The sequence below is a fragment of the Aquarana catesbeiana genome, linkage group LG03 (genome assembly GCF_042186555.1).
Source record: "Aquarana catesbeiana isolate 2022-GZ linkage group LG03, ASM4218655v1, whole genome shotgun sequence".
In the NCBI taxonomy this organism is placed as follows: Eukaryota; Metazoa; Chordata; class Amphibia; order Anura; family Ranidae; genus Aquarana; species Aquarana catesbeiana.
In genome coordinates this window covers 681197466-681269554 of record NC_133326.1, presented here as the reverse complement: position 1 = coordinate 681269554, position 72089 = coordinate 681197466, and the positions used below count along the sequence as shown (strand labels likewise).

The 72089-nt window shown below is 43.3% G+C and overlaps 2 protein-coding genes and 1 non-coding gene across 3 annotated transcripts in view; 1 reads left to right on the top strand and 2 right to left on the bottom strand.

Annotated features, from left to right (window-relative positions):
* LOC141134110 (extracellular calcium-sensing receptor-like) overlaps positions 1 to 6969 on the bottom strand; it is a 14477-nt gene extending 7508 nt beyond the window's left edge. Inside the window, exons 1-3 of the mRNA XM_073623694.1 lie at positions 6743 to 6969; positions 3483 to 3774; positions 825 to 1655 (exon numbers count right to left, since the gene is read on the bottom strand). Coding sequence (XP_073479795.1) covers positions 825 to 1655; positions 3483 to 3774; positions 6743 to 6969 — 1350 coding nt within the window. The remainder of the gene's footprint in view (positions 1 to 824; positions 1656 to 3482; positions 3775 to 6742) is intronic.
* LOC141135736 (U6 spliceosomal RNA) lies at positions 4262 to 4366 on the top strand. Its single transcript, XR_012243595.1, has one exon. It is a non-coding gene; the product is annotated as a U6 spliceosomal RNA (small nuclear RNA).
* An 8400-nt stretch (positions 6970 to 15369) lies between the features above and the next one.
* LOC141134109 (extracellular calcium-sensing receptor-like) lies at positions 15370 to 59166 on the bottom strand. The gene is made up of 8 exons (XM_073623693.1): positions 59036 to 59166; positions 55432 to 55572; positions 49737 to 50028; positions 37714 to 38544; positions 37389 to 37442; positions 35102 to 35329; positions 22125 to 22248; positions 15370 to 16289 (listed from the first exon to the last, which is right to left on the bottom strand). Exons 1-8 carry the CDS (start codon positions 59164 to 59166, stop codon positions 15370 to 15372), a joined length of 2721 nt encoding a protein of 906 aa, XP_073479794.1.
* Positions 59167 to 72089: the final 12923 nt, after the last annotated feature.

The window sequence follows — 72089 nt, the reverse complement described above, 5'->3', positions numbered from 1 at the left end:
GTCCCAGTGTGAAAACCCGAGTGCTTTCACAATGGGGCACTGCGCTGGCAGGACGTTAAAAAAAGTCCTGCAAGCAGCATCTTTGCGGCGCTTTTGGAGCGGTGTATACACTGCTCCTAAAGCGCCCCTGCCCCTTGAAATCAAGGGGCAGTGCCGCAGCGCTTTGCAGGTGCTTTTAACCCTTTATACAGCCTCTAGCGGGGGTTAAAAGTGCCCCGCTAGCGGCTGAAAAGCGCCTCTAAAACATCAGTAAAACAGTGCTAAAACTAGTGGTGCTTTACCGCTAAAGCGGCCACTCTGTCAGTGTGAAAGGGCTCTTACTAAGGTGTATAGCTGACCATTTCACAGGGCTATCAAACATATAATAGCAGAGTCATCTCTATACTGGCATCTGCAAGACATCTTGACTCATCCTATGTGAATGGTTTTTAGACAGATTCTAGAGACAGAATTTTGCTTCCACATCCCTGATCTTGACCGATCCTATATTTCCATTCATCTGGTAATTGTCTCCACCTGTGGAGACCACCTTTTTTAGAACCACACAAAGTTGGCTCCACTCAGAAGGTCCCCTCACCCCAAGAGTAGTATATTTTCTTAAAGGAATATACAGAACATTTAAACATTTGCAGAGAACGCACAAGTACTCTCAGGGTTTATTGGGACTAATTGGAGAGTTCTCCCTCTGTAGTTATCTTTTTTCTCCACTTTTTTTTAATTTAGTAACACAAAATAAAATGAAGAGAAGGTCTCATAGAAGCATAATACCAATCTATAAGCTTTGATGGAAATAGACAACAAATAAAAAATAGATACAACAATACCTGCCAAGGTTTAAAATTCCACTTATCTGCACAGTTTGCATCAGCAAATGGGCCTTTGCCTTGGGGGCATTTTCGAAGATCTTCCAAAGCTTTGGCCACCACATGGACCGCAGTGTAGAAATTATAGGGGGACCTTAGTGTAGAGACGTCCGTAAAGCTGTTTTGTATCATGTCTAGTTTTTCAGACCCTGTGCACTCTCCTTCTGAGGTCTCCAAAGCTGATGTTAAGTTAAAGTTATGGGCAAATGTGCATTTAAATGTGTTCTCCCAAAATAACTTAATCCAGTCTCCACCGATAGACATAAAAGGATTGATTTTGTTGAGAAACTCTTTAAAGTTTGGCAGTGTCCCACTAGAAAAAGTTAGTCCAATGCTGCCAGTAAGAAGGTTTGAATATTTCTCAAGAGAAAATAGGTTTGCTGTTGACCATGCTTCACTGGCAATTAATATCTTCTTGGAGACATTTTGTCTTGACCATTCACCCAAGACAATGATCAGATCAGCTTCATTACAGAAGGCCACCACAACTTTGGCCGTAGACCGTTTAATTACATTTACTATATGTGGAGCATTACGATCTGGCTGGTTCATTAGAATGTTTTCACTGTATGCCACACAAGCCCCAGCCTTGACTATACCTTGTCTGATTAGCTGGATACCTTGTTGGCCATAGTCATCATTTGCAGCAATAAGTCCAACCCATGACCAACCAAAATGCAAGACCAGTTGTGCAAGTCCGTGAGATTGGAATGCATCACTTGGCACTGTTCTGAAAAAGGATGGGAATTTGTTCCGATCGCTCAGTAGAGGACTGGTTGACCACTGGCTTATCTGCAAGTATAAGTTTACGTTAACCTAATAGTTATAGCAAGAAAATAAATATTGTAACTTCTATTTCAGACTTCTTTTTAAAGCGTGGTGCTAGCTACCAATGGCACAAGATCCCACCCCCCTACCCCCTTTTTTTTTTTTGGTCACCAGAACAGGAAGATAGAAGAAATTTCCCATAGATGGCACATACATCAATTTAAAAAATATAGGATTTCTGACTGTAATTCTTGCTATTCACTTAAAAAAAAATAATAATAAAAATTAGAACTGCGTGGCTTTAAAAAAGATTGTAGCTTCATTACTTAGTAAACTCTTGAGATAGAACTAGACTGCAAGTTTGAAAAGTCTGGACCTCAATCTTTTGGACTTGTCACAAACCAGTGCTTTTCCATTCAGAGGTTATATATAGAATGGACTCTTGTAGTAAGTCTACATGGATACAACACAATCTTTCTTTTACTTATTGGCTGGATTTTTATTCCTATTGGGTGATTTCTCCCTTTTAATAAAATTGCACAATGAACTGTAAGTCAATAGAAAAAAATAAAATAAATAAATAATTCCAGCCCATCATAAAAGGAAGGGGATGATGTCTTTATATTTAGGTAAGTATGGTTTTACACAATTTTCACAGCTGCTGCCTAGGGATTGCTAGAGAACTGTGACAAGAAAGAGAGTGCAACATGCTCTATGTACATCCTCTATGTACATGCAATGTTGGATGGGGAAAAAATATATAGCAAGGGTTGCTTTAATATACTATATAAATAATATTATAATAAACAAAATCCTCTGAAAGTACTTGTTTGGCAGTAGTATTTACAAAAATGCTGTAAAATATAATACCAAAAAGCATTTGTGATTTGTTGAGCCAGTTAGTACCTTACACAGTATAAAATGTTTTAAAATGAATTGTTCAGTGAATTGATATAAGTGGCCCAAAGACCCCAAACAAGGAACATGAGCTATTTGCCCCCATCCCCTTTGTGACATTAATGTCCTAATAAGGAACTTAATTCTTAGTATAGCACTTATGAGACAAATTACCGTACAAAGGGTAGTTTTGACCCATAACCCCCTGCAAACTGATCTAGTTTGGATCAAGTAACCAGTTCATTAATACCCTGGGCTCTTCTTCATTGAAATAATAATCTGCGAACGGTCCATCAATTCAATTTTGCCATTATTGCATACCAACAACACCCATTTATGGAGTAAATAAAACATTTACAGGGCAGTAATGTAAGTGAATGAGAATGGGTCTTTGCATATGTAAGGCTCCCTGACCCACTGTAACTCAATTCACCAGCACACCCCTTCCTCCATTGCAGCTGGCAACAATACCTAGTGCTTCTAGGTATGGAAGAGTATGTAACCTCCTATATTACAAGTGCAGTGCTCACAAACCCAAAACTAAAGTTATAAAAAAATAAATAGCAATGAAAAATAATCCTAAGGATCACCAAAACCTTACCCCCACTGTCTCTCATCCAAGTACAAACCGAGGCCAACCCTGCTTAGCTTCCGATATCAGATGAGATCAAGCACATTCACTTCTTTGTATAGTGCTTGCATGTGATTACTAGGTCTGTGTAGTATTCCTTAATTTACTGAATAGAAAGATTTTGCTTCAGTCTCTTTTGCTACTGGATAGCTTTACTATCACTTCATCCCCAGGCAAAAAACAAGGGCAACCTTCAAAGTGGGGACATTGATATTAAACTCCTACAGTAGTTTACATCTCGCGCACTCTCCCCAAAATAAAAAATGTAAAAATAGTCTGGAGCTGGGCTTTGCAATGAAACATCTGATAAGTTAAACCATTACCTGTGGAAATCTGCCGAGCCCCAGAATATGAGCTATTGTCATTGACTGCGTTGAGACTGAGGGACCAAGAACAGCAGTGAGAGGAGAATTTGGAAGACATCGATAGTTGGGAACAGCAGTATCAAGTCCTGTTACTATTTGTAGCGTTGCCTTCACATTCTGCTGAAGAACATTACACGAATCATAAGCTTGGAGGCCGAGGCTTACATTCTGTAAGATGTTGGAATTATTGTTGATCTCCTCGATGGCGAACAGTGTAGCCTGGAGTGCCAGAAAGCTCTCAAAGAAGAACCTTTATGACAAAAAATGAAAACTGTTAAACTGGAACAATACATTAAACAACACATAAACAGAATTAAGATTAAAATAAATACATGGGCTAGGAAGAGACACGCAGCACACACTTGGCCCCAAGCAACACCCAGTCCAATGTTCAGACCTATAAATTGTGAAGGTTTTTAATTTTCCTTTTTGAGTTATTTTTTTCCTGTCTCCGAGATCCTATACCTTCCCCACCCAGTTAGGACTGGAAACTGCCGCTCCCCCCACCCATCCTGTGCAAAATGTGTTTTTTTTTAATGCAGTGCTGGTTAACAAAGGCCTCCACCTCTCCTTCAGCAAGATAAGATCCATTGAGATGTTCTTGCTGGGAGTTTGCTGAGCTGCTAGAAAGCTTTGATGGTATTTGCCCAGGAGGGTCTAAACCTGTAAAGGTGTTGCAACTGTCCACCTTGGAAGATAGCAAGCTTCTTTGACCTATCTAATATATAATAATTTAGGTCCTCGCTTGAACAGGACATATGCTAAAATTGGAACAATACAGAGAAGAATAGCATGGCGCTGCACAAGGACCCGTACACATTTGTGAAGCGTTCCATATTTTTGTCTTCCAGGATTCTTCCTCTTCTCTCCCTTCCCCCTTATACTCTTTCCCCTCTAGTTATACTTATTACTTTTCTTTTTCTTTATAGCATGGATCTACAGCACCTTGTAATATTTCTTTACCATGATTTTTCTGCCTTGGGCCCTTACACCCAATAGAGTTTATTTGCAATTACTGTTTGCGTTGCAGGACAATGGTATATGCATACCAAATCATTGTACTTTTGCCCTTGGGGACTCATTTATATATATATATTTTTGGCTACGTCGTCTTATGGACTTATACAGTATATCTGTTTTGTATTCCTTTCCTTTTAAAAATTCATTAAAATACATATTTATCTTTATTATATACTAGTTTAGGTCCTGTGAAATGTGATGCCACAAGGTTGTGTCCCAGTTTGAAGGAGTTTGTGCATGGGCACCAATGATTGGGAAGATTTAGTGCACTAAAAATTGGGTGGACACTTAGAAACATATATATATTTTCCCTGAGACATATTCGTTTGTGCTTTTTTTAGGAATTCTGTGGATCTTATTTAGTCATGTATTTGTGCAGTTTAGGACACAATTGTTAAATGTGCTTTATTTTTTGTCACTTTACCCTGTATGATATTAGGTTAGCTGTACTAGTATTTAGTGCTGCACTGTTAAAGAATTATTTGTCTTATTTGTTTCAATTAATATGTTTTGAGTGTTGGCAGCCTATAGGGTTTAGGTGTTGGGTAAAGCATGAAATGGTCACTGCATATTGTTTTTTCATCATTATGATTATTAATAGGTCAACAACTTGCTATAGAAACTATAGAAAGATTTTTGCTTAGATTTGCAATTCCTGTGGCTGAGAGAGAAAATACTCACCTCTGCTGTTGGCCATGACTCTGACTGCTGCACAGTTTTGGAGGACTCTTCTGCTGAAGTTTGTGCAGAAACTGACACTTCTTGGAGATTTCCCTTTCTCACCTGCTGCACTCAGTAGTTCTTCCTCCCAGCCCTCAAGTCACTACAGGGAACAGTAGTAATGTAGCGTTTGATGGAAAGGACCAATGAGAACAGCTGGGGAGCAGGAGATCTACAGATCAAGAAACGTTGGTTTCTGCTCAAACCTAAGGGTACAAGCTCTTCAATGGAATGGCGGTTGACCATGCAGGCAGCAGAAGAGCAGTGTATTTATTCATGAGCAGGACTGAACTGGCCATAGGGCACACCAGACATTTTCCCAGTGGGCCATGGCCACATGTCCTAACAAGAGTGGTCTGTTGATGACCAGGCCACACAGTGGGAGTTAATCGGCAACCGGGGTCCAGACAGGACTAACACAGATCATTGCCACTGCTCACCTCCTGCTATTTAGCGATGCCTGTGTCTCCTCTCCAATCTCCCCCGCCCTGCCAACAATGTCATCCTATCAGCAGAGCAGTGGGTGGGAGGAGCTGGAGATCTGCACAGAGAGTGGGAGTATATTCATATTAATAAGTGGGTAATCACCAGTTTGTTGATATGATCCAGATCTGCAGCTCCTCTCACCACCTGTTCTGCTGATAGGATGTCATTGTCGGTGGGGCGGGAGACCCTGGAGAGGACACACAGGCTGAATCCTGCCTCTGCCCTGCCAAAGGTATGACTGTGCAGGGGAGGCAGAGAGTAAAAGGGACACTGTGATTAGAGAGAAAAGAAAGGGGGGATGACTGCAAGGGGCACTATGATGAGTGGCTGTGATTGCTAGGGGCACTGCAATATAAAGATGCACTATGATATAAAGGTGACTGCACTGTAAAGGGGCACTGTAATCATTACAGTGCCCCTTTACAGGGGATTTCACATTGCCCCTTTACATTACAGTAAGGAGGACAGACTCCGTGAATATCCAATCAACAAATGCCCCTGAGAATGCCCGACCACTCCCCCCATCCCTGGAAAAATTGGCTGCTCAGTCTAAAATACCCAGGTTTATTTTTTGTCCCAGTCCGGGCCTGATCATAAGTAGACTGAGTTCTATGTAATCATCTGCATAACGAGCAGATAGAGCTCTATACAAGGTCAGTAGAAGAGCAATAAGAGTGTACTTTCTGAGGCCTTCTCTCTGCCTGCTTCCTCCTCCACCAATCACATTTAAATGTCTAAGGCATGCTTTAGATCTGATTGTTGACTATGAGAAAATTCTATTTGTGAAAGGTAACATGTGTGTTCCAGCATTTCCATCAAATGTGTTCCAGGATCACTAGATTACCCAAAATGGCAGTAGGGGGTGAAGGGGGGATGGGGGGGTGTGCAGTACAGTAATGTTTGCAAAGGCTAACGTTATGCTTCCTGTATATTATGCATCTGAAAGATAATGTTTTAAATTATATGAGCACTACAAAAATTATTGTACTCACGTTGTACAGGTGGTCTTTGGAGGCCGTTCTGTGAAAGAAACTTTGTAGTAAATTTTATCCAGATGTAAAGGGAATAGGAATCCTATTAGTACATCTCCTGGTAGGGTCATCCCCTTAAGGCTTGGCGTTTCCAGGTGGCACCTCAGGTCAGCTGGATCATTGGAGTGAGAAGCCAGAATCAAGTAAGGAAGGGCAAGGATCCAGATGGCTTTACGTAAACTCTCCATCTTGCTTTTATCAACTCAGCACTGAGACGTGAGCACACCAGAACCATATTCTTTTGGTATGTCTTCTTCAACAATTTTTCTCTGACAATTATCGGGAAACAGGAGAACATTTTTTTTTAAGATGTAACAAAAGGTTAGGCAATATAATGTGCAAAATGTTTTCTGCAATGACCCCTGGTAACCAGATTGAGATTGATTGTGATGACTTGCTGAACTTTGCAGAAAGCTCTTGCAAATCACACTGCCTTGTTAATTAACTATGGTCACATTATTATTTTACTTGTGTGTTCTCCAGAAATAAATCAGTCCAGCTAAAAATCTACCTGGAATCTACAATATAAGCTTGACAGAGATTTCCAAATATATCTTCATCGCTACTAAAGAGCTGGTATTTAAACTGTTAGGTTTTTATTTATTTATTTTTTTATTTATGTATTTTTTCAGTTTTGTATGTATGTGTTTATTTTGTTTTCCTGCTTATAATATGATGAAAAAAACTCATGCAGTCCATCTCTTTGTGGCACCACACTGAATATATTGGTTGGTATACTCGTAACTGCCATTTCAGACACCCCAATATATAATTCTAACATAATCAAATGGGTTCTTCCAGTTAGGTGGTAAGCTTAGAATAAAATCTTATTCAAAGTATTAGCAGAAGCATATGAGCACCAAGCTATTCAACACTAGAAGCACCCCAGGAGGTGTTAAGGGCTTGTCAGGGCTTTTGCTGCCCCTCCATAGTAAACTCGTAAAATACCCCATTGAACCTCTTAGATGTTAACCAGAATGCTGGAAAATAGACCAGATCCCACATTCCATTCTGCAGACCCATTATAGCTACTTTCTGTCCAAACAGCCTACTACACCGATGAAGTACGTATGGTCGGGTGCTCATGTTGACTCGTGTCCACAGCCATAACCACCTACAATGGGCATGTGAGCATCAGAACTGGACCACAGAGCAATGGAAGAAGGTGGCCTGGTCTGATAAATTAAAAAATGAGGAACACAACAATGAGTTTGAGGTGTTGACTTGGCCTCCAAATGTTCTAGATCTCAAACCAATTGAGCATCTGTGGGATGAGTTGGAAAAACAAATCTGATCCATGGAGGCCCCACCTCGCAACTTACAGGACTTAAAGTGTTGAACCTAAGTGAACCTAAGGGGTTTATCCTTTGCATTGTGTAAAAAGGCTGTTTGCTCCTGTCTTTTCTGATCCTCCCTTCTAACACAGTCCCCAATACATCTGCAGATAGAACAGAGGTTAGGGGACAAGCTGAACATGCTTGGTTTGGTGTGTATTGCTAGAGAATTTTTTTTTTTCTTGGGTGAGTGCATGTGATCAGCATAGGGCCAATCAGCACTGACCAGACAGAGGGTCAGGGGTCCTGCAGTCTCATAGGGCAGTCAGAGCAGTATGAAAACTCCTTCTACAAGCTTTAACCAGACACTGATACAAGTCACAAGACTGCTATATAATGCTGAAAAGAAAAGGTATTTAGCAGTTTATATTTAGTAAAACTATTGTATTTCCATGCTCTGTGTACTGTGGGAGACCAGCTATAGTGAATGTAAGGTCCTGGGTATAGTAACACATTAAGCAACACATACAAACCCTGTCCCTCCACCATATAATGCAGAATGTGGGACTTTGAAGGAACCAAGATATCATTAACAACTTGCATTATATAAAACTATAGACCTTTATTCCTGTTCACGTGGAATATTCATAAAATCACAAATTATGCCAATGTACACATTGTATATTTCATTTTTTTTTTGCATCTGCATATACAGTATCTCACAAAAGTGAGTACACCCCTCACAATTTTGTAAATATTTTATTATATCTTTTAATGTGACACCACTGAAAGAAATGACACTTTGCTACAGTATAAAGTAGTGAGTGTACAGCTTGTATAACAGTGTAAATTTGCTATCCTCTCAAAATAACTCAACACACAGCCATTAATGTCTAAACGGCTGGCAACAAAAGTGAGTACACCCCTGGAAAAGTGGAAATGTCCAAATTGGGCCCAAAGTGTCAATATTTTGTGTGACCACCATTATTTTCCAGCACGGCCTTAACCCTTTTGGGCATGGAGTTCACCAGAGCTTCACAGGTTGCCACTGGAGTCCTCTTCCACTCCTCCATGACGACGTCATGGAGCTGGTGGATGTTAGAGACCTTGCGCTCCTCCACCTTCCGTTTGAGGATGCCCCACAGATGCTCAATAGGGTTTAGGTCTGCAGACATGCTTGGCCTGTCCATCACCCTTACCCTCAGCTTCTTTAGCAAGGTAATGGTCATCTTGGAGGTGTGTTTGGGGTAGTTATGTTGGAATACTGCCCTGTGGCCCAGTCTTCGAAGAGAGGGGATCATGCTCTGCTTCAGTATGTCACAGTACATGTTGGAATTCATGGTTCCCTCAATGAACTGTAGCTTCCCAGTGCCGGCAGCACTCATGCAGCCCCAGACCATGACACTCCCACTACCATGTTTGACACACTTGTCTTTGTACTCCTCACCTGGTTGCCGCCACACACGCTTGACACCATCTGAATCAAATACGTTTATCTTGGTCTCATCAGACCACAGGACATGGTTCCGGTAATCCATGTCCTTAGACTACTTGTCTTCAGCAAACTGTTTGCGGGCTTTCCTGTGCATCATCTTTAGAGGAGGCTTCCTTCTGGGATGACAGCCACACAGACCAATTTGGTGCAGTGTGCGGCGTATGGTCTGAGTGGAACCTGTCCTGTTAAACCGCTGTGTGGTCTTGGCCACCGTGCTGCAGCTCAGTTTCAGGGTCTTGGCAATCTTCTTATAGCCTAGGCCATCTTCATGTAGAGCAACAATTCTTTTTTCAGATCCTCAGAGAGTTCTTTGTCATGAAGTGACATGTTGAACTTCCAGTGACCAGTATGAGAGAGTGAGAGCGATAACACTGAGTTTAACACACCTGCTCCCCATTCACACCTGAAACCTTGTAACACTAACGAGTGACATGACATCGGGTAAGGAAAATGGCTAATTGGGCCCAATTTGGACATTTTCACTTAGGGGTGTACTCACATTTGTTGCCAGCGGTTTAGACATTAATGGCTGTGTTGAGTTATTTTGAGGGGACAGCAAATTTACAGTGTTATACAAGCTGTACACTCACTACTTTACATTGTAGCAAAGTGTCATTGCTTCAGTGTTGTCACATGAAAAGATAGAATAAAATATTTACAAAAATCTGAGGGGTGTACTCACTTTTGTGAGATACTGTATACCAGAAACATAACCCCCAGATAGCTCATAACCTCCTATTTGGCTGATTCAGTTATATCTATTTCTCAATATTCCATATGTTCTTGTAGCTCTCCTAATGCAGTTTTTAATATCTGTGAAATGCATTGAGAGGTTGCCTCACCTCTCCGCAAGTATTGGCTTGAAAACTGATTGTACAATATTAACTAATAGATATAACTGAAAAAGCAAACTAAAGGGTTATTAGAGAGATGGGAGTTATATTCCTATATATATGCAGGTGTAAAAAAGACAAAATATGCAACAGCACTCATTGCCACAATTTATGATTCTATGAATATTCCATGTGAATAGAAATAGTGGTACCTATACTAGTAGTACCAAGTACTTAAAGTGATTGTAAACCCTCATTTTTTTTTATTTAAAATAACAAACATGTCATACTTACCTCCACTGTGCAGCTCGTTTTACACAGAGTGACTCCGATCATCTTGTTCTGGGGTCCCTCGGCGGCGCTGGTAGCTCATCCCCGCATCAGATAACACCCTAGAGAAGCGCTCTGCCGGGGGGGTTACCTTGCGGGCACGCTCCGGAGTCCAGCATTCGGTGTCCATAGACACGAATGCCGGACTCGGCCCCCCCCAAGCGTCATTGGATTTGATTGACAGCAGCAGGAGCCAATGGCTGAGCTGCTATCAATCTATCCAATCATGAGCTGGGACCCCGTACAGAGAGGAACAACGTGTCTCTGCTAAGGGAAATACGGGGCTCAGGTAAGTAAAACGGGGGGAGAGGGGGTGGTCACTGCTAACTGTTTTTTCACCTTAATGCAAAAGAAGCATTAAGGTGAAAAAACACGAGGATTTACAACCCCTTTAACTTCAGAACTAAAAAACCAACTATACATATATATACATTTGACAGTATATTTTAAACTGATCACATCTATATTTCTATTGATAAAAATAGTAAAATATATGTAAAGGAAACAAAATTTAGATATAGTGAGGAAAGGTTAATTCCTAGTTTTTATTAATCAAACTAAAATACGGAAAAGAGTGCCAGACCAAAATCTGCAAAAAGAGTCCTAGATAATTTGAATTGTTAAAAAAATCATATGAAAACAGCCAACGTGTTTCGGAGGCACACGACCTGTCCTCCAATGCTGCTCAGCAACTACTGACAGGTTGTTCCTCCATAATGGGAGTTCAGGTTCTACTATAGATCTATAAGGTCACTGGTTTCTTTGAGTCCATTCAAGTTTAATCTTGTATTGAACCCTAATGAAGGGGGAGTGGTGTTGCCCCCAAAACATGGATGTTTTTATATGTAATTTTTTATTAACAATTAAAATGATTTTGGTCTCTTTTATCCAGTTTTGATCTGGTGCTCCTTTCTATATTTCTGTGGTTTGAGCTACTGTTGGGTGCCCATCCAGGGAAGACTTGTTGTGTGGAAGCTGCCTTGCCAGAGCTCTTGAGCTTGTTAAAGTTTTCATTCATCTAACTACTCTTGCAAGTCTGAAAGTAGCCAGCGCCTCTTTAAGTATGTTGTTCTGAAGTTTTTATTGCTGTCTGTATCCCGTACTGGAGAGGTTCGCCCTCTCTATTTGTCCTGGAGATCATTGTCACCAAGACAGAAATTGAGGGGAAATTCAAGCTTCTAGAGTTGTCATAAGAGCACAAGATGTTGGGAAAACATGGACCTGCACTAGGCCTGCAGTAAAACACCCCTTGTGAATGAGCACTTACAAGTAAAAGGAAGTGCATTAAGTCAATATACCGTATCGGTGCATCAATAAATATATTTTAAAAATTAAATATATGAATGACAAAAATGCTGTGCAAATCAATAAAGGTGCAAAAATCAATCAATACAGCAATGTTGGATGGATTATTGATGTATTAATTTGTACAGCATTTTTAATTAATTAATTTAATGCCTTTCTATCTTTATTTATGCATTGATGTATTGCCTTTGTGCTTTCCCTTTAATTTGTGTAGATTAGTTGTTACAATATAAATGTAATAATAGTTTTTGTCTATTTTTTTGTTTTATACTAGTCCTCTGTTTGTCCTTTTGGGGCAAAGCTTCCAGTTCCTCTTCAATAATTTTAACACTTCTGAATTTGAAGATTCTATCTTGCCACCCGGAAGGTATTGAGTAAGGAAAGATCTTTATCTAAACATACTGACACTGAATAAAATATATAGGTACAGTAGACTCATCTTTAAGGGTTCTTTTTTCTGAGCTAATCAAAATAAATTCTTGTGAAGTAAAAAGCACAAATATATATAAATATATATATATATATCTATCTATATCTATCTATATATATATATCTATATAGATATATAGATATATATACACACACAATTAGTTTTATTATTTATAACACGTAAATATGGAAAACAAAGTTCAATTTTAAGAATATTTTGCTCCTTGTTTACCTTTCATCTGCTGTGTTATTATGTATATAATTGTTTGCTAATTTTAAAGATATCTGTAGAGTTTATTTTCTTGGTCCCTGGTGGATGATGGATAAATATTAACACCAAATGTGCTGTATATATCTATAGCCCTAAAGCAAAAATGAAAAAAATAAATAAATAAATATCCTTATCGGTCATTACAGCAGTCTGGATTTTAAGAAATATTCAGTTGAATTAATTGCTTAATAAATTATCATAATTAAATGCAGTTCAGTTGCAGTCTTTAGTGCCATCGACTAGTAAAAACAATTGAAAGATGCTCAAAAAAAATATTATATTATATTATTTTTTTATTGGTTTTAGATACATACCAGTTATCCTTTACTGGTAAACTGTGACAGAGAGATTAGTGGATAGCTATATGCTACAAAAATAAATAAATGAATGAACTTGTGAAGATGAAAACGTAGAAAAAAAAATAGACAGATCCACAGATATCAAGGATAGCATAAAATTCGCTATTTAAAAAAAAATTGCTTAGAAGTAGGCAGCAGAGTAGAACATAACAAGACTGAGCGATAATAAGTCTTGAATGTGTCTTGGTGTCTTATTTATAGTAAAGTCAGTGATTGTATCTCAATTGCCTTTAAACTAACTAACTGCTTTTTTTCCCTCTTGGAAATTAATTGGTGTCACCAGGATCAAAATTTCCCTAGTGAACAACTATAATATGTAAATGTGACACAAGGTTTCCAGGCTCTATACTCTCTATACTTACAGATAGATAGATAGAGAAACAATAAAAAATATACCAAGAACCTGTTAGTAACTGGGATGAGCAGTTTCCTATTGTCAGAAACCATGAATCAGACTGAGACAGAAGTACAGTTAAATCACACTTGTTTAATAATAATAAAAAGGTAAACAGAGTAAACCTAGTCAAAACTTAACCAGAGTTCAGGAACCGTAACGGATAGTCAGACAAGCCAAAACGTCAGGGAGCCAGAGAACATCGTAGTAGAACAGCAAGCAGGATCTGGAGCCAGAAGGAATGTCAGCCAAGCAAGTCTTTAACAGGAACACAGGAGAGCGTCTCTAGAGATGTGACCAAGGTGAAGGCAGAGATCATCTGGACTGGACGGCTTAAGTAGGCAGGACTGACGAGCAGGATATTATCAACAGGTGAGTCACTGTGGAGAGATAGGAGCTGGCAATTAGCCAACAGCTGAGCGGCCAGCTCAGAGAAGGAAGGGCTGAGCCCAGTCCTGATACCTATATCATTTGGTTTGTGCAAATTGGGCTTCAGAACTTCAAGTGCCCATTCAGAGACAATACTTTAATCTTGCATTGAGTGCAATGTGTTAACACAGTCCATTCCTTTTGTGCACCTTATTGCCCGAAATGTCTGTGAAAAAGGGCAGTGTGTTTTTTGTCTGTCATTATAAGACTTGCCTTGATCAGCAGAGATAGTGACCAGAAAATACAATTTTTTCTCTGGGGTATTGGTGAATAAAAATTGACCAGTGGCATCATCGTTTGACATCAGTACAATGCAGAGGCAAAGATTTCGGAGTTGTGTCTTTCTAAGTCAGAGCCTTTGCCACTTTTTAATGTTTTCTTTTGTTTTGCTGTTTTATTATTTTAGTTTTTTTTTAAGTTTACCAGTTTGAAGCAGTAAATAACAGAGGAGGAGGAAGAAAATACATCAAAAACACTGGCTGCATACTGGCTGCTCTGTGCCTGGGAGGAGAAACACCCTTCTTGAGACAGTCAATTACATCTTCGGCATGCTCTGTCTGAATTGGTTGGCCACTCTGGTGAAGAAATGTCAGATGTTTTTGGCTTCTACTGTGTGCACCTTTTCACTGTTTTGTCATATGGGATCTGCTTGAGCTGCTGATCGCCCCTTATTATCTCCATTCTTAGCACTACTGCCTCTGCCTTCAGGCCTGTCTGTCATTTTCGGTATATTTTCAATTACGTTCCTAAAAGTTTGTAAAGTGCTGTAGGAATATATAGTCAGAGCCCTAAGCTCAAAACAGGCTTGTTTGCTAACAGGGAATCCCAGCCCTAAAAATTTACTTTGGGGGATGGGTGAGAATGCAGAGTGATGGTGTTAATTGCACATCACATGAGTGTCTCTTAAAAACAAAAAACAAATGAGATTTAATATAATATATCATATAATTTATAATATATATAATATAATATATAATGGTATCAATGATCTCTGTAGCTGCAAGCACCATAGAACGACCCATCCACAAAGATCACAATAGAAAAGGTGAAGTTGTCCGAGTCTCTGCAGAACAGTTACGCTGTGTTCGCATTACAGATTTGAAGGCTGGAAGGCTCCAAAGCCTTCTGCTGGGGAAGGAAACAAGGGTTTAAGCTAAGCTTGCTTAAACAAATACCGGTAATTTTGTGATTCAGGTGTGACGTTTGAAGTTGAATTGCTCCACAATGACCCCTAAAGGGGTCAGTTAGGTCATGTTTAAAGCTCATTTACTGCTTGTTAAGAATATGTGAATATTTGAATGACCATAAGCCTAAATACATTTTACTTTAAAGCCCAACTAGTGGTTTTGCACTTTCTGTTCACCCCTTTTCTTGGCTGGGTGTACCAAAAAACTGTGTTATAGAATTAACATTTAACGCATTTAAAGTTAAGACAGTAAAAAATAGGCACTGACAAGGTTTGGCTTTTTCTATTTTTTATTAGTCAGTTTTTTGTCTCTACCCATGAGATGTTCTTTTGAGTTCATCTTCGGCCGGAACAATATGTTGAAACATTTGGGTAGAAAAATGCAGATTAACAGAGCCCAGCTTGATGATTGGATTGCAAAGATCTCCATGGCCACTGTGTACTTTCCTTTTGAACTAAGAGAGGCTGGGATGTAAGATATCCAGACACTTAAGAAGGCCAACATGCTGAAAGTGATGAACTTGGCCTCATTGAAGCTGTCAGGAAGTCTCCTGGCCAAGAAGGCAACAACAAAACTGATGGAGGCCAAGATGCCTAGAAAACCCAACATACTCCAGAAGGCCAAGACTGAGCCTTCATTGCACTCAACCATAATTATATCTGATTTGATTTCAGTTTTAAACTGTGGAAAGGGAGGAGCTATAACTAGCCATGCAATGCAAAGAAAGGCTTGAATAATAACGCATGAAAAGACTATTAAATAAGATACTATTGGACTTGTCCATTTTCTGAGGGGGCTGCCTGGTCTTGTAGCCTTGAAAGCTATGACAACCATTATCGTTTTGGCCAGAATTCCCGAGACACAAAGGGCAAACACAATGCCAAAGGTAACCTGTCGCAAAAGACATTTTTCAGGATGGGGGAAACCAATAAAAACCAAAGAACAAAGGAAACAAAGACACAATGATACCAGAAGAAGACAGCTTAAAAAATAATTATTGGCACGAACAATAGGTGTGGATTTATAATAAATAAATAGTCCAAAGATGGCCACTGGAATCAATGACGAAGAAATACTTGTAGAGGTTAAAGTTTGACCCAGTGGATCATCATAGGCTAAGAATTCTCTGGTCTTTGGAACGCAGTGATCATGTGCTGAATTTGGCCACATATCCCATTGACATTTGTTGCAATCAACTGAATCTGAAATATTAAAAACAGAAGAGCAAGCTTTTGCTGTGTCACTTTATACAGAACAAAATACAGTAATAATATCTTTTCATTAGACACTCTTCAAAGAGCAAATGTAGAAAAGAAAATGTTCTCTGTCATATGATTCCAGTTAGGAGCTACCCTTTTAGGAGCTACTGGTGAGGAACTACACTCAAAAGCTGGAATTGCAGGGATACATTTTTGATGATACACTGTGTGCACATAGCACAGATAATCCTACATATGGAAGGAGAATTGAGAATGAAGACAAGGATCAGGGCAACAAAGGGAAATCATAAAAGATTATATTCAGAGCTGGATTAGGACCAAGATGGGCCCTAGCTATATAACAAATCTGAGTACGCTGCAGCCATCCTCAGTCACACAAGTGTAAGTTAAAATTACATGTAAACTCAATCACTAAATTCTGATCTAAGCTTTTACATCATTTACAAATAATTTCAAAAGTAATGTTCAACATTCTGAAATCTGCAGCTTTCATTAAAATAATACTTGGTGATCCTTCTGCTGTGAATTTTATTGTTTTACTTTAAGTGGGGTTGCCACTTAAAGTGAAACAATAAAAATAAAAATTCCTTTCAGTTTAGTGCCTGAGGGGGTCCCCTTATGCCCCGTACACACGGTCGGATTTTCCGATGGAAAATGTCCGATCGGAGCGTGTTGTCGGAAATTCCGACCGTGTGTGGGCTCCATCGGACATTTTCCATCGGATTTTCCGACACACAAAGTTGGAGAGCAGGAGATAAAATTTTCCGACAACAAAATCCGTTGTCGGAAATTCCGATCGTGTGTACACAAATCCGACGGACAAAGTGCCACGCATGCTCAGAATAAATAAAGAGATGAAAGCTATTGGCCACTGCCCCGTTTATAGTCCCGACGTACGTGTTTTACGTCACTGCGTTCAGAATGATCGGATTTTCCGACAACTTTGTGTGACCGTGTGTATGCAAGACAAGTTTCTAGGATTTTGTTGTCGGAATGTCTGAACAAAGTCCGACCGTGTGTACGCCCTATTAGTCTGCCTGAAAAGGCACCTTAGCTATTTAAGAAATGTCAGGCGGAAGAGCAGGCAGTCTGCGTGGAGCGTACGAAGAAGCCGGAGGTTTTTTCTTTTCTTTTTTCAGGTTTGGCGGTGCTGGCGGCGTGAGATGGATCTACATTGGGGGACATTCACATGGGGGGGACAGGATCTGGGGGCCCACTTATTAAAGGGGGCCTCCAGATTCCGATAAGCCTCCCGCCCACAGACCCCCACAACCACAGCCCATGGTTGTGGGCAAGAAACCCTTGTCCCCATCAACATGGGGACAAGGTGCTTTGCGGGGGGGGGGGGCAGAGCCAAAGCACCTCCCCATGTTGGGGGCATGTGACCTGGTATGGCTCAGGAAGGAGGGGGTGCTCGCTTGTCCCCCCCTTTGCTTGCCTGCCAGGCTGCATGCTCGGATAAGGGTCTGGTATGGATTTTTTATTTTTTTATTTTGGCGCTGTTATTTTCTGTTTCCAGCATTGTTTTGTTTACATTTCAGCTGTCAGTGGGGAAGTCATCAATCATTGGTTGTCATTGGTTGTTAACCACTTAGGAACCGAGCCTCTTTCTGAGATTTGGTGTTTACAAGATAAAAACTTTTTTGTTGCTAGAAAATTACTTAGAACCCCCATATATATATACTTTCTGTCACACAGCGGTCTTACAAGCGCACTTTTTTTGGAAAAAATACACTTTTTTGAATAAAAAAATAAGACAACAGAAAAGTCAGCCCAATTTTTTTATATTGTGAAAGATAATTTTACGCCGAGTAAATTGATACCCAACATGTCACGCTTCAAAATTGCTCCCGCTCCTGGAATGGCGACAAACTTTTACCCTTAAAAATCTCCATGGGCGACGTTTAAAAAATTCTACAGGTTGGATGTTTTGAGTTACAGAGGAGGTCTAGGGCTAGAATTATTACACTCGCTCTACCAATTGTGGCGATACCTCACATGTGTGGTTTAAACACAGTTTTCATATGCGGGCGCTACTCACATATGCGTTCACTTCTGCACGCGAGTTCGGCGGAACAGGGTGAGTTTAAAAAAAAGTTTTTTCTTATTTATTTTACCTTTTATTTTTTTATTTTTACACTGTTCTTTAAAAAAAATTGTGTCACTTTTATTCCTATTACAAGGAATGTAACTTGTAATTGAAAAAAGCATGACAGGCACTTTTAAATATGAGATCTGGGGTCAAAAAGACCTCAGATCTCATATTTACACTAAAATGCAATAAAAAAAAAACAAAAATAAAAAAAATGTCATTTAAAAAAAAAAAAATGTCCCTTTAAGAGCTATGGGCGGAAGTGACGTTTTGACGTTGCTTCAGCCCTGCAATGATATGGAGATGGGTGGGGGCCATCTTCCCCTCACTCATTTCCATACCAAGCCAGCAAGAGGACACAATCGCCTCCGCCGCTACCGAAGGCTCCGGTAAGCGGCGGAGGGCACCGGAGCGTGGCAGGAGGAGGGCCCCTGTCCCGCCACCGATAAAAGTGATCTCACAGCGAATCCACCACAGGGACCACTTTTATCTGAAAGCGGACCGCCCGCTGAAGAAGAGGATACTGAGGTTAAAATAGCACTGAAAAAACGACGGCGGGCAGTGCATAAGTGGTTAAGGACATGGCAGTTGGCTTCCCGACCCGCTGCTTAACAACCAGCTATTCTTCACACAGAATTCAGATTGGTTGATCATTTTAAGACCAATCCGAATTCGAATTGCTCTGAAAATTTTGAATCCATTAGAAAATGAATAAACAAAATGAAATTTAATGAAAACTAAACGAAATTTTACAAAAATAAACAAATTCCGAAACTAAACTAAATTAGTAACATAATGAATATATACAAAAAGAAACAAATTTTTTTTGTATCTAATTTTTATCCCTTTGCTTGCTGCATGTCACATACATGTGTAGAAATGCACCTCTACCACCTCTGAGTTCCTGATGAAGATGATTGAGTAAAACATTGAACCTAGCCACCCCAACTCTGCTGCTTGTATCAGCCATTGTACATGATTAAAGTGTTTTGGACCCGGAGGGCAAATAACACAGTCTTTGACATATAGATTTATATGTATTCACTAATCAGAGGTTGATAGGGGTTGGCTATTAGGGGTATTGCTTCATATTAGAGTATTTCCATATACAACTTTGTGTGGCATACAGTTTTAATGTTATATCGTGTTCTTTTTTTTAACATTTTTACAATTAGTTTTTCAGTTTAACAATTTTGACAGTCAAGCTGTGGGTGGTTGGCTTCCTTTTGTTTCAGGCTTCTTCCTTCCTTCCTATAGAGACTGTAGTTTTAGCACATTTAAAGTTCCATTCATTAAGCTGTTTTCTTTTAGAGTAATAAGGGATGTGGTGCCCATGATCCCCTATCATTCCAAAAGAGATAGTTAACTATGGTAAGTGTAGCTGCACCCAGTGGCGGCTGGTGCTCAAAATTTTTGGGGGGGCGCAAACAAACTGAAAAGTTCTGAAAAAAAAACATCAATCGCAACCACTGTGCCGATCAAACGCAGCCACTGTGCCGATCAAACGCAGCCACTGTGCCCATCAATTGCCGCCACTGTGCCCATCAAAAGCCGCCACTGTGCCCATCAAAGGCAGCCCCTGTGCCATATCAAATGCTCCCACTGTGCCATCAAATGCTGCCACTGTGCCCCATCAAATACAGCTACTGTGCCCATCTTATGCAGCCACTGTGCCCATTAAATGCAGCCTCACTGTACCCCATCAAATGCAGCCTCACTGTGTCCCATCAAATGCAGCCTCACTGTGTCCCATCAAATGCAGCCTCACTGTGTCCCATCAAATGCAGCCTCACTGTCCCATCAAATGCAGCCTGTGTCCCATCAAATGCAGCCTCACTGTCCCATCAAATGAAGCCTGTGTCCCATCAAATGCAGCCTCACTGTCCCATCAAATGCAGCTTCACTGTCCCATCAAATGTAGCCTGTGTTCCATCAAATGCAGCCTCACTGTCCCATCAAATGCAGCCTCACTGTCCCATCAAATGCAGCCTTGCTGTCCCATCAAATGCAGCCTCACTGTCCCATCAAATGCAGCCTCACTGTCCCATCAAATTGAGCCTCACTGTCCCATCAAATGCAGCCTCACTGTCTTATCAAATGCAGCCTGTGTCCCATCAAATGCAGCCTCACCGTATCATCAAATACAGCCTGTGTCCCATCAAATACAGCCTGTGTCCCATCAAATTCAGCCTGTGTCCCATCAAATGGAGCCTGTGTCCCATCAAATGCAGTCTCACTGTCCCATCAAACCCCCCTCCCCCCATTCTCCGTGGGAGGTCCGGACCAGAACTTACCTTGCTGCGGTGTCCTCTCCTCCTGTGCCCATCAAAGGCAGCCACTGTGCCATATCAAATGCCCCCACTGTGCCATCAAATGCTGCCACTGTGCCCCATCAAATACAGCTACTGTGCCCATCTTATGCAGCCACTGTGCCCATCTTATGCAGCCACTGTGCCCATTAAATGCAGCCTCACTGTGCCCCATCAAATGCAGCCTCACTGTGTCCCATCAAATGCAGCCTCACTGTGTCCCATCAAATGCAGCCTCACTGTGTCCCATCAAATGCAGCCTCACTGTGTCCCATCAAATTTAGCCTCACTGTCCCATCAAATGCAGCCTGTGTCCCATCAAATGCAGCCTAACTGTGTCCCATCAAATGCAGCCTCACTGTGTCCCATCAAATGCAGCCTCACTGTGTCCCATCAAATGCAGCCTCACTGTCCCATCAAATGTAGCCTGTGTCCCATCAAATGTAGCTTCACTGTCCCATCAAATTCAGTCTGTGTCCCATCAAATGCAGCCTCACTGTCCCATCAAATGCAGCCTCACTGTCCCATCAAATGAAGCCTGTGTCCCATCAAATGCAGCCTCACTGTCCCATCAAATGCAGCTTCACTGTCCCATCAAATGCAGCCTGTGTCCCATCAAATGCAGCCTCACTGTCCCATCAAATGCTACCTCACTGTCCCATCAAATGCAGCCTGTGTCCCATCAAATGCAGCCTCACTGTCCCATCAAATGCAGCCTCACTGTCCCATCAAATGCAGCCTCACTGTCCCATCAAATGCAGCCTGTGTCCCATCAAATGGAGCCTCACTGTCCCATCAAATGCAGCCTCACTGTCCCATCAAATGCAGCCTCACTGTCTTATCAAATGCAGCCTGTGTCCCATCAAATGCAGACTCACTGTCCCATCAAATGCAGCCTCACTGTCCCATCAAATGCAGCCTCACTGTCCCATCAAATGCAGACTCACTGTCCCATCAAACCCCCCTCCCCCCATTCTCCGTGGGAGGTCCGGACCAGAACTTACCTTGCTGTGGTGTCCTCTCCTCCTGCTGTGTCTCCTACAGTGGGCACTGGCATCTCCTCATACTTCCTCGGGCGCAATGGGAGAGAGAAAACTGAAAGTGACATCTAACTCGGATGCTTGGCACTTTGGAATGCGCAGAAAGGCGGGACAAAAGCCCGCAAATGAAGCGCCTCGTCTGCAATCTCGTGATTGCATAGACATGGCACTTCCCATAGTGCACTGTGTCCGGCACCCGAACACAGTGCACTTAAGGACCTTTTCTTCTAATTTTTTTTAAAGGACCATTTTTAAAGAAATTTTTTTTTGTGACTGCCTGGAGGAGAGGGGGGGTGCCCGTGTACCCCCTATGGATGGGCCCCCACTGGCTGCACCTTTATAACTGAACAGGTCATACTTACAATATGTTGCTCACCTGACTGGTTCGAGATTTCTCCAAAAGGGCACGGGACACATTGAAAACAGCACACGGGTTGCCCTGTTATTGTGACCTTCCTGAAACCTGGTGGACAACTCTGACTGCAGACTGACATTGGGACCTGGAATATAAGCAGAAATTATAATTTAACATTTACATGGCCGAACATTACTTTTAGTCAGAAATGCCAATTGAATGAGGATGAAGGCTTAGCACCGCTCTCATTGAGCAAGGAACATTTAATCTGTTACTTGGATAAGGCAATATTAAAGTGGATGGCAATAAAATTGAGAGAAATTACTTCAACTATTTAAAATTTAACCTAGACTACTGCGATTTGTGATGATCGGGTATTTAGTAATAATGGCAGCTTACCTGTTATTTAAAGGTAACTCTACTTTCTACACAAGCCATATTTTAATTTAATGTTATTAAAAAATACCTCTCCTTTTCAATCTGCAGCCGCTGTCATTTTCTGTAAAATGCTATGTAATTTTTCAACCTGGAGGCATTCTGTACAACAATGGGGTACAGAGGAACCCCTGTAATGCAATTTTCGGCTTCTGTAATTGGCTCACTGATTTTCTAAGATACAAGTAAAATTTTAGGCACCCCCTGCAATAGGAATTTCATTTTTTGTGAGCTACTGCTGAAGAGTAAATTGTTTTAAAGGGATGCAGACCCTGCAGCTTTTTTTCATTAGAGCCACCACATTGCATAAAAAAATGAAGTACATCTGCATGTCGATGCAATGCACCTCAAAGTATCAATATAGTGTGAATAGGGCACAAAGAAAACAATTGTTTTCTAATGCTCTAGTGGTGATTGGTATTAATCAGGTGCAGTAAAATGCCAGTCACTGCATATAGTGTGAATGAGCCCTCACAATTACACATGTTAAATACTTGTATCTGTACGCCTGTAATTTACTGTATTTCTTATATTACCAATCTCCTACCTGACTTACTGTGTGTGACGGAACCATCCAGCGCCTAGCTTGGGTGCTTCCATAAGTATACAGCTTCCTCCAGTTTGGACCCAGGAACCAGGTATTATAATTGAATATTGCACCCAAGATACTAGACGACACTAGCTTAGGTGCAAACTGGAACTCAAACTGCCTTTATTGTAAACTCATACAGAAAATATATCATGCAAGATCAGATAAGAATTTTGATCACATAATCCTAACCAATGCAAACTGCATACAGCATATATAAGGAACAGCCAACATAAACAGTATGCTAATCCAATCTAGCAACTAATAGCTGACAGTGATCTAATTAACATGAACTAATTAACAACTAGTCACTTAAACAAACTTAGGTGCCCAGACCATTCGGCACCCAGCCCACAACCCTGGATTATTACATTACACATTATCATAAGCATAAACACATAACATCCTGTAATGTTAATCACATCTCCATGAGATGCTCAAACAGACAGAAACAATAGGTGACTCAATTAACAATGGGAATGCACACCTAGGAGGCACTCAATGGGAGAGACATAGTTAACAATAAACACATAACACCTTAACAAACAGTATATAGCAGGAGACCCCAGTATCAGGTTGGTTTGAGCTTATTATATTAACATCTGCTCTGGGCTCAGAGTCTAAAGCAGCTATTGCTGGTTTGGGCCCAAGTCTGTATCCCGGGCCTAAATTCACAGAATCTGTATGTTTCGGGGAGACAATCTCACAATGGAAGCAAGACCACTCCAAGGGTCCTCTAGGCACACACCTCCTAAGAATAGAGCCCCACCATAAGTCAGGGCCTATAGTCAGTAGACAAGAGGCTACCCTGCAGTCCCCTCCAAAAGCCTCTGTCCTGGTTGGGTCTGTCAAACTGTACATGCTCACATTTAGCGGTATAAACATCTTCTTCTGGAGCCTTATTTGTGCAGCTTGCCTAAACAAGAACTTTGTTTTGCAAATCTTTTTGATATTTTGGTATGGTGCTCATGGTCCTAGGTATGGTGTAAAATTTCCAGCTATTTCATAGGAAGGGAAATGTAGTGATTCATAGAAATAAATTTAGTGATCCACAAGCCTCAAAAACATATTTTGAAATATATCAAGAGGAGGGCTTATTTTTTATTTTTGTAAATGACAGACATTGCAGTGTAGGACAGATATAAAATAGGATGCTTGCCGCTTCACTCCTCACTCTTTTTTTCTCCTTCTATGATCCTTACTCGATGGTTGGATTTTAGGGTTTAAAGCGGAAGTAAACCCATCCATTTAACCGTTTCAAATAAGTTACATTTCCAGCACGTGCCAGGAATGTAACCCTCCCATTGGTTGTGCTCTCAACCAGACTGTCAAACCATCCAATGGCTAGCGTCATAACTGATCACATGTGCAGCATAATGGCAGTTGCATATTAAACAAAGGCCAAGATAGCAGCTTCCTTGGCTGAAAACGATAGGAGGGTTTGCTTCCACTTTACCTGCTTGTCTCATCCATTATGCTGCATATTTACTAACCTACAATATATAACCTCTGTTCTTCCTGATGAAGCCAAGTAAGAAACACGTTAAAATTGGCAGTCTTATGATCCAATTATTTTTAACTGAGATTCATATTATTGTCTTTAAGGTATGATTATAGTGAGCATAGTAATAAGGGTATAAACTCTCCAGTTAGGGTGTAAAGTAAAGACAGAAAGCTGCATAGCAGGTGGAGGGGAAATAAAAAGATGGTAACATGAAGAAAAAAAATCATTGGGGATGATTTACTAAAGAATCAGAGCATGTTAGCTTATCTTACTAAATGAGGTGAAACAAATAAAAAAATCACTTTGTAAATAATACAATGGGTGCTAAGGGAAGAGCAGCTGCTGCTGCATCCTTACTAAGTCCATCACCTGGCCCATTCACTTTTGAATGTCTGGGAATCCAAGGCCATGTAAGCAAATGGCCAGGAAATGGAACGGATTACATTGTTGCATAATATGGCCACACAACCATAATTGGGCAATGATGTAACCACTATTCCAGCTGTCAATGGCTGTTAAGGAAGCAGCAGCTGCTTGCACCCACTGCACATTTCCCTGCCACATAAGCAAAAGGGCAAGGAATGGAGCCTTACATTATTCTCTAAATTTGGTCACATGGCCATGGACCACTATCACCCCCCCTTTCTAACATATAGTCAATGACAACTTAGGGAGCTGTCATTTGGATAGTGTTACCATCAGGGATTCTATCTATTTTTTTTTTCTGCAAGTTGTCATCGGTGGTCATTGTGATTTACAGCAGAGGAGAAATTTTGAGGGGATTTTTATTTTTTACCCCATACACATTCATGTGCGGGGTCAGTATCTGAAATCCCCCTTATTTTTGAAGGGGTGTTCCAGATTCCAATAAGCCCCCTGCCTGCAGACCCCCACAATCATGTTGAGAGCATGTGGCCTGGTATGGTTCAGGGGGGAGTCCAAATGCTTGTCCTCCCATTTCCTGGCCAGTCAGGTTGCAGGCTCAAATTAACAGTCTGGTCTGCATTTTTAGGGGGAACCTCACAAACTTTTTTTTGCGTGTCCCCATTAAAATCTAGACTCTTGTATTTTGGGGGATCTTTGTGGTCTGTTTGCTGTTTAGTCTTTTGAAAAAAGTGGCCAGAAAGGAAATATCTTTTGCCAGCAATTTGAAACTCTTTTTTTAATTGGCGCATGTTTCCCCCTCCCCTTATGCTAATTTTTTTACCCCCTTGCTTGTTAGCCCGCAAAAGGGCATTTTTTATTTCGCAGATTTGGCTAACTTTGATTTCAACAGAGTTTGGGCTCGGCATCTCAAATACTTTGTTGTTTAGCAAACCCCTGCTTGACCCAACCCAAGGCAGTTTGGTTCGTCACTAGTGAGGATTTTGTGACCATAGATCCCTAAAAATTAAAGCGTAAAGGGTATCCAGCCAAAGGATACGCCATGGTATTTTGGGGGAATAGGAGGGTAGAGGGTCTTGCAGTGGTACCATTAACTAATACCTACTAGAGTCATTGTCACCAATAGGGATGAGCCGAACACCCCCCGGTTCGGTTCGCACCACAACCTGCGAACGGACCGAAAATTCGCACGAACGTTAGAACCCCATTGACGTCTATGGGACTCGAACGTTCGAAATCAAAAGTGCTCATTTTAAAGGCTAATTTGCATGGTATTGTCCTAAAAAGGGTTTGGGAACCCGGGTCCTGTCCCAGGGGACATGTATCAATGCAAAAAAAACTTTTAAAAACGGCCGTTTTTTCTGGAGCAGTGATTTTAATGATGCTTAAAATAAAAAATAAAAAATGTGATATATTCCTTTAAATATCGTACCTAGGGGGTGTCTATAGTATGCCTGTAAAGTGGCGCGTGTTTCCCATGCTTAGAACAGTCACTGCACAAAATGTCATTTTTAAAGGAAAAAGTCATTTAAAACTGCTTGCGGCTTTAATGTAATGTCGGGTCCTGGCAATATGGATGAAAATCAGTGAGACAAATGGCATGGGTACCCTCCAGTCCATTACCAGGCCCTTTGGGTCTTGTATGGATATTAAGGGGAACCCCGCACCCAAATTAAAAAAGGAAAGGTGTGGGGCCCCCAGACCCTATATACTCTGAAAAGCAGTATACAGGCGGTGCAAACAAGACAGGGACTGTAGGTTTGTTGTTAAGTAGAATCTGTTTGTAATTTTGAGCTGGTACATTTTTAACGTGTTTAGCTCCAGCCAAAAAATTTATTTTAAGCTTTTTGGAAAACATAGGGAAGGGTTATCACCCCTGTGACATTTGTTTGCTGTCTGTGCTCCTCTTCAGAAGATTTCACCTCACTTTTTGTCCCAATGACAAATGTTTTTTGAAAATGTGTGTTTTTTTGTGAAACAAGGATTGGTGATAAAGCATCAGTGGAAAGGAGAAAACTTTTTCCCATATTAACTCTTACAGGAGAGAATCTCCCTTCCTATGGGTAGATTTCATCTCACTTCCTGTTGTCTCCTTCCGTTTGCAAGTAGGAGTCATTTGTAAGTTGGATGTTTGAAAGTAGGGGCCTGCCCTATATACTCAGCAGAAATTTGGGCCTTAGGTGTTGTTGTGGCCACAACACTGTAAGCCCTCACAGGGCCCTGCTGTGAAATATTAGATCAAGAATTGTAATTACATGCCCCTGTTGAACGGGGCCAGAAAAATTGGGCCTTTGGTGGTGGTGGTGGTGCTGGTGCCACAACACTGTAAGTCCTCACAGATACTCTTGGTGGGTGCAGAAACGGGCCCTGCTGTGAAATATTAGATCAAGAATTTTAATTACATGTCCCTGTTGAACAGGGGCTGAAAAATTGGGCCTTAGGCACTGGTGCTGGTGCCACAACACTGGAACCCCTCACAGATACTCTGGTTGGAGCGCAGGAACTAGTCCTGCTGCAAAGAATTGCATCAAAAATTGTAATTACACACCCCTGTTAAACAGGGGCTGAAAAATTGGGCCATAGGCACTGGTGCTGGTGCCACAACACTTCAACCCCTCACAGATACTCTAGTTGGAGTGCAGAAACTAGCCCTGCTGCAAAGAATTGCATCAAAAATTGTAATTACATGCCCCTGTTAAACAGGGGCTGAAAAATTGGGCCTTAGGCACTGGTGCTGGTGCCACAACACTGCAACCCCTCACAGATACTCTAGTTGGAGCGCAGGAACTAGCCCTGCTGCAAAGAATTGCATCAAAAAATTTTAATTACACGCCCCTGTTAAACACGGGCTGAAAAATTGGGCCTTAGGCACTGGTGGCGGGACTAGCGGCACCCAGAACCAAAAATGTTCTTACAAGCTATCAGCATGATCATTGAGGAGGAAGAGGATAATTGCTCAGCATAACAGGATAGTCACTCAGCATCAGCATAGGCAGTCTTTTAAGGGATCTGACATTTCAAAAAAATGTATTCGGTTACATCAGCATCAGGTGCTTGGTAGCTGGTGGTGATCCAAGACTAATTCATTTTTATGAAGGTCAGTCGATCGACCGAGTCGGTGGACAGACGCACCCTGTGATCGGTTACAAAGCCTCCAGCAGCACTGAATGTACATTGCGAAAGAACGCTGGATGCAGGACAGGCCAGTAGCCAGTAGCCAGTAGCATACTGTGCAAGCTCTGGCCAGTGATCCATCCTCAAGACCCAGTAACCCAGAGGATTTTCGATGGGAAAGGTGTCCAAGTCAGATCTTGCCCCTAGGTATTCCTGCACAATGTAAAACAGACGCTGGCGATGGTTGCTGGAAACGATCATACCTTGGGGCTGCGGATTAAAAAATTGTCTGAACGCATCGGTCAGACGGCCACCTTCTCCACCGCTCCTTCTTTGACTGACCGAAGCCTCAGCAACACGTTGTCCAGAAACAGGAGTTTGTAACCTCCCAGTTTCTGGGAACGCGTTGCACAGACCTTTCTGCAAGGCCTCCCGAAGATGTTTCATCCTCTGCTCCCTCTGTGACGGCAAGATAAGGTCCGCAACCTTACCCTTGTAATGTGGATCAAGGAGGGTTGCCAGCCAGTATTGTTCCTTCTCCTTGACACCACGAATAGGAGGATCCTTCCACAGGCTTTGCAGGATCAGGGAGGCCATGCAGCATAGGTTTGTTGAGGCATTTGGTCCGGAGTACTCTGGGTCACTAAGGACGACATGATCCGCAGCCACCTCCTGCCAGCCACGTACAAGTCCATGTATTTCTTGAGACTCTAAATGATCCCTTAAAGACTGCTGCTGATGCTGAGTGCCAGGCTCCACCTCCATACTGACACAATCCTCCTCCTCCTCCTCCTCGTCCTCTTCCTGTGTGATCAGCAGGCAAGCAGGAACACTGTCTGGATAAAGGGGACCTTGAGAGCTAAGGAAGTCCTCCTCTTCCTGCCTCTGTTCTGCCTCAAGTGCCCTGTCCATTATTCCACGCAGCGTAAGCTCCAACAGGTAGACAAGGGGGACAGTGTCACTGATGCATGCACTGTCACTGCTCACGATCCTTGTGGCCTCCTCAGTGGTGACAGGACAGTGCATGCATCCCTGATCATGGCCCACTTGCGTGGGGGAAAAAACCAAGCTCCCCTGACCCTGTCCTGGTGCCATAGTCGCACAGGTACTCATTGATGGCCCTCTGCTGCGTGTGCAGCCGATGCAGCATGGCCAACGTTGAGTTCCACCTGGTGGGCATGTCACAGATTAAGCGGTTCTTGGGCATGTTAAATTCCTTTTGGAGGTCTGCCAGCCGAGCACTGGCATTATATGACCGGCGGAAATGCACACAGATTTTCCTGGCCTGCCTCAGGACATCCTGTAAGCCCGGGTACCTGCCCAAGAACCGCTGCACCACCAAGTTAAGGACGCGAGCCAAACAGGGCACATGGGTCATTTGTCCCTGTCAGAGGGCGGAGAGGAGGTTGGTGCCATTGTCGCAAACCACCATTCCTGCCTTAAGTTGGCATGGCTTCAACCACCTCTGAACCTGCCCCTGCAGAGCTGACAGAACCTCTTCCCCAGTGTGGCTCCTGTCCCCCAAGCACACCAGCTCAAGCACCGCATGGCATCTTTTGGCCTGCATACTTGCGTAGCTCCTTGAACGCTTACAGAGCACCACTGGTTCCGAGGACAAAGCATAGGAAGAGGCCATGGAGGAAGAAGAAGAGGAGGGGGTGGAGGAGAGAGGTGTGTCAGAATCATTATTAGTGGCATTTTGGCGGCGTGGTGGCGGAACAACCTCCAACACACTGCACCTTGTCCTGCATCCTTCCCAGCTGCCAGCAGAGTGACCCAATGCGCCGTGAAACTTAGGTAACATCCCTGTCCATGTCTGCTGGACCATGAGTCAGCGGTAATTTGCACCTTACCGCTGACTGCCCTGTCCAGCGAGGCCAAGACATTGCCTTCCACATGCCGGTAGAGAGCCAGAATCGCCTTCCCTGAGAAAAAGTGGCGTTTGGGTACCTGCCACTGAGGAACCGCACATTCCACAAACTCACGGAAGAGGGCAGAGTCTACCAACTGAAAAGGTAGCAGTTGAAGTGCTAGCAATTTTGCCAAGCTAGCATTCAACCGCTGGGCATGTGGATGGCTGGGAGCGAACTTCTTTTGGTGGTGCAGCAGCTGGGGCAGGAAAATTTGCCTGGTACAATCTGACGTCGGTGTACCGAAAGCAGATTGCCCACAAGTACTTGGCTGTGACACACCTAATTCTACACCTTCATTCCTCTCAGTGCAGGTCTCAGAGAGGACTGAAGGTATAGTGGGGTTGGAGATCTCAGCGATGAGGAGCAAGGAGAGGTCCGCTTTGTTCTTTGGTGTGGGTCTTTTAGGTACGCTTGCCAACGAACTGCATGGCAGGTCAACATATGTCTGGTCAAGCATGTGGTGCCCAAGCGGGAGATGTTTTGGCCACGCGAGATACGCTTGAGACATATGTTGCAAATAGCAGCTAGCGATTTGATGCACTCATCTCAAAAAAGGCCCACACCAAAGAACTTTTCAAATAACGCGCAGAGACAGCAGCGCCCTGCACATGCGGAGCTTTGCGGTGTGATGCAGTCAGTGTGCTGCCCTTAGGCTGGCCCCTGGAGGGCATCCTGCCTCGTTGGTGATGTGCCTCCTCCTCCTCCTCTCTCCTATCAGGCACCCACGTTGAGTCAGTGACCTCATCATCCCCTCCTTCCTCATCACTGGAGCAAACCTGGCAGTATGCTGCAGCAGGGGGAGCATGACTGCCAGATTGCTGTCCTTCTTGGGCACCCCCTCTGTCCGTGCTCACGTTACTGCCTTCCTCTAGCTCAGTATCATCATCAGAGCCTTCTAAATGCTGGGCATCCTCCTGGAGCATGTACCCAACACTGTGGTCAAACAGTTTGAGGGACTCCTCAGGAGGACATGGTGGGGCTAGGGAAGGAGTCACTGATGCCATTGAGCCGAGGGAAGAGGCCACATTGGCAGCTGCTTTGCCAGACAAAGTACCCTGAGCATGGGTGAGAGAGGATGAGGACGGCTTGGTCATCCACTCGACCAAGTCTTCCGCATGTTGCGGCTCAACACGGCCAGTTGTCGAAAAAAAGGCCAAGCGTGTCCCACGGCCACGTGCTGATGAGGATGCACCAGGTCCATGACCAGCACTGTTGCCTCTAGACACAGAGCCTGCTTGCCCTCTTTTATTGGCTTGTGACTGTCTGCCTCTCCTTGTTGGCCTTCCAGACATAATAATGGCCTGCAGTGAAATGTAGCTGCACTAAGCTGGGATATATATATATATATATATATATATATATATATATATATATATATATATATATATACTGATACTGCAGCTAGCAAAATCAAATGCCTGCCTATAGTATGAGAACACCACCAACCTTCTACAGGTAGCTTTAGCTGAACACTGTGCAGAGGTCGCACTACAGTAACGTGTAAATTATGTAGGTGCCTACGGTAGTGATAGGATCAGGAAAACACCACCAACCTTCTACAGGTAGCTTTAGCTGAACACTGTGCAGAGGACGCACTACACTAACGTGTAAATAATGTAGATGCCTGAGGTAGTGATAGGATCAGGAAAGCACCACCAACCTTCTACAGGTAGCTTTAGCTGAACACTGTGCAGAGGACGCACTACACTAACGTGTAAATAATGTAGGTGCCTGCGGTAGTGATAGGATCAGGAAAACACCACCAAACTTCTACAGGTAGCTTTAGCTGAACACTGTGCAGAGGTCGCACTACAGTAACGTGTAAATTATGTAGGTGCCTGCGGTAGTGATAGGATCAGGAAAACACCACCAACCTTCTACAGGTAGCTTTAGCTGAACACTGTGCAGAGGTCGCACTACACTAATGTGTAAATAATGTAGCTGCCTGCGGGTAGTGATAGGATCAGGTAAACACCACCAACCTTCTACAGGTAGCTTTAGCTGAACACTGTGCAGAGGACGCACTACACTAATGTGTAAATAATGTAGGTGCCTGCGGTAGTGATAGGATCAGGAAAACACCACCAACCTTCTACAGGTAACTTTAGCTGAACACTGTGCAGAGGTCGCACTACACTAATGTGTAAATAATGTAGCTGCCTGCGGTAGTGATAGGATCAGGTAAACACCACCAACCTTCTACAGGTAGCTTTAGCTGAACACTGTGCAGAGGACGCACTACACTAATGTGTAAATAATGTAGCTGCCTGCGTGTAGTGATAGGATCAGGTAAACACCACCAACCTTCTACAGGTAGCTTTAGCTGAACACTGTGCAGAGGACGCACTACACTAATGTGTAAATAATGTAGGTGCCTGCGGTAGTGATAGGATCAGGAAAACACCACCAACCTTCTACAGGTAACTTTAGCTGAACAATGTGCAGAGGTCGCACTACACTAATGTGTAAATAATGTAGCTGCCTGCGGTAGTGATAGGATCAGGTAAACACCACCAACCTTCTACAGGTAGCTTTAGCTGAACACTGTGCAGAGGACGCACTACACTAATGTGTAAATAATGTACGTGCCTGCGGTAGTGATAGGATCAGGAAAACACCACCAACCTTCTACAGGTAACTTTAGCTGAACACTGTGCAGAGGTCGCACTACACTAACGTGTAAATAATGTAGGTGCCTGCGGTAGTGATAGGATCAGGAAAACACCCCCAACCTTCTACAGGTAGCTTTAGCTGAACACTGTGCAGAGGTTGCACTACACTAACGTGTAAATAGTGTAGGTGCCTGCGGTAGTGATAGGATCAGGAAAACACCACCAACCTTCTACAAGTAGCTTTAGCTGAACACTGTGCAGAGGACGCACTACACTAATGTGTAAATAATGTAGGTGCCTGCGGTAGTGATAGGATCAGGAAAACACCACCAACCTTCTACAGGTAACTTTAGCTGAACAATGTGCAGAGGTCGCACTACACTAATGTGTAAATAATGTAGCTGCCTGCGGTAGTGATAGGATCAGGTAAACACCACCAACCTTCTACAGGTAGCTTTAGCTGAACACTGTGCAGAGGACGCACTACACTAATGTGTAAATAATGTACGTGCCTGCGGTAGTGATAGGATCAGGAAAACACCACCAACCTTCTACAGGTAACTTTAGCTGAACACTGTGCAGAGGTCGCACTACACTAACGTGTAAATAATGTAGGTGCCTGCGGTAGTGATAGGATCAGGAAAACACCCCCAACCTTCTACAGGTAGCTTTAGCTGAACACTGTGCAGAGGTTGCACTACACTAACGTGTAAATAGTGTAGGTGCCTGCGGTAGTGATAGGATCAGGAAAACACCACCAACCTTCTACAAGTAGCTTTAGCTGAACACTGTGCAGAGGTCGCACTACACTAACGTGTAAATAATGTAGCTGCCTGCGGTAGTGATAGGATCAGGAAAACACCACCAACCTTCTACAGGTAGCTTTAGCTGAACACTGTGCAGAGGTCGCACTACACTAACGTGTAAATAATGTAGCTGCCTGCGGTAGTGATAGGATCAGGAAAACACTGCCAACCTTCTACGGGTAGTTTTAGCTGAACACTGTGCAGAGGTCGCACTACACTAACTTGTAGCTTTAGCTGAACACTATGAGGAGGAAGCACTACACTAACTTGTAGCTTTAGCTGAACACTGTGCAGAGGTCGCACTACACTAACTTGTAGTTTTAGCTGAACACTGTGAGGAGGACGCACTACACTAACTTGTAGCTTTAGCTGAACACTGTTCAGAGGACGCACTACACTAACGTGTAGCTTTAGCTGAACACTGTGCAGAGGTCGCACTACACTAATTTGTAGCTATAGCTGAACACTGTGAGGAGGATGCACTACACTAACTTGTAGCTTTAGCTGAACATTGTGCAGAGGTCGCACTACACTAACTTGTAGCTTTAGCTGAACACTGTGCAGAGGTCGCACTGCACTAACTTGTAGCTTTAGCTGAACACTGTGAGGAGGACGCACTACACTAACTTGTAGCTTTAGCTGAACACTGTGAGGAGGACGCACTACACTAACTTGTAGCTTTAGCTGAACACTGTGAGGAGGATGCACTACACTAAATTGTAGCTTTAGCTGAACACTGTGAGGAGGACACACTACACTAACTTGTAACTTTAGCTGAACACTGTTCAGAGGACGCAGTACACTAACTTGTAGCTTTAGCTTAGCACTGTGCACTACACTAACTTGTAGCTTTAGCTGAACACTGTTCAGAGGATGCACTACACTAACTTGTAGCTTTAGTTGAACACTGTGCAGAGGTCACACTAAACTAACTTGTAGCTTTAGCTGAACACTGTGAGGAGGACGCACTACACTAACTGTAAATAGTCTAGCTGCCTGACTGTGGTACTAATAGGATCAGAAGAATACCAGCAATTTTCTTCAGGTAGCGGTAAATACTGTAACAAGACAAGCCTGCCTGTCAGTAGGAAGATAATAACAGGAACGGATCTGGCTAAACTGAATACAGTATATATATATATATATATATATATATACAACACCTGGGATGCATATATATGCACAATACACTGTAAGTGCAGCTAACTGACTGACTGTCCTGCCTAATCTATGTAACTTAAATCAAATGACACTGTCTGTCTCTCTCTCTATCTATGAACGCCGGAACACACTACACAGGGCCGCCGTGCAGGCGGCCTTATATAGTGTGGGGCGTGTACTAAACCCCCTGAGCCATAATTGGCCAAAGCCCCCTGGCTTTGGCCAATTATAGCTCTCTCTACAGACGGCGCATAGTGCATGCTTGGCCAATCATCAGCCAGCAATGCACTGCGATGCCGCATTGAATTATGGGCCGTGACGCACCACACGAATTTGGCGCGAACGGCCCATATCGTTCGCAATTCGGCGAACAGACGATGTTCAAGTCGAACATGGGTTCGACTCGAACACGAAGCTCATCCCTAGTCACCAATATAGAGAATTGAAGGATAAGTACAGAAAGTGACATACAATACCTACTTTTTTATTTTCAGCACCCCACTGCACCAAACTAGCATTGATGTTGAAAACATTTCCAGCTGTATTTCCAGTGTCATAACTTCCTATTATCACATGTTGCAGTCTTCCGTCTTGGCTAAGCTGCCAGTTTATGATGTCATATGCTGCAGGAGGATCACCATTCTCATTGAAGAAGACTTCCCTGCCACTGGTGAGTTTCAGATGTATCTTCTTCATATAGCTGAGAAGCTGTAGAACAAATACAAAATTGAATCATCATTAGCTGGGCTTGATCAAGAGTATAATATAGTATTTGGTCTTCAGTTATTTTAATTTAATTCGAAAGCTTGCCATTGCCCAGATTTTATGTATTTTTGCTCACTCTTCAGCTTAAGTGAGGGGTAAAAGGTCACCTGAAGTGTTGTGACCTACCTGTACTTTTCAGTCTGAGAGTCAGAATTAATCTGTTGCTGCCTTGGTAACCTCCTGCCCTGACACACTATCTTCTCAGGGTGCAGTGTGTGTGGTCAGATGGTGGACATGGCAGCACCAGACAACTTCTGAGTCTAGCCAAGGAGTTCAGGCAGTTCACAAGGTAGGAACCGTCACATTTCAAGTTATCTTTTACCCTTAAAGGGTAAGTTCACGTTTTCAGAAAAATTGACCTAACTCCATATATCCTGGCCATCCCTCCGGATCCTGTAGCGGCTGCTGCCATCCATGGCAGTCCATACATGGCACAATTTATTACACAGCCCTAGAGTAACTATCAACTATCACTGTGCCCATCAAATTCAGCCACTGTACCATCAAATGCAGCAACTGTGCCATCAATTGCAGCCACTGTGCCCATCAAATGCAGCCACTGGGCCATCAAATCCAGCCACTGTGCCCATCAAATGCAGCCACTCTGCCCTTCAATTTTAGCCACAGTGCCCATCAAATGCAACCACTGTGCCATCATTTGCAGCCACTGGGTCATCAAATGCAGCCACTGTGCCCATTAATTGCAGCCACTGTGCCCTTAAAATGCAGCCACTGTGCCATCAAATGCAGCTGTGCACATCAAATGCAGCCACTGTGACCCACCGGTGGCATTTAACCAGCACCCCCCGCCCGCTCGTTGTCTGGCTGGCACTTACCCCATCTTGGTGGCAGATCAGGCAGCGGGTGATGACAGTGAGCTGTGGGACGGGCAGCAGGTCAGGCAGCAGCGTGCTGTGGGTCAAGCGGCAGCTCCTGTGTCCTCCATGCTTCCACCATGCATCTCTTCTTTCCTCCTGCTAGGCATCCAATAGGATCACCTGTCCTTTCAGCCAATCAGGGGACTAGTATCAGACCCACACTTCCTGATTGGCGGAGAAGCGGTTCAGTGTTAGAAAAGTGAATATTCTTTTCTAACACACCTGGGTGGGCTTCAAGCTCTATGCTCTGCGCTCCGAGTCCACCCTATTTTGAAACCTATTAGAGCCTATGGCTCTAATCAGGTGCTTCAAACAAACACCACCACTGCTGTAATCCACGCGCCCGGCATCCTGATAGGGGCCTGATGCATGAATAGGGGGTGGCCACTACATAGCGTGAATCTATGTCGCCATGATAGTTGCATAGAGGTCGCCATGTTATTTGGAGTTAGCTCTCTTTTTTTTTTTTGTGAAAAAGTGAACTTATCCTTTAACTAAAGCTGAAGAGTCATATGAAGTAAATAAAGCTAAATAAGTTTGCAATTAAAAATTATTTGTAAAGTCTGTAAAATTAGTAAGATTAAATATTCAATTTTGTAAAAAAAAATCTGTTTATAAAGGGTATAGAACATGCCACAACAGTATACATGACCATTCTCATGTATACAAAAAATTATATTATTGCAGTCTATACTTGTTCAGGAGATTCAGTTATTAGCCCATTAGCCACACATTCCCTGTCTCTGCTCTGCTGAGAGCTTTGCTCTATTGCTTGTCTAACACCTCAAAGCCTCTTGCATGCTCACGACAATCTCCTTTGTTTCCCGTGGAAAGTTCCCACACCAAGAGGATGGTAGGTTTGCCAAACTTTCCATCAGAATGAGCGAAGACCATTGTGTACATTGGAGACAAGTGAAATTCAGAAAATTTTGATCAGATATGCTTCAGTCGTACTTTAAAAAGTCACAGATTTCCAAAATGCTAAATTTCTGATTAAGAAGTCCAGATGAAGTCAATGGAAATGGAGTCGGGCTCCAAAAAGCTAAGAATGCCCAGGCATTAACATAATATAAGACAGAAACAGCCTTTAATGCAGCTTTTGGAAGTCTTTTGGACTAACATACCCAGAAGTCTTCTGGAAATCTGAACACCAAAAATAATATTGGAATGTTCTTCACCTGGTAATGGGTTGAATTAAAATCACATTAATCGTATCAAGAATTATGATGCAGCACACCTCTTTGTACCACATGATTAATATGTGTAACTAGTCTATCAGCCTATTAACTTGGTGGCTGAAGGTCAACAAGAATAGGAGATGCTTTTGAAAGGACCTCTTTACCAGTTCATCACTGAATTAATTTGCCCACTGAAGCAAATTCAGGTTAAGTTGAACCAATCCATTCATCACTATTCATTTATTTTCTAAGGGCTTCAGAATGACATTACCTGCCATGGCTGAAAGTTTTGCATATCTGCACATGTTCCATTGAGAAATGGTCCATCTCCTTGCCTGCAGCTGGTTAAGTCCTGAAGAGCTCTTGCTACAACATGAACTGCAATGTAGATATTGTATGTCACTCTCAGACCAGATATATCATTATAGCTATTCAGGATGTTACTTAGGCATTCCTCCCCTGTGCATTCTTTTACTGATGATGGCAAAAATGTTGTTTGATTTTCCTTGTCCAAGAACTTACAGGTGAATGTTTCCTCCCAGAATATTTTTATCCATTCTTTTCCTACAGACATGGATGGATAGATCCTGTTGAGGAAATCCCCAAATCCTGGCATTTTTCCACTGTGCAGAGCAAAGCCAATTGTTCCATGAAGCAGCTTAGAGTATTTCTGAACCGAAAAGAAGGCAGAGGTGGCCCAAGCCTCACTAGCGATCCAGGTTTTTCCTGTTACATTTTGCTTTAGCATCTCATCGAGAACATGCACCAGATCTACGTCTGTAGAAAAGATGACCACTGCAGTGGCTGTCGATTCTTTGATCACCTGAACAATGTGTGGAGCATTTCTATCTGGCTGGTTGATAGCTATACTCTCTGTGAAGGCCACACAACCTCCAGCTTTTAAGATATCCTTTTTGACCATTTGGATACCTTGTTGTCCATAATCATTGTCAGTTGCTACCAGACCAATCCAGGTCCACCCAAAATGCAACACAAGCTGGGCTAAGCCTCGGGACTGGAAAGCATCACTGGGTACAGTCCTAAAGAATGAACGGAACTGAATCCGGTTGCTGAGAAGAGAGCTTGTAGAGAAATGGCTGATCTGTAGTAAAATACATTAACCATAACAATAACATTAATTAAACATTAAAGCTAAACTCCAGGGAAATATAAATGACATTAATTATTGCAGCTTTGTAATCATTACTACATCAATGTCTTTATTTTTATGTCTATGGTGCTCCGCTGCACACACTACCGTGTTTTACCCAGACTGTAACAAAGTGCTCTCTGTTCTGTCACCATCACAGTCAATCAGTGGCTCTCTGCCCAAAGCTGCTCTTTGCTTATCATTGCTTTATCTAATCAGAGTGGCTACCTTCTTCTGCCTGGTGTATTTAAACTCAGCACATCTTCTGGCTTGTTGCCCAAGCAATACCTTCACAAACTGGCTGCTGAGCCCCTAATTAGCCTTACTGTGTACATCTCACTGGCTTTTTTTCCTGACTATTCATATCTGCTGCCTGCCCTGACCTTCAGCTTGTTCCTGGTTATTCATGTTCACTGCCTGCTCTGACGTCTGGCTTTTTCCTGGTTATCCATGTGTGCTGCCTGCTCTGGCTTTTATCCTGAATACCATGTCCCCAGCCCACCATAAAGGGAGCCCCTGGGAATGTCACCTGGCTATTAGACTCTGTGCCCTGGAGGATCCTGCTTCATCTGCTTTCATGTGTGTCCATGCTGGCGCACTTGCCATTCTGACACTCTTGCAGTCCCTGTAGAGCAGAGCTTCAAAGAAGGAGAAGTAGCAAAATGAGCCAATTGGTTCTTGTGTCGACAAAAAACATGCTGATAGAAGGCAGAAGCAGAGTGACAGAGAGATGAGCTCATAACTAGACTGGTCTTCCTTTATTGTCTGGTCATAGGTTGGGGTTTAGATCAAGGACAGGCAGGTCTTGCTTATTAAAACTTTAGCTGGCCCTAACAAAGGCAGGCTATACAGGAAGTCAGGTTAGGCATGGTAATGTGGCAGAAAGTGAGAACATAGGAGTGAGATGGTATCATGGGTAGGAAAGACATTACACAGCCACCAGGTGCTTTAAAAGGGAGATCTAGACCACCCTACCTTCTGAATCCTGAGAGAACCCCACTACTGGACAACCAATGTGAAGCGTCAATGACAATTAGGATGAGCTCGATGTTCGACTCGAACATAAGTTCGAGTCGAACATCAGGTGTTCGTCTGTTCGCCAAATAGCGAACAATTTGGGGTGTTCACCGCAAATTCGAAAGCCGCGGAACACCCTTTAAAAGTCTATGGGAGAAATCAAAAGAGCTAATTTTAAAGGCTTATATGCATGGTATTGTCATAAAAAGTGTTTGGGGACCTGGGTCCTGCCCCAGGGGACATGTATCAATGCAAAAAAAAGTTTTAAAAATGGCAGTTTTTTCGGGAGCAGTGATTTTAATAATGCTGAAAGTGAAACAATAAAAGTGAAATATCCCTTTAAATTTCGTACCTGGGGGGTGTCTATAGTATGCCTGTAAAGTGGCACATTTTTCCCGTGTTTAGAATAGTCTGAGAGCAAAATGACATTTCTAAAGGTGAAAAAGTCATTTAAAATTACTCGCGGCTATAATTAATTGTCGGTCCCGGCAGAGAAGCATGATCTCCCAGTCTATGGATAGTGTAGGACCCACTAATCATGGGGTACTTTGTCACAGTAAGTGGGCTTAAGCTCCGTATAGCAATAGGGTGTGACCAAATCCCCATATTTTTTGATAATGCTTTTTTATAAATGTCTAGGTGTTTTAAATAAGCCTTGCAGGAGGTAAATGTCATTTTGCATGTGTGTGCTGTAATATTTTGTACCATTTCACAAAAAAAGTGTCAAAATGGTACAAATGACAAGACACAGCTTGGGACAAGTTCTTTATTAAAAAATAAAAAAATAAAAATGTCCCACAAAGTCCATTCATCTTCTCTCGCTCCGCCGATGGACCGAAAAAGAAAAAAAACCAAAGCCGCGACCGACCCGCCTCCATGGGTGGCACCCGCCGTATGATGCGTCTTCGCTTTGACAGTTCTTTTCTAACTGAGGGTGGGGCCACATGGTGATGTTCCCGGGTTACCCCGCCCCCCTCTGACGCACGGGGACTTCTCAATGGCTTCCCCATGGCGTCAGAGGGGGCAGGGCCACCCGGGTACGTAAACAGGTGGCCCCGCCCCCCTCTGACGCCCCCCCAGGAAAGCCATAGGGAAGTCCCCGTGCGTCAGAGGGGGCGGGGTCACCCAGGAACATCACTGCGTGGCCCCGCCCTCAGTTATAAAAGAACTGTCAAAGCACAGACGCATCATACGGCGGGTGCCTCCCATGGAGGCGGGTCAGTCCTGGCTTTATTTTTTTTATTTTTCGGTCCTTTCGGCAGAGCAAGAGAAGATGAATGGACTTTGTGGGACATTTTTATTTTTTTTATTTTTTAATAAAGAACTTGTCCCAAGCTGTGTCTTTTCATTTGTACCATTTTGACACTTTTTTTGTGAAATGGTAGGGGTACATTTGGACCCCGATACCACTTCACACAGGGGCGGAGGCCGGGATCTGGGGGTCCCCTTGTTAAAGGGGGCTTCCAGATTCCGATAAGCCCCTGCCCGCAGACCCCCACAACCACAGGGCAAGGGTTGTGGGGATGAGGCCCTTGTCCCCATCAACATGTGGACAAGGTGCTTTGGGGGCTACCCCGAAGCACCCTCCCCATGTTAAGGGCATGTGACCTGGTACGGTTCAGGTGGGGGGCCCTCTCTCGTCCCCCCTATTTTCCTGTGGCCTGCCAGGTTGCGGGGTTCCCCTTAAAATCCATACCAGACCTGAAGGGTTTGGTATGGATTTTGATGGGGACCCCCACACCATTTTTTAAAAAATTTTGGCGTGGGGTTCCCTTAATATCCATACCAGACCTGAAGGGCCTGGTATGGAATTTGGGGGGACCCCCACGCAATTATTTTTTAAAATTTTGGTTCGGTGTTCTCCTTAATATTCATACCAGACCCAAAGGGCCTGGTAATGGACGGGGGGATCCCATGCCGTTTTTTTCAATGACTTCTTTTAGCTGTATTCCCAGGACTGACAATTCATTATAGCCGCGAGTACTTTTAAATTACTTTTTTTCCTTTAGAAATGTCATTTTGTGCAGGGACTATTCTAAACACAGGAAAAATGTGCCGCTTTACAGGCATACTATAGACACCCCCAGGTACGAAATTTAAAGGAATATTTCACTTTTATTGTTTAACTTTAAGCATTATTAAAATCACTGCCTCCAAAAAAACGGCCGTTTTTAAAACTTTTCTTTGCATTGATACATCCACCTTTTTATACCTTTAACTTAAAGTGGTTCTAAAGGCTAAACATTTTTTACCTTAAAGTGGATGTAAACCCTCACATATACCCAGTGAAGTGAATACCCCCAGATGATACACAGGGATGAAACAAATCCTCCTACATAAGTTTTACATGTATATCTGCTGTCTTCAGCTTTATATACTCTTTAGAAAGTGCACATCCTGTTAGAATTTTCACTTCCTGTTCCAGCAGGGAAAGGGGAGTCTTGCCATACACTGTGAGACAGCTGATTGGAGGAAAGGCACACACTCCCTCCACATAGGCAGAGACTTGCAGACCTGTGCTGTAATTTGACCAGCTGTCTGCTAATCTCTTTATAGCACCCACTCTGACACAAATTTCAGGCTGATTTTAGCACATGTATCAGAGAACTTGTCAGAAGTTTTCATGCTGATAACAGAAGAACAGAGCAGGAAAAAGCCACGGGACCTAGGGCTTTGGAGAGAGATAATAAAACACTGCAGATATATGTGCCCAGCTCAAATTTCATGACTCGGGTTTACATCCACTTTAATGCATCATTTGCATTAAGGTAAAAACTGTTTAGACATTCAATTGGGCCCCTCACTCCCCCTTATACTTACCCCAGCCCTCATTCTATCCAGCGCTGTGCACTTCTCCAGCTCTTCTCTCCCCTCATTCCAGGTCTCACTGGCTTTGCTGGGGCCTTTGGCTTTCAGTGCTGTCAATCAAAGCCAGTAGCGAGGGGGCAGGGTCGAGTGCCACTGTCTGTGGCAATGGAGGCAGCAGCGAGGCTTGGGAGCGAGCACACACAAGTGCCCCCATAGGAAGAGGCTTTCTATGTGAGCAGTGGACAGAGAGGAGGGGCCAGGAGCACTGGCGGGGGAACTGAGACAAGGTGGTTCAGAGCCGCTCTGTGCAATTCCATTGTACAGAGCAGGTAAGTATAGAGATATTTGATTTTTTTTTCCTTTACAATCGCTTTAAATATTGATACCCTTCTTTGCACCTTTAATTGTTTAATTTAAATGCTAGCTCCCTTGAAGCTTACTTTGTAGTATTGTAAACGAGCCCTAACTTACTCCCTTTACTTTGGTACAGTGCATTACATGCCCCACTATTAGCACTAACCCTTACCCTGCCCTTCATCCTGCCCCAATATTAGGCTCACAAACTTTGGAAAATTTCCAGTTATGCCTGATACTCATTTCAAAACTCTGAGATTAGGGGTTGTGTAGAGGGGGGTGTTGTTTGGTGGGGGGTAAGCTCACCTGCTGGTTGCTGCCTGGCTTACCAGTGCCCATCAATGCTGACCACTAAACTCAACTACCTGACACACTGACCATTACACTGACCTACCTGAACCACACTGTCCATTACACTGACCTACCTGACCCACACTGACCTACACTGACCCACACTGACCTACACTGACACACACTGACCTACCTGACATACACTGACCTACCTGACCCACACTGACATGCACTGACCTACCTGACACACACTGACATGCACTGACCTACCTGACCCACACAGACACGCACTGACCTACCTGACACACACTGACCTTCCTGACATACACTGGCCTACTTGACACACACTGACATGCACTGACCTACCTGACATGCACTGACCTACCTGACATACACTGACCTACCTGACCCACACTGACATGCACTGACCTACCTGACCAGACTATAGGTGACCTCCTCCTACAGCTCAGCCATAGTGGGTTAATAATAGAGTTGTATTAGCTCGGGGCTAATAATAGAGTTGTGGATGCCCGAGACCTGGGGCTTTTTGGAGCCCCACTCAGGGCTCCAGCCCCCCTTAGCCCCCCCTCCCGATGCCACTGCCAATGACTATTATCATAGGCAATAAAAGTTTACAAATTATGTAAGCATGTTTGTCAAAAAATGAATTCTTCCAAGCAACTAAATCCCACTTTGCTTGAGTAGAAGAGAAAATGAAAGCAGAAATATTTGATGATTAATATCACAATACTAGTTAAAGATTTAATGCAATTTAAAAACACACCCTAAATTAACATCAACACGTTAGTTCTAGAAAAGATACAGCTGGGTAGGGAAGATGGTGAGAGGAGTTTGACTCCCAAATCCCAGGGCTGTCCCTCCAAACAAAGAACAATTGAGAGCTATACTCACAATGTAGCTGGCTGAAACGCATCAGCCGATGATGTCTTTTAATGTATAAAGAACATAAGGCAAGCTATGTGCCAGTTTTTTTTATCTCTATACTCATAAGGTGGCTCTATCCAGTTAGAGCCACTTGCCCTATCCTGGAAACAAAGAAATTATGCACAACATTCAAAGCACACAATTACAGTTAAAAAAAAAAGCACAAAACCTGATAGGTTTGTGTATATACTGATGTAGGTATTCTAATGTTTATCCCCAGAACATAGATAATAGGCATTTATCTTGTTTTCATTATAAGTGAGTTCTTAAAAAAATTCATGTAGCTGATGCCACCGGCCTCTTACCTGTCCCCTGAAGACGTCCTATTGACGATAAAACACGCAGGGTGGGGCTTGAGGCCTGTGACATCATCATGCCTGCTGGTGTACAACAACGAGGCAATTTATGCTTTTTATCCTGAGATGTTGGTGAGTACCTTTCTGTTTATAATAAAAATTAGTTTTAGTGATATTACTCTATGGTGTTTGTTGTCCTGCTACTCCTGAGGTGATTGGTACATCCTACTGCCACGTGACTGGAGGAGGTGTGTGGAGAGGTGCAGTGGATCTTGAAGTGATTCATTTCACTTGTTAAAGTACTTTGATCCCATAGCAATACAGAGATCATACATTTCTAGTTGGCACTTTCAGTGATCTGGTTTATCGGGAGCACTGCATAACTGAACCATCCACTCACGAATTGCATATACAGTAAAACCTTGGCTTGCAAGCATAATTCGTTCCGGAAACATGCTTGTAATCCCAAGCACTTGTATGTAAAAGCGAATTTCCCCATAAGAAATAATGGCAAATCAGATGATTTGTTCCACAACCAAGTCCTTCAATTTATAGTCCATATAAAAAGATTATAGCAATGTGATAGGTTGTGTAACCATAAAATGTCCATCCATAAATGGAAGCTTCCACAAGGGGATTAGAAGCAAAATCTAGCAGGAGCTACAGAGTATAAAAGAGAAGAGAGGCGCCTCTAAGTGTAGCAATACGGTTACATTTAATGAAGGTACAACATTTAGCAATTCACATGGTTGATGATTAAAACAGGCACATCTAAGTATGCAGGCATCCGGGGTAAAGCTGTCCACATAGACCAGGGATATGCAATTAGTGGACCTCCAGCTGTTGCAAAACTACAAGTCCCATCATGCTCTGCCTCTGGGTGTCATGCTTGTGGCTATCAGAGTCTTGCTATGCCTCATGGGACTTGTAGTTCTGCAACAGCTGGAGGTCCGCTAATTGCATATCCCTGACATAGACCATCCTCCCCCCACCGGCTCTCACTGCTGTCAATCTGCAATCGTGACCGGGAAGACTACCCTGCAGTATAGAGATCTGAAAGCAAGGCTTGAACCGCTCGTGGAGCGCAGAGTGGAAGAGATTAACGTTGATGGCGGTGCAGGGGATGGTCTATGTGGACAACTTTATCCCGGATGCCTGCATACTGAGATGTGCCTGTTTTATTCATCAACCATGTGAGTTACTAAATGTTGTACCTTCATTAAATGTTACCATATTGCTACACTTAGAGGAGCCTCTCTTCTCTTTTATACTCAGTTGTGACATGACGACGCTACTTGTATATCAAGACATCGCTTGTATATCAAGTGAAATTTATACAAAAATTTTGCTTGTCTTACAAAACACTCACAGACCAAGTTACTCTCAATCCAAGGTTTTACTGTATTGGATTATCCCCTTTGGGGCCTCATTTTGCCATTGGGTGTGGACTCTTTATTTTTTATGCATATTTTTCATTTTTTAGTTTGTGGACTTTTTTGGTTTGGTCATCTCTAATATTGGACACTGATATACAAAATGAATATAAGGATTGTGTAATGCGTGAATATCACTGTGTTTCACTATGCCGACCACCTTGCATAGGAGTATGGCGTCAGAACGGCTCCCCTGTGCTGGATCACGTATTACGTAACGGATTACGTAACGGGTGAACCCCTCTGATGTCATGGGGAATGCCACAGAGAAGTCCCCATCAAGTCCCCGTGCGTCAGAGGGGGGCAGGATCACCGGGTGGCCCCGCCCTCCGTTATTTAAGAACCATCAGAAGAGGAGAAGCGTCACACAGCAGGAGCCTCCCATCCAATCGTGGATGCGGAGCGGCCCGAGAAAAGAAGAAGAAGAGAAGAAGGCGCTGCTGAGGAAGATGCCGGACGAGAACACCGGAGGAAGAACCAGAATAACCAGAAGAAGAAGAAGATGGAGGAAGAAACCTAAGGAAGATAGAAGATAGAAGAAAGAAGAAGCATTTAAATAAAGTAATTGTCAAAAACTGTCTCTTGTCATTTTTAACATTTTTGACAGTTTTTTTGTGAAATGGTAGGGGTACTTTTGTACCCCCTTACCATTTCACACAGGGGGGGCAGGATCTGGGGGTCCCCTTGTTAAAGGGGGCTTCCAGATTCCGATAAGCCCCCGCCCGCAGACCCCCACAACCACCGGGCAAGGGTTGTGGGGATGAGGCCCTTGTCCCCATCAACATGGGGACAAGGTGTTTTGGGGGGCTACCCCAAAGCACCCTCCCAATGTTGAGGGCATGTGGCCTGGTATGGTTCAGGAGGGGGGGCGCTCTCTTGTCCCCCCCTCTTTTCCTGCGGCCTGACAGGTTGCGTGCTCGGATAACAGTCTGGTATGGATTTTTGGGGGTACCCTACGCCATTTTTTAAAAAAAATTTTGGCTGAGGTTCCCCTTAATATCCATACCAGACCTGAAGGGCCTGGTATGGAATTTAGGGGGACCCCCCACGTCATTTTTTTTTTAAATTTTGGTTCGGGGTTCCCCTGTGGGGAATTCCCATGCCGTTTTTATCAATGAACTTTTATGTTATGGCAATTCATTAATAGCCGCGAGTAGTTTTAAATTACTTTTTTTCCTTTGAAATGTCATTTTGCTGTCAGACTGTTCTAAACACGGGAAACATGTGCCCCTTTACAGGAATACTATAGACACCACCCAGGTACAAAATTTAAAGGAATATTACACTTTTATTGTTTCACTTTAAGCATTATTAAAATCACTGCTCCCGAAAAAACGTCAGTTTTTAAAACTTTTTTTTGCATTGATCCATGTCCCCTGGGGCAGGACCCAGTTCCCCAAACACTTTTTATGACAATACCATGCATATAAGCCTTTAAAATTAGCACTTTTGATTTCTCCCATAGACTTTTAAAGGGTGTTCCGCGGCTTTCAAATTTGCCGCAAACACCCCAAATTGTTCGCTGTTCGGCGAACTGGCGAACAGCCGATGTTCGAGTTGAACATGAGTTTGACTCGAACTCGAAGCTCATCCCTAGTACACACATGCTGAATGTCAATAAAACCCATCTGACATTCGGCCAATGTGTATGTTAGCAGGTCCAACAGAGGCCGGCTGGCTTCTGTTGAACGAGCGTACTGGAAAACCAGCAGCCGACCGGCTCCTGATCAGCACTCTCAGCCAATGGCTTTGAGCGCTGACAGGAGTGTTCTGGCGGGGGGGGGCACAACATGGCTCTACCATGGAACCAGTTTCTATGTCTTGGGATCGCTAGATCACCTGTGTGGATGGCAGCGATGCTGATGAAACGCATAGGGTGGAGCCTACAATGGTGACATCATCATGTTTTTCCTCCCAGGAGGTTGATGGGCAAACTAAATAGGAAGTGAAGGGAAGCCTGAGGAGATGCCGCGGTCTTCATTACAAGACGAATTTATTGCTCTATCGCTTATGAACGTTTTACATTTTGTAAGTGCGACCTACTTATTATATTAAATTCATTTTTTACAAAGTACTGCACTATGGAAGCTTTTTCTTTTAAATTTTTTGAGTGTTAACGGCCTAGCTGTGGTTCCATCTATAAAGGTCTTGGGGAGACCGATTTCCCTGTGCTGGATGAAACTACTGTTTCATTGGTCACGGATAGCTGGTAAGCAGGCTACTTACTCACTTGGGTGTGGAGTTGGATGCACATTCTTTGAAGGATCTTTCACGATTTCCATCTTTGCAATTTGCCACTGATATCTTACATGGGTGGATGCTGTTTAATTCTTTTATTCATGGACTGAAATTTTTCACTGGGACTCTGCTTTAGTTTTCCTTTTTTATATGTTTTCACTTGAAAATTTGAAAATTTTGCAATGTTGTTATTCTATTCTTGGCCTCGCCCCCTCTCTCCCCTCATTGGCTCACTGATTTTGATTGACAGCAGCGGGCACCAATTTGTCTCAGCCAATGAGAAGGGAGAGTCCTGGACTGCCAAGTCTCTCATGCAACATCGCTGGATGGAGATAGGGCTCAGGTAAGTATTAGGGGGGCTGAGAGGGGGTGGTGCACACAGAAGGTTTTTTATCTTAATGCATTCTGTGCATTAAGATAAAAAAAACCTTCTGTCTTTACAACCACTTTAAGTCGTCTAAATTGGCGTGCCTCTGAAAAGATTTCTGCATTTGAATACATTTTCAGGGGTGTTGTGATGCCTCCTCACTGCTTGTTTTAACCTTTAAATTGCTACACCAAAGTGCCTCAACCACATGCATTGCATGCGGTTGCTGGGTATTTGCGGCGCTTCCCCTCTTTACTTGAATGGGTCACGTTCAGTGGTGGGCTTACTGAACACGGCAGTAGTCATAGCTTTTGTAGTGGATGTGAAGAAAAGCATCATTACCATATTATATGAACACCCCTGTTCTCTGCCTTTGCAGCTTAAAAGGCGGGAGGGTGGTTGGGGAGGCTCGGTGACTCAATGGTACATTTTTAATGCCCCCCCAACCACAAGTCTATGTGAGCCCTTAGTAAAGCTAGGTTCACATCTGTATGGGGGGTGCCGCTGGGGGACCTGCACAAATACCGGCAGCCACAACCTCCCACACCGAAAAATAGGGGACCCGTGGGCAGGTGCCATTAATCCTAATGGTCGGCACAAAGGGGCGTCCAAATGGGTAGTTTATTGCATGATCACAACACAAGAAAGGTCCAACATTTCAAAATCACGCAGGACCCCTTCGTCAGGTATGCCTGGCGAAGGAGTCCTGCGTGACCCCGAAACGTTGCACCTTTCTTGTGTTGTGGTCATGCAATAAACTAACCGTTTGGATGCCACTTTGTGCCCATCCTTGGTGCGCTGGCAAATATCTACTTTGTGACTTGAACCAGTATCCAGCTGGTTGTTGCTGCAGCACCCAAATCTTGAGAGCTTATACTAGGAACGTGTGCGATGGGAATATGAAGTATTATTAATCCTAATGGCACAGCGCCTGCACTGGAAAATGCACCCGTACTTGGAAACAAGGTTTCCTGCATGTCGCAGGCACATTCAAATGAATGGGCTCTCATGCCCTCACAAACCACGGCCCGCACGCCCTCACAGGTATGAACCTAACCTAAATCAGCTTTCTTGTATTTGTGGTTTTAGTTTTGGGTCAGTGGCTACGAAATTAATGAAGCCAAAATCCACCAGACCAGTAAAATTTTTAGAAAAAATACCACCAATGATATCTCTCATAATTCTGTCGGTACAGACTTTGCTGAGCCAGAACACCTACCATGGACAGTGCTAAATCAAAATCGGCATGTATGTGAGTTACTATATTTGAAATATTACAAGGCAAGCTCCAAGCTATATCAATGGTTTTGATGATTATATAATACAGAAGAGGATGAGTTGGAGATAAATTTGGGTCTTCTTTGGTACAGATTGGGAAAATAAAATTGCACTTACTTGTGGGTACCGATAGAGCCCCAGGATATGAGCCAACAGCATGGTATAGGTGGAGATGGAGTGGCCAATGACAGCAGCCAAATGGATGTCTTGGTTACAGCGGTAGTTAACCAGAGCTTGGCCATGTCCACTCAGCAGCTGCAGTGTTCCTGATATCGCCCTCTGCAGGACAGCGCAAGAGTCAAAAATCTGAAACCCCAATGAGATGTTTGGCAATATTTGAGGATCTTTATTTATCTCCTCCACTGCAAAATGTACAGCCTGGACACGTTGGTAATTCTCCAGCCTGAAACTGAATTTAAGACAAAGGATAACACATCATCCCATGCATTCATTGTCTATAAAAACTGATCTAAGATAACATGTTGTGCCTATGATAATATTAACGCTGAGCTCTAGGCAGGTACAGAAGACACACATGAATGCAGTTCTGTAATCCTTAATACATCATTATAGTGGGTCTAAAGGCAGAGGGAGTTTTTTTCTTTTTTACCTTAATGCATTCTCTGCATTAAGGTAAAAAAACTTCTGTGCACAGCTCCACAACCCCCCCTCCCAGCCCCCCTTATATTTACCTGACCCTAATCGTGATCCAGCGCAGTGCCCGAGAGTAGCCTCTCTTTGCTCTCTATTTCTTCACTGGACAGAGGGGCAGCAGTGGGAACCATTGGCTCCTGCTGTTGTCAATCACAGCCAGTGAGGAGGCCATGCCAGCTCGGGAGTGAGCCTGCACAAGTGCCCCCATAGCAAGTGGTTTGCTGTGGCGGGCACTCAGCGGGGGGAGGAGCATCACTTGGGATCCAAAAAGAGGAGTATCTGGGCTGCTCTGCGCAAAACCAATGCACAGAGCAGGTAAGTATGCCGCCGCAGAGACCACGTTTATCTGAAAGCAGACCGCCCGCTGAAGAAGAGGATACTGGGGTTATGGCAGCTAGGTGCTGCCATAACAATGATATCCCTCTTCAAAGAGCCACCGTATAATGACAGCGGGTGGTCTGTAAGTGGTTAAAGTTAGGAATCCTCATTTGTAAAACTCTAAATCTCTTCTCTTAATTTGGTAAAATAGTGACCTCTCAAGGATGCTGTTCGCACTGTTATGCACTTGTATTTTCTCCTTGTCCAATGTCTGTTAACAGTGCAGTTGCTGCACAGCAGTAAGTAGTAAAAGTAAGTAAAAGCACCTTAAGTTTGGTGTGTCGGCCGGCACAAAACCAAACAAACCCATCAGTCAGGACACGGGAGATGGTGATGTCAGCATGTCGCTCCGACCTACGCATTTTGTCACAATCTACATCATCCTGGGGCACGGGTGGCGCACCACGTCACCATCTTAAATACATTACGGAATTAACCAAGCCTTGTTCTGTGCCTCAGCCAGCCAGACTGCTGGCACATAATCAAGTGCCATATCTCTATGTGATTCTTTTAAATAACAAGACGTTGGTCCAAAGACTGCAAAGGTATCGCTCCTAGACTGCAAAGGTATCACCAGCAAAAAAAAAAAAAATTAAATATTACTGGCGAATAGCTCACCGGCAAAAAGTCTCTAATATATGTGATTTACCCATTCTCGATGGCTTAGAGCAGGCGGCCCAAGGCTCAGAACCAAGTTCACATTCCAACAGGCTAATAGTTACTTGTAAAAACAGAATCAAAATTGAAAATAAACATAAAACTTCAACAATATTTTCCAAGAACATTTCTCCACAGGAAGTATTAAAAATGGATCACAAGTTTCACCACTTGATACCGCATCAGGGTGACCTCTAGTGGAGAAAGTAGAAAGGTTCCACCTGTCAACCAAATAAATCGCCAGCAGGGGGAACTCCTCATATAGGATTAAGTCTAAACTACTAAAAGTTATAAAATCCAGACCAATAGCACATTGGTCGGATCTCCATCCTCTCTACATTTAAAAATAAGTGCAATAGAACAAATATGCCCACAAATAATAAATAAAAAATTTTATTGAAAAAATTAAGTTACAAAAGTCCCAAAAAATATTTTCATAACAGGAAATGTTAACATTTTATTAAGGGGGTCACTACTTGATATTACTTCGGAGGGACCTCTATTGGAGAAACAAGGGAATCCACCCAACAATCAAATGGTTCACCAACAAAAGTCACTTATGATGTGAACTTTGAATCAAGGCTACTCTAGAAAAAAACAGGATTGGTAGTACATGTGTCAAGGAATTTAGTAGACCAGACTGTGTGGACTGCACAGAGAAAACCAGAAACGTATGTAAGTGAAAAAATATTGGTGTTTATTAAATAGGTGTCAAGTACGTGAACTATAAACAGTGCACAAACCCACAAACAAATAGTATATACAGACAAATGGAGATACCGGAATTGTAAACAAAGCCAGGCCGAGGTCATACACAGGGAGGTCAGCAGATGGGTAAGGACGGGAAGCCAACAGGACAGGGAGAGGATGGATGGATAGGCTGCAGGGCAAGGATACAGGGAAATCAGGAAACAGGAGGGACAAGTCCAGGATGGGCTAGGATAGGGATTGGATCGGATCAGGTCAGGTCAGGTCAAAACAGATGCAGGCTCAAGGTCAAGATAACAGGCAGCAAGATCAGGGCACAGGGAGAGAGACACCAAGGCAAGGATGTGAGGGCTTGCCGGGTATTTATCAGACTGCAGTGATTTGACCTCACGTTACACCTGAGCGTAGAAGGTGCTGCCTGCTCCACACTGTCGGAATACACCCGCTGGTGGACACCGGTACTACGGCCCAAGGATGCAACAGTGCCACCAGCAGGTGAGTCCTCTTATTACAGGTCCTGGATGTTGGAAGACACCCACTGGTGGACACTGGTACTGCAATCCAAGAGACCGACAGCGCTACCAACGGGTGAACCTTTTCATGACAACATGATACTATCACCATCTCCTCTTCGATTTAAGAATTATTATTAAACATATTAACGTCAATGTCCTCGTTAAGACTAAAAGGAATGTATGTTTTTAGCCTATACACCCAGGCCATCTCCTGTTTATAAATCTCTCTCACTAGAGAGCTCCCTCTCCAGCAAAGTGATATTTGTCGATTCCCAGGAACAGAGTGTATGAAGGGTCCCTACCGTGTATCAAATCATAATGTTTTGACACTGAATGATTTTTGAAACCCTTCCTTATATTATTTATATGTTCGTTGAGCTGTACCTGATAAGGTGCATTTAGTCCTTCCCACATATTGAAGTCCACAGGGACATTGAATCAGATAGACGACCCCAGTAGTGGAACATGTAATAAACAGTTCAATCTCATACTCATGAGCCGCACTAGTAGAGGAAAAAGCATTCACCTTTTTACTGGTACACCTGTTGAACGTACACACCTGACATTTAACACACCGATAGTAAACCGAAAATTTTTGAAAGAAACATTGGGGTTTCCTTTAGTGGATCTTGGATGCTAGGGGCTATCTAATCCCTAAGGGAGGATTCACCCCTAAAGATTACCTGAAGCCTCTTAGGCAACACAGAGCTAAGTACCCGATCATTTCCCAAAATGTGCCAGTGCTTCTGGATTAGTTTTTTGCATAGCTCCCAACTGTCCCTGATTTCGAGGGACTGTCCCTGATTTGGACCAATGTCCCTCTGTCCCTCTTTCCCCCTCATTTGTCCCTCATTTTGGTCTGATCTATATTTGTATATAAAATACACTTTTTTCTTTCAAAATGTGTTCCCCAGTGCTAAACCTTTCATCCAATTTCTAAATTGCTGCATTTGTACATTTCAAAAGCCAATATAAAGGAGTAATAGTGTAAATAAAAAAACCCTTGTGGATTTTTGTTTTAGCAGTTTAGACTTAAAGGGGTTGTAAAGTTATTTATTTATTTTTTTTTAAATAACAAACATGTTATACTTACCTTCACTGTGCAGCTCGTTCTGCACAGAGTGGCCCCGAACCTGGTCTTCTGGGGTCCCTCGGCAGCTGTTTCAGCTCCTCCCCGCAAGCATTTACCACCTTCATGCGAGCTCCCTCGCACGGTGGTGAGTGCTTGCGGGCGCGCTCCCGTGATACAGCCGGCGACTATAGCCGCTCGCTGTATCACTCGGCCCCGCCCCCCGGCGCGCCGCGTCATCGGATGTGATTGACAGCAGCGCGAGCCAATGGCTGCGCTGCTTTCAATCCATCCACTGCAGCCAATCAGCGACCAGGCTGAGCTGCAATGAAGATGACGAGGACGAGCAGCGAAGATTCGAGGCGTCAGGTAAGTAAAACGGGGGGCCTGGGGGCGGCGGTACTGTCAAAAGTTTTTTCACCTTAATGCATAGAATGCATTAAGGTGAAAAAATTTTTACCTTTACAACCCCTTTAATCCTATATGAGGAGTTCCCCCTGCTGGCGATTTATTTGGTTGACAGGTGGAACCTTTCTACGTTCTCCACCAGAGATCACCCTGATGCGGTATCAAGTGGTAACACTTGACCCATTTTTAATACTTCCTGTGGAAAAATGTTCTTGGAAAATATTTTTTGAGTTTTATGTTTATTTTCAATTTTGATTCTGTTGTTACTAGTAACTATTAGCTTGTTGGAATGTGAACTCGGTTCTGAATTTTGGGCTGCCTGATCTAAGCCATTGGGAATGGGTAAATCACATATATTAGAGACTTTTTGCCGGTGAGCAATTCACTAGTAATATTAAAAATTTATTTTTTTGCTGGTTGCATAGGAGTAATACCTTTGCAGTCTTTTATTTAAAAGGATCACATAGAGATATGGCACTTGATTATGTGCCAGCAGTCTGGCTGGCTGAGTCTCAGAATGAGGCTTGGTTAATTCCATAATGTATTTAAGATGGTGACGCAGTGCGCCGCCTGTGCCCCCGGATGACGTAATTTGTGACGAAACGCGTAGGACAGAGCAACGTGCTGAGGTCACCATCTCTCTCGTGTCCCTACGGACGAGTTTGTATGGTTGTGTGCCGGCCAACACACCAAACTTAAGGTGCTTTTACTTACTGCTGTGAGTGTTATAATTTATTTCATAATAAACCCACCAACGATTTTATGCTATGTGGAGCCTTTGGTCTTGTTTTGGTGCTCGACTCCTATCCAACTCACTGAGTGACATTGGAATTGCAGAGAAGCCCTGAGATGTGGAGAAAGGCCCCAGCTGGGTTTTAAGCCACAGGCGTACACCAACCCCCTATAATAAGGGGTCTACAGGAGCTGGTAAGCAGTTTCTACAGCTTGTGGTGGTGGATTCACTGCGGTTTTTGGGGATGGATGATGGACACTGCTATTAAAGAGATTGATTCATTATCACATTGCTTGTGGACATTTTTGCACAAATGAATATGGATTCACCTATGGACTTCACATTTATTATTTAGCGCGTTTCTTATTTATTTTCTATTTACTGTTTGTGATTGTGTTACACAAAATAATTGCTGCTTACTATTTATTTATTTTTTAAGGATAGATTGTTTATAGTGCAGTTTTTATATCTTATATAAAGTTTGTGGAAACCTGATAATCACACCCACTTGCTTAAGTCTTCTCTCCCAAGCCTCATGTGACAGCACTGGGTGCCTGAATAGACGTTCCCTAAGCAACGGCATTGCGGCGTGAGAAAAAGGTTGGAGAGTGTCCCTGTACCCTATCTACCAGTTTTGAAATGTAATGCAATGAAATTCAAAGAATAAAAAAAAGATTAAACTATTCTTACGTTTTGCATGTGGCTGGAGCTGGCAGTTCCTTGTAATCGATCTTTGGATATACTTTATTCACATGAACAGGTACCACCACCCCAATTAGTATGTCCCCATTTAGTGACATGCCTGTGAGCTCTGTAGTGAATAGTCTGCAGCTGTTAAGAGAAAATTCAGATATAGATACAAGGCTCAGCAGAAGGAGGAGACCAAACATTATCTTTCATAGAGTATCCGGGGATCGTCCAGTGCACAACAGCAGGTCATGAATGCATAATGAGACCTCCAGCTCCTAAATAGTGAAATGCAAATCCTAGAACAAAAAATAAATGTATTTAAAAAAAAATTAATTTAATATTTCTTCCATATCAACTGCTTAGTGTTGAATCACACAGACGAATGAATAATGAGAGGAGTAACTCCAACCCTCTCCTTGTTCCCTTATTTCAGATTATTCAGATAAACAGCTCCTGCTCTCTAAAAAACCCATCAGCCTCAGGTAATCGGGTGTCATCTATATGTATATATATATATATATATGTATATGTATATATATATATATATATATGTATATATATATATATATATATATATATATATATATATATATATATATATATATATATATATATATATATATATATATATATATATATATATATATATATATATATATATATATATCTACATGTATATATACAACCAACGTATACAAAAATTAATTTTATTGGGATTTTATGTGAAAGACCTACACAAGGCAGCACATAATTGTGAAGTGCAAGGAAGTGGAAGAAAAATGATAAATTGTTTTTGCTAATTTTTTACAAATAAATATCTGAAAAGTGTGGTGGGCATTTGTATTCAGCCCCCCTGAGTCAATACTTTGTAGAACCTCTTTTCACTGCAATTACAGCTGCAAGTCTTTTTGGGGATGTCTCTACCAGCTTTGCACATCTAGAGAGTGACATTTTTACCCATTCTTCTTTGCAAAATAGCTCAAACCTTGCCACAGATTCTCAGTTGGATTTAAGTCTGGACTTTGACTGGGCCTTTCTAACACATGAATATGCTTTGGCCTAAACCATTCTATTGTAGCTCCGGCTGTATATTTATGGTTGTTGTCCTGCTGGAAGGTGAACCTCCACCCCAGTCTCAAGTCTTTTGCAGGCTCAAACAGGTTTTCTTCTATGATTGGCCTGTATTTGGCTCCATCTAACTTCCCATCAACTCTGACCAGCTTCCCTGTCCCTGCTGAAGAAAAGCATCCCCACAACATGATGCTGCCACCACCATTTTTCATGGTGGGGATGGTGTGTTCAGGGTGATGTGCAATGTTAGTTTTCTGCCACACAAAGCGTTTTGCTTTTAGGCCAAAAAGTTTCATTTTGGTCTCATCTGACCAGAGCACCTTCTTTCACATGTTTGCTGTGTCCTCCACATGGCTTCTCACAAACTGCAAACTGGACTTCTTCTGGCTTCCTTTCAACAGTGGCTTTCTTCTTACCACTCTTCCATAAAGGCCAGATTTGTGGAGTGCATGACTAATAGTTGTCCTCTGGACAGTTTCTCCCACCTGAGCTGTGGATCTCTGCAGCTCCTCCAGAGTTACCATGGGCCTCTTGGCTGCTTCTCTGATTAATGCTCTCCTTGCCCAGCCTGTCAGTTTAGGTGGACGGCCATGTCTTGGTAGGTTTGCAGTTGTGCCATACTCTTTCCATTTTCGGATGATAGATTGAACAGTGCTCCATGAGATGTTCAAAGCTTGGGATATTTTTTTATAAGCTAACCCTGCTTTCAACTTCTCCACAACTTTATCCCTGACCTGTCTGTTGTGTTCCTTGGCCTTAATGATGCTGTTTGTTTACTAAGGTTCTCTAACAAACCTCTGAGGGCTTCACAGAACAGCTGTATTTATACTGAGATTAAATTACACACAGGTGGACTCTATTTACTAATTAGGTGACTTCTGAAGGCAATGGGTTCCACTAGATTTTAGGTGTATCAGAGTAAAGGCGGCTGAATACAAATGCACGCCACACTTTTCAGTTATTTTTTTTTGTAAAGAATTTGAAAAACCATTTAACATTTTCCTTCCACTTCACAATTATGTCTACCACATAAAATCCCAATAAAATATATTTACGTTTTTAGTTGTAACATGACAAATTGTGGAATATTTCAAGGGGTATGAATATTTTTCAAGGCACTGTATATATATATATATATATATATATATATATATATATACACACACAGTTTAAATATACAGTGGCTTGAAAAAGTATTCATACCCCTTGAAATATTGCACATTTTGTCATGTTACAACTAAAACCATGTATTCAAAGTTTCAGCTAAAAGTGGTGGTTGGTAAATGTCCAAATAGAAAGCACAAGAAACAGCAACAAAGTAGTACATAAAATGGACATAAGTGAAGTATGGAGCCAAACCCAGGCACTAATGGCAAGTGCCAGAGACAAGAAAAGGCATGACAGAACATTATGCTGCCTGGGTAAGATGGCAAGCAAGATGAGCTCGTGTCTCATCAAAACGACAAATGAAAAATTGACAAATAAACATTATCATGGAGAGTTCACCTTGGAAGCCCATTGAGTGCTGCCTTAGCTTTTGTCTACAAGGTTTAGGAGTGTGTCTATGGGAATGTTTGACCATTCTTCCCAAAGTGGATTTGTGAGGTCAGGCACTGACGTGGGCGAGAAGGCCTGGCTTGCAGCCTCCACCTTATTTCATCCCAAAGGTATTCTATGGGGTTGAGGTCAGGACACTGTACAGAACAGTTAAGTTCCTCCACTTCAAACTCGCTCATCCGTGTCTTTATAGACCTTGTTTGTGCACTGGTGCGCAGTCATGTTGGAACAGGAAGGGGCCATCCCCAAACTGTTCCAACAAAGTTGGGAGCATGAAATTGTCCAAAATGTCTTGGTATGCTGACGCCTTAAAGACCCATACACACGGTCAGAAAATCTGAAGATAAATTTTGTCCAATGAACGATCTGCTGATTTTCTGATCCTTAGTATGCTGCTTTTGACAGCCGATTACGAATTTTCGGCAGACAAAAACTGAATGTGCAGGCTTGAAAAATTTTGTCTGATGTGACCACAACGTCCGATTTTCTTTTCATTAGTATGGTTTTCTAACAAAAAAAATCTGCAGAGCGAAACTAGGCATACACAGGAATGAAAAAACACATACAAAACAATTCAACACATTACTTCACTTCTGATGTTGAATTCTGTCGTCAGAAAATTTTCTGATGGTGTGAGTACCCTCTTCACTTTCAATTTGAGACTAGCATCAAACAAAAAACTGATGAAAATGTGTCCAATAATCTGACCGTGTTTACAAGGCTTTAGAGTTCCCTTCACTGGAACTAAGGGGCCAAGCCCAATCCCTGAAAAACAACCCCACACCATAATCTCTCCCTCAATCCTTCCTCCACCAAATGATTTGGACCAGTGCACTAAGTAAGACAAGGACGAGTGAGTTTGGGGTGGAGGAACTTGACTGGCCTGCACCTGACCTCAACCCAATAGAACACCTTTGGGATGAATTAGAGAGTAGTGTATATATATATATATTTGGCCCACTATTATTATTGTTACCCTTTAAAGATATGTGTAATGAGGGAAACATATAGGCTGCTATTGCTGACCTCCTTCTGGCTTGAATGCTTTGAGTCACCAACCTGGAATGTTATGAAGCAAGATGGATCTGTATACTTGTTCTGGGCCATTATCTCAGCAAAACATTAAACCAATGGATTGACATGATGGCCAAGTGAGCAGAATTATTCAGGAGTGATCAACTATGCCCTACCCATTTCTTAGAGAATAGGTGTCCTTTAAGAATGAACACTTTATGAATAAAAACTCTTTGTTGGAAAGGGGCACAGACGATCCCTCAACAAAAAAATGTATGTCTATTGGTGAGCATCATGATGAAGAAAACCACATAAAAAACTTGGTTTAAAAAAGATGTATCACTTCCCACAAACAGTGATGTTGCACAATACATGAAGTAGAAGTACATTTACCTTCTCACTGTCCTGCTGTCTTTTGTCTCCATGAGAAACGCTTTTTATATGGAGCGGTCTTTCAAGGTATGGGAATTAAAGTCCCAACTGAAATAACATTATCTAGTGCGGGAACTAATACTGCAAGAAGAAATGAAAATACCTTCAGAGAATTGCTTTCCTCAGCAGAAATGGCAGTAGGAACAATTATATTTAATAACATAATGAGAGCATTTAGAGTAAGAGTACAGAGATTTGCTCAGATTGTCACCATTGTGGTATTTTCCTCTAATGACACAACATTCATATAAAATATAATGGTAATAATAGTGTAAAATATTAATATGGGATAATGTAAAAACATTGTTAAGGACTAGGGATGAGCTTCGTGTTCGAGTTGAACCCATGTTCGACTTGAACATCGTGTTTTCGGTCGTTCGCCGAATTACGAACGATATGGGCCGTTCGCACCAAACTCGAGTGGCGCATCACGGCCCATAATTCACTGCGGCATCGCAGTGCATTGCTGGCTGATGATTGGCCAAGCATGCACTATGACCTGCATGCTTGGCCAATCACATTGCCGTCTGAACAGAGAGCCGTAATTGGCCAAAGCCAAGGAGACTTTGGCCAATAATGGCTCAGGGGGTTTAGTACACGCCCCACACTATATAAGGCCGCCTGCATGGCGGCCCTGTGTAGTGTGTTCCGGCATTCAGATAGAGGGATAGAGAGAGAGAGACAGTGTCATTTGATTTAAGTTAGATAGAGTAGGCAGGTCGAGTCAGTTAGCTGCAGTTACAGTGTATTGTGTATATATATATATGCATCCCAGGTGTTATATATATATATATATATATATATATATATATATATATATATATATATACACTGTATTCAGTTTAGCTAGATCCTGTTCTTCTCTTCCTAATATAATGACAGGCAGGTGTTTTTACAGTATTTCCAGCTACTGTACTGTACCCTGCACAGTCTCACCTACAGTATAGCAACCTGCAACCAGGTGCTTGTGTAGGCTCATTGAAGTATTTCTAGCTACTGTACTGTGTACCCTGCACAGACTCACCTACAGTATAGCAACCTGCAGCCAGGTGCTTGTGTGGGCTCATTGAAGTATTTCCAGCTACTGTACTGTGTACCCTGCACAGTCTCATCTACAGTATAGCAACCTGCAGCCAGGTGCTTGTGTAGGTTCATTGAAGTATTTCCAGCTACTGTACTGTGTACCCTGCACAGTCTCGCCTACAGTATAGTAACCTGCAGCCAGGTACTTGTGTAGGCTCATTGAAGTATTTCCATCTACTGTACTGTGTACCCTGCACAGTCTCACCTACAGTATAGCAACCTGCAACCAGGTGCTTGTGTAGGCTCATTGAAGTATTTCTAGCTACTGTACCGTGTACCCTGCACAGTCTCACCTACAGTATAGCTACCTGCAGCCAGGTGCTTGTGTAGGCTCTTGACGTATTTCCAGTTACTGTACTGTGTACCCTGCACAGTTGCACCTACAGTATAGCTACCTGAAGACAAGTGCTTATCATACTAAGGGGTTATCATACTAATAATACTACAGGCAGGCAGTTGATTCTGATAGCTGCAGTATAATCGGTATATATATATATATATATATATATATATATATATATATATATATATATATCCCAGTTTTGTGCAGCTCACTGCAGGCCAATAGTATGTCTGGAAGGCCAACAAGGAGAGGCAGACAGTCACAAGCCAATAAAAGAGGGCAAGCAGGCTCTGTGTCTAGAGGCAACCCTGCTGGTCGTGGACATGGTGCATCCTCATCAGCACGTGGCCGTGGGACACGCTTGGCCTTTTTTTGGCAGCTGGCCGTGTTGAGCTGCAACATGCGGAAGACTTGGTCGAGTGGATAACCAAGCCGTCCTCATCCTCCTCATCCTCTCTCACCCAGGCTCAGGCTACTTTGTCTGGCAAAGCAGCTACCAATACGGCCTCTTCCCTCGGCTCAATGGCATCAGTGACTCCTTCCCTAGCCCCACCATGTCCTCCTGAGGAGTCCCTCGAACTGTTTGACCACAGTGTTGGGTACATGCTCCAGGAGGATGACCAGCGTTTTGAAGGCTCTGATGATGATACTGAGCTAGATGAAGGCAGTAACGTGAGCACGGACAGAGAGGGTGCCCAAGAAGGACAGCAATCTGGCAGTCATGTTCCCCCTGCTGCAGCATACTGCCAGGTTTGCTCCAGTGATGAGGAGGGAGGGGATGATGAGGTCACTGACTCAACAAGGGTGCCTGATAGGAGAGAGGAGGAGGAGGCACATCATCAACGAGGCAGGATGCCCTCCAGGGGCCAGCCTAAGGGCAGCACACTGACTGCATCACACCTCAGAGCTCCGCATGTGCAGGGCGCTGCTGTCTCTGCTCGTTATTCCAAAAGTTCTTTGATGTGGGCTTTTTTGAGACGAGTGCATCAGATCGCACCGCTGCTATTTGCAACATATGTCTCAAGCGTATCTCACGTGGCCAAAACATCTCCCGCTTGGGCACCACATATTTGACCAGACATATGTTGACCTGCCATGCAGTTCATTGGCAAGCGTACCTAAAAGACCCACACCAAAGAACAAAGAGGACTTCTCCTTGCTCCTCATCAGCTGGGATCTCCAACCCCACTATACCTTCAGTCCTCTTTGAGACCTGCACTGAGAGGAATGAAGGTGTAGAATTCGGTGTGTCACAGCCAAGTACTTGCGGGCAATCTTCTATCGGTACACCGACAGATTGTACCAGGCAAATTTCCCTGCCCCAGCTGCTGCCCCGCAGAAAGAAGTTCGCTCCCAGCCATCCACATGCCCAGTGGTTGAATGCTAGCTTGGCAAAATTGCTAGCACTTCAACTGCTACCTTTTCAGTTGGTAGACTCTGCCCCCTTCCGTGAGTTTGTGGAATGTGCAGTTCCTCAGTGGCAGGTTCCCAAACGCCACTTTTTCTTATGGAAGGTGATTCCGGCTCTCTACCGGCATGTGGAAGGCAATGTCTTGGCCTCGCTGGACAGGGCGGTCAGCGGTAAGGTGCATATTACCGCTGACTCATGGTCCAGCAGGCATGGACAGGGACGTTACCTAACTTTCACGGTGCATTGGGTGACTCTGCTGGCAGCTGGGAAGGATGCAGGACAAGGTGCAGTAGTGTTGGAGGTTGTTCCACCACCACGCCTCCAAAATGCCACTACTGGTGATTCTGACACACCTCCCTCCTCCACCCCCTCCTCTTCTTTCTCCTCCATGGCCTCTTCCTGTGCTTTGTCCTTGGAACCAGCAGTGCTCCGTAGGTGTTCAAGGGGCTACACAAGTACGCAGGCCAAAAGATGCAATGCGGTGCTTGAGCTGGTGTGCTTGGGGGACAGGAGCCACACTGGGGCAGAGGTTCTGTCAGCTCTGCAGGGGCAGGTTCAGAGGTGGTTGACGCCACGCCAACTTAAGGCAGGAATGGTGGTTTGCGACAATGGCACCAACCTCCTCTCCGCCCTCCAACAGGGACAAATGACCCATGTGCCCTGTTTGGCTCACGTCCTTAACTTGGTGGTGCAGCGGTTCTTAGGCAGGTACCCGGGCTTACAGGATGTCCTGAGGCAGGCCAGGAAAGTCTGTGTGCATTTCCGCCAGTCATATAATGCCAGTGCTCGGCTGGCAGACCTCCAAAAGGAATTTAACCTGCCCAAGAACCGCCTAATCTGTGACATGCCCACCAGGTGGAACGCAACGTTGGCCATGCTGCAGCGACTGCACACGCAGCAGAGGGTCATCAATGAGTACCCGTGCGACTATGGCGCCAGGACAGGGTCAGGGGAGCTTGGTTTTTTACCCCACGCCAGTGGGCCATGATCAGGGATGCATGCACTATCCTGTAACCATTTGAGGAGGCCACGAGGATGGTGAGCACACACTGCATGGAATAATGGACAGGGCACTTGAGGCAAAACAGAGGCAGGAAGAGGAGGACTTCCTTAGCTCTCAAGGCCCCCTTTATCCAGACAGTGTTCCTGCGTGCCCGCCGATCACACAGGAAGAGGAGGAGGAGGAGGATTGTGTCAGCATGGAGGTGGAGCCTGGCACTTAGCATGAGCAGCAGTCTTTAAGGGATCATTTACAGTCCCAAGAAACCCATGGACTTGTACGTGGCTGGGAGGAGGTGGCTGCGGATCATGACCCTGAGGACTCCGGACCGAATGCCTCAGCAAACCTACGCTGCATGGCCTCCCTGATCCTGCAAAGCCTGCGGAAGGATCCTTGTATTTGTGGTATCAAGGAGAGGGATCAATACTGGCTGGCAACCCTCCTTGATCCACGTAACAAGGATAAGGTTGTGGACCTTATCTTGCCATCGCAGAGGGGGTAGAGGATGAAAAATCTTCGGGAGGCCTTGCAGAAAGGTCTGTGCAATGCGTTCCCAGAGACTAGGAGGTTACAAACTCCTGTTCCTGGACAATGTGTTGCTGAGGCTTTGGTCAGTCAAAGAAGGAGCGGTGGAGAAGGTGGCCGTCTGACCGGTACGTTCAGACAATTTTTTAGTCCGCAGCCCCAAGGTATGATCGGTTCCAGCAACCATCGCCAGCGTCTGATTTACATGGTGCAGTTATACCTAGGGGCAAGATCTGACTTGGACACCTTTCCCACCGAAAATCTTCTGGGTTACTGGGTCTTGAGGATGGATCACTGGCCAGAGTTTGCACAGTATGCAATTGAGCTACTGGCCTGTCCTGCATCCAGCATTCTTTCGGAACGCACATTCAGTGCTGCTGGAGGCTTTGTAACCGATCACAGGGTGCGTCTGTCCACCGACTCGGTCGATCAACTGACTTTCATAAAAATGAATCAGTCTTGGATCACCACCAGCTACCAAGCACCTGATGCTGATGTAACCGAATAATTTTTTTTGAAATGTCAGATCCCTTCAAGACTGCCTATGCTGATGCTGAGTGACTATCCTGTTATGCTGAGTAATTATCCTCTTCCTCCTCAATGATCATGCTGATAGCTTGTAAGAACATTTTTGGTTCTGGGTGCGGCCACCAGTGCCTAAGGCCCAATTTTTCAGCCCCTGTTTAACAGGGGTGTGTAATTACAATTTTTGATGCAATTCTTTGCAGCAGGGCTAGTTCCTGCGCTCCAACTAGGGTATCTGTGAGGGATTGCAGTGTTGTGGCACCAGCACCAGTGCCTAAGGCCCAATTTTTCAGCCCCTGTTTAACAGGGGCGTGCAATTACAATTTTTGATGCAATTCTTTGCAGCAGGGCTAGTTCCTGTGCTCCAAATAGAGTATCTGTGAGGGGTTGCAGTGTTGTGGCACCGGCACCAGTACCTAAGGCCCAATTTTTCAGCCCCTGTTTAACAGGGGCATGTAATTACAATTTTTAATGCAATTCTTTGCAGCAGGGCTAGTTCCTGTGCTCCAACTAGAGTATCTGTGAGGGGTTGCAGTGTTGTGGCACCAGCACCAGTGCCTAAGGCCCAATTTTTCTGTCCCTGTTCAACAGGGACATGTAATTAGAATTCTTGATCTAATATTTCACAGCAGGGCTCGTTCCTGTGCTCCAACTAGAGCATCTGTGAGGGGTTGCAGTGTTGTGGCACAAGCACCACCACCACCATCACCAAAGGCCCAATTTTTCTGCCCCTGTTCAACAGGGGCATGTAATTACAATTCTTGATCTAATATTTCACAGCAGGGCCCTGTGAGGGCTTACAGTGTTGTGGCAGGCCCCTACTTTCAAACATCCAACTTACAAACGACTCCTACTTGCAAACGAAAGGAGACAACAGGAAGTGAGATGAAATCTACCCCTAGGAAGGGAAATTCTCTCCTGTAAGAGTTAATAGTCTCCTTTCCACTGATGCTTATCACCAATCCTTATTTCACTAAAAACCCCAAATTATCTAAAAACATTTGTCATTGGGACAAAAAGTGAGGTGAAATCTTCTGAAGAGGAGCAGAGACAGCAAAACAAATGTCACAGAGGTGATAACACCTCCCTATGTTTTCCAAAAAGCTTAAAATAGATTTTTTTGCTGGAGCTAAACACGTTAAAAATGTATCAGTTCAAAATTACAAACAGATTCTACTTAACAACAAACCTACAGTCCCTGTCTTGTTTGCACTGCCTGTATACTGCTGTTCAGAGTATATAGGGCCTGGGGGCCCCACACCTTTCCTTTTTTTAATATGGGTGCGGGGTTCCCCTTAATATCCATACAAGACCCAAAGGGCCTGGTAATGGACTGGGGGGGTACCCATGCCGTTTGTCTCACTGATTTTCATCCATATTGCTGGGACCCGACATTACATTAAAGCCGCAAGCAGTTTTAAATGACTTTTATTCCTTTAAAAATGTCATTTTGTGCAGGGACTGTTCTAAACACGGGAAACACGCGCCACTTTACAGGCATACTATAGACACCCCCCAGGTATGATATTTAAAGGAATATTTCACTTTTTTTTTTTTTTTTTTTAATTTAAGCACCATTAAAATCACTGTTCCCGAAAAAACGGCCGTTTTTGAAACTTTTTTTTTGCATTGATATAAGTCCCCTGAGGCAGGACCCCGGTCCCCAAACCCTTTTTAGGACAATACCATGCAAATTAGCCTTTAAAATTAGCACTTTTGATTTCGAACAAAATAATGTAATGCTGCAGTTTATCATGTCATAGATTGTGTGAGCTGATTATTTTCTCCTGGATCTTCTCCTAGTAACATACTTCCTGTTTAGGGTGACAATGCCCTGTCACTGTACTGTATCTGAGGAGGAAAAGTTGGCACCATAGGGAAGAAGAAATTGTGTTAGGACTACAACACCTACTCTTTTCCCCATCTTCATAACATAACAAAAAAGCCCCAAATAGAAACTGCCACCGTGCCTGGGGGATGATAACATTCCATGGGTTTTTAGTGTGGTGGTAAAGTGCCTAGGAAGTTAGGAGCACCCTGAATTTCTGTAAAGACCCACAAGGATATAAGGACATCCATTGATGGGTTATTGGCATCAAATGGGTTATCAATCCAACACAATTCAAAACCCACTTAAAGCAGATAAAATGCACCTGTGAATCAATTTTGATGGATCTTAGAAGGGTCCAAAATAGGGAAGGACAAACAGGCCTGGGTTTGATTCATGAGAATGCTGTCACATACTGCTTGAATGTCATGAAACCCCAAAGCAAATCCCATTGAAATCTATGGTGAACTTTGAAATGTGTAAGCAGATTCTGTTCATTTTTGGGTCTAATAGGAGAAGGCCCTGTTCACGTGGCTTTAAGAGGGACATGAAAAATACACAAATGTTTCAAATAGTTGCTTTGAAACATGCCTTAAAGTGGTTGAAGTGACTGACCTCAGGTGATGCAAAGAGATTAATCAAATCCTCCTATTTAAGTTGAACCTGTTTATCTTAAGTTTTCTCTTAGCTACATCCATTCAAAGTGCAGAATTTATAAAGCCTGTCTGAACTGTCAGAAAAGACAAGACGGAGAGCTGAAATTAAACACTGCAGAGCTCAGTGTGGAGAGATCTGTGGGCTGATTTTATGGAAGGGACACACACCCTCTTCACACAGGAACAGAGCTAAGGCTATCAATAGCAGGCTGTGTACTGATGCTCCCTTCCCTGTCACTTTGTTCCACTTGGTGTCAGGAAAACTTGTCAGTGATTCATACTGACAGCAGAGGAACAAAGCAGCAGCCAGAAATGATACTTAGTGCTTTTAATTGAGACAAGTGCACACTACAGAGGGATATGCTTTGTTCATATTTTATGCCTGAGGTTTACAGTCATGTTAAAGCTTGATTTAAAAAGACATTCTCTGTCATAATGTATTTTGTCAGGATATTTTTGGATGAGGAAATACAAACAGGAGCAGCAACCCAATCTGTTTTCATTTCATTGATATTGCTTAATTTTTTTTTTGGGGGGGGGGGGGGTCTTGACTGGCAGAAGTTGTAGCTCCAAAATACTGTAATTTTTGGTCTGAAAAAATAAAACTGGCATTGTTATTGCACCCTGTTTCTCATCCTCTACTAATCCTGCCAGAACCCTGGAAATGTGCTTTTGCCTAAATCCAAGGGAATTGTTTGAGTAATCCATTTCTGGTTTGCTGGGAGCAGATGGGCCCCAGTGAGGAATTTGAAGATGTTGTTTCTTGTGGTTGGTTATCAGATTTGCACACATCTCGGGAGGGATTATGGTCCACTTTTCTTAACAGATCTTCTCTAAATCCTTAATACTGTTTCTTGGCAACTCGAGGTTTCAGCTCCCTCTATACATTTTCTATAGGATTAACGTCTGGAGACTGACTAGGCCACTCCATGATCTTAATGTTCTTCTTCTTGAACCACTCCTTTGTTGCCTTGGGGGTATTGTTTTGAGTCATTGTTATGCTGGAAGACCCATCCACGACCCATCTGCAGTGTTCTGGCTGAGGGAAGAAGGTTCTCATCCAAGATTTTACAATACATTGGCTCCTCAATGCGGCAAAGTCAGCCTGTACCTTTAGCAGAGAAACAGCCCCAAAGCATCATGTTTCCACCTCCGTGCTTGAGTGTAGGGATGGTGTTCTTAGGGTCATAGCATTTTTCTTCCTCCAAACACGGCGAGTTATGTTAATGCCAAAGAGCTAAATTTTGGTCTAATCTGACCACAGCACTTTCTCCCAATCCTTCTCTAAATCATTTAGATGCTCATTGGCATGACTGTACATGTGCTTTCTTGAAGAGGGGGACTCGCCATGTTTGGAGGAAGAAAAATGCCGACTATGACCCTAAGAACACCATCCCTACAGTCAAGCACGGAGGCGGAAACATTATGCTTTGGGGCTGTTTCCCTGCTAAAGCCCACTTACTGCGACAAAGTACCCCATGATTAGCGGGTCCTACACTATCCATAGATTGGGAGATCCTGCTTCTCTGAACCATGAGAGCAATACACTCTTCTAAATGGACGAATCTTGAGGTCTCCACCCATGACACAAGTGGACACTAATGAGAGGTACTTAATGAGGAAGAGTGTATTTGGAAGAGTGTATTGCTCTCATAGTTCAGAGATGCAGGATCTCCCAATCTATGGATAGTGTAGGTCCCACTAATCATGGGGTACTTTGTTGCAGTAAGTGGGCTTAGCACCATATAGCAATATTGTGTGACCAAATCCCCGTATTTATTGATAATGTTTTTTTGAAAATGTTTAGGTGTTTTAACCGGTTCAATACAGGGCATTTTCACCACCTTCCTTCCCTGGCCAATTTTTAGTTTTCAGCGCTGTCGCAGTTTAAACGACAATTGCGTGGTCGTGCAACGTTGTACCCAAAAAAAATTGACGTCCTTTTTTCCCCACAAATAGAGCTTTCTTTTGGTGGTATTTGATCGCCTCTGCGGTTTTTATTTTTTGCGCTATAAACAAAAGAAAAGCGACAATTTTGAAAAAAACACAATATTTTTTACTTTTTGCTATAATTAATATCCCAATTTTTTTTTAAAAAAACTAATTTTTTCCTCAGTTTCGGCCGATACATATTCTTCTACATATTTTTGGTAAAAAAAAAATCGCAATAAGCGTATATTGATTGGTTTGCGCAAAAGTTATAGCGTCTACAAAATACGGGATAGATTTATGGCATTTTTAAAAAAAAATATTTATTTATTTTTTAAGCGGCGATTGCGATTTTTTTTCGTGACTGCAACATTATGGCGGACACATTGGACACTTTTGACACATTTTTGGGACCATTCACATTTATACAGCGATCAATGCTATAAAATTGCATTGATTACTGTGTAAATGTGACAGGCAGTGAAGGGGTTAACCACTAGGGGGCGGGGAGGGGTTAATGTGTTTCCTAGGGAATGCTTCTAACTGTAGGGGGAGGGGACGTACAAGGGGAGAGGACCGATCAGTGTTCCTCCGTTCTGGGAACACAGATCGGTCTCCTCTCACCTGACAGGCTGTGGATCTGTGTGATCCACGGTCCGGCCCGGTTAACGACATCGCGGCCGCCGGGCACACGCACCGGGTCTCGAGCAACGCGGCGGGAATCCCAGGACGGGAATCCCAGGACGTCATATGACGTCCACCCAGGATGGGAGTTCCCATCCCAGGACGTCATATGACTATGGCTGGGTAGGGAAGTGGTTAAACTAGCCTTGCTGGAGGTAAATGTCTTTTTTGTATGTGTGCACTGTAATATTTTCTTCTACTGTATGGTCTTATGGCTGCACCATCTTTAATGCATCTTTTTCTCAGGGGCCTTAAAGCACACTCCAAGCGACTCATTTTCCTTTGTTTTTATGTGACTGGATGAGTCTTGTTTTTATGATGTGTACTCTTGCTATTGTTCCTCATTAAGCTGTTAAGGACCAGCCGCTGCAGTTATAATTCGGCAGGTTGGCTCCCCTGGGTGAATGGCCGTAGCTGTAGCTCGGCCGCTTTAATAGCTGCAGGGGGTGCATGCGCGCCGCCAAGGGCCGTGATCACTCCTGACAGAGAGAGAACAAAGATCAGTCAATGTAAATAGACAGATTTCCATTCTATCAGGGGAGGAGAGACAGATCTCCTGTTTCTACTGTTTAGGAACAGAGATCGATCTCTTTCCCCAGGCAGTCCCATCCCCACACAGTTAGAAACACTCCCTAAGTAACAGAGTTAACTCCTTAATCGCCCCCTAGTGCTAACCCCTTCCCTGCCAGTGACATTTATACAGTAATCAGTGGCTATTTGTAGCTCTGTTCGCTGTTTAAATGTCAGTGGTCCCAAAAAAGTTACAAAAGTGTCCGATCTGTCCGCCGCAATGTCGCAGCCCCGCTAAAAATCGTAGATCACTGCCATTACTAGTAAAAAAATTAAAATAATAATAAAAATGCCATAAATCTATTCCCTATTTTGTAGACACTATAACTTTTGCGCAAACCAATCAATATAAATTAATTGCATTTTTTTTAATCTAAAATATGTAAAAGAATACATACAGTGCCTTGCAAAAGTATTCACCCCCTTGGCATTTTTCATGTTTTGTTGCCTCACAACCTGGAATTAACATGGATTGTTGGAGGATTTGCATCATTTAATTTACAGAACATGCCCACAACTTAGATTTTTTTTTTTTTTTTTTATTGTGAAGCAAACAACAAATAGGACAAAATAACAGAAAAAGTGCTATTCACCCCCCTAAAGTCAATACTTTGTAGAGCCAACTTTTGCGGCTATTACAGCTCCAAGTCACTTTGGACAAGTCTCTGTGAGCTTACCACATCTTACCACTGGGATTTTTGCCCATTCCACCTTGCAAAACTGATCCAGCTCCTTCAAGTTGGATGAACAGCAATCTTTAAGTCTGACCACAGATTTTCTATTGGATTGAGGTCTGGGCTTTGACTAGGCCTTTTCAACACATTTACATGTTTCCCCTTAAACCACTCAAGTGTTGCTTTAGCAGTGTATTTGGGGTCATTGTCCTGCTGGAAGGTGAACCTCCGTCCTAGGCTCAAATCACACACAGAGTGGTACAGGTTTTACTCAAGAATATCCCTGTATTTAGCACCATCCATCTTTCCCTCAACTCTGACCAGTTTCCCAGTCGCAATTGCTGAAAAACGTGTCTTTGGGTGATGTGATGTGTTGGGTTTGTGCCTGACATAGCGTTTTCTTAGTGGCCAAAAATTTTAATTTTAGTCTCATCAGACCAGAGCACCTTCCTCCATACATTTTGGAAGTCTCCCACATGCCTTTTTGCAAACTCAAAACGTGCCATTTTGTTTTTTGCCGAAAGTATTGGCTTTCTTCTGGCCACTCTGCCATAAAGCCCAATTCTATGGAGCGTACGGCTTATTGTCCTCCTATGTACAGATACTCCAGTCTCTGCAGAGGAACTCTGCAGCTCCTCCAGGGTTACCTTAGATCTCTGTGCTGCCTCTCTGATTAATGCCCTCCTTGCCCGGTCCGTGAGTTTTGGTGTGCGGCCGTCTCTTGGCAGGTTTGCTGTTGTGCCATGTTCTTTCCATTTGGAAAGATGCATCCTATGCATTAAGGTGGAAAAACACCTGGCAGTGACTGGCCCCCCAGCCCCCCGTTTTACTTACCTCTATAGACGCCGAATGCTGGACTCGAGAGGTAACCCCCCAGGAGAGCGCTTCTCCCAGGGGGTTATCTAATGTGGGGAGGAGCCGCAAGAGCTGCAGGGGGGACCCCAGATGAGCAAGTTCGGGGCCACTCTGTGCAAAACGAGCTGCACAGTGAAGGTAAGTATGATATGTTTGTTATTTAAAAAAAAAAACCCTTACAATCACTTTAAAGTGATACTAAAGTCTTGTTTTTTTTGTTGAAAATAACAAGAATGTTATACTTACCCAGATCCTCCTCTTCTTGGGTCCTTCGTCAGCCAACGGCACTCCACTGCTGTCTCAACCAATGAGGAGAGGAGTCCCGGGCAGCCGAGACATGCCTACAACATCTCTGGATCTATATGTACCTCAAGTATTAGGGGGGCTGAGGGGGACTGCTGCACACAGAAGGCTTTTTAAAAAACCTTCTGCCTTTACAACCCCTTTAGGTGAGCAGCCTGTCCTAAATATATTTTAGCGCCATCTTTTTTGACATTTTTT

Coding starts and splice junctions, on each gene's coding strand:
- LOC141134109 (XM_073623693.1), bottom strand. CDS start 59,166: ATGGCCCAGAACAAGTATACAGATCCATCTTGCTTCATAACATTCCAG. Junction 37,443..37,713: donor AAAACTTTCAGCCATGGCAG/GTAATGTCATTC, acceptor ACCCATTACCAG/GTGAAGAACATTCCAATATT. Junction 22,249..35,101: donor GGGGTGCTGAAAATAAAAAA/GTAGGTATTGTA, acceptor CTTATATTCCAG/GTCCCAATGTCAGTCTGCAG.